A 60,948-nucleotide genomic window follows, 5' to 3' on the forward strand; every position below is an offset into this window, starting at 1 on the left:
ATAACCACCTAGGTATTGATTTTTTTTTTATAAAGTCCACCACGCTGGTAAAGTGTGGATCAGATCTTCACCCACCTTTGAAAAGATCATGGAGAAAGAGATGTTTATTAACCGTCATTTATTTATTAATTGCGCGTGGATAAATTGTTTAAAACACACGTAAATCAACGTCTTAACCTGTCTATCACCACGATTTATATTCAACTAGATGATGCCCGCGACTTCATCCGCGTGGATTTAGGGGTGGAAACTCTTTGCTTTTCTGGGATACAAAGTTTCCCATCTCAATTTCCGAGACACAAACTACCCTGTACCAAATTTCATATAAATCGGTTTAACGGATGGGCCTTTCTATCCCATGTGAGCTCTTTGATTTTCCGGGATATAAAATAGCCTATGTCCGTCCCAGGGATGTATGCTAACTTTGTATTTTTTTTTTTTTTTTTAATGACTAATTTTTTTATTATTACAATAAAACTTAAAGCTAGCCTTATCTAATTACTATACAAATCATGACCGCGTGGAATGGTGCCAAGAATACTGGCTGCATTTCCGCGCTGGACAGCCAGGCTGATCCGTTGCGCAAAAAATGAGCCAGCCCTTCTGTCACCAGATGTACCAAATTTCATCAAAATTGGTTGAACGGATGGGCCGTGAAAGGCTAGTAGATAGACAGACAGACAGACACACTTTTACATTTATAATATTACTATGGATAATACTTGCAAACTGTAGTTTATCAAAGTCCGCTGATAAAAAAAACTAGCGCCGCTAAGATTTTAATTCGAGTAAAATGCAAGTTTTCTTATTCCAATACAACTGAGATGCTGTTCAGCTTGATTAATAGTGATCTAAGAGATGGTCAACTGTTTGTTTGAAGTGCTTAAAACAATTTTTTTTTTAATTTTTATACGATTATTGAATTTTCAGCGACACATGTGTTCCGTTAACGTTAAAGCGAGTGATATATTTTAATTGCCCAAAATAAACCACGACTCCAGTTTGTAAAACAGATTGGAATAAAATACAAAAAAAAAAAAACCCGACTTCAACACATTGAAGTCGGTTTTTGTTTTTTTTTTTGTAAAAAAAATTTGAAAACTTAATTCCACCTAGACGAACGAAGTCGGGAGCATCATCTATTAAATGCAAAGATAGCTACTAATGAGATAACCAACTCTTAGTTATATAAGATGTGATGGGTGGCACAATTTAAGAAACAAACGTTTTTCTTTCTATTCTTTCTATACGGACAGGTAAAAGCTACTTTTTATTAAAAAAAATAGCAGATTTCCTCGGGATTTGAAAACCTAAACCCACGCGGACGAAGTCGTGGTCATTATCTAGTAATTTTATAATAATTGTAATACTACTTAGCATCGAATGAAAAAAAGATACTTATTTGAAATTTTCAAAATTTTGGAAAATGCATAAGCACTTTGAGAAAATCTCACGCCAGCTCCCAGACAAGTTACTGGAAGATAAAAAAAACGATCCTCAAAGATCTAAAAACAACCACTACAAAGTTAGTTTCAATTTGGTATCGTTAGTGCTCCTTATTTTTAATCCATTTGGCGTTCCGCTCTCTCGCTGTTGCTTTCCGATCTTAAAGGATTTTAGTGTATTGTATTTATTTTCTTAGTATTCGAGTTGATACGAGTAGGTTTTTAACTAATTTTTGTTTTTGTCTGATGTGAGGTCTCGTTACCAGTGTGTGTCTAGTGTGCGAGACCGACTTTTCTGGTGATGTAGCCAATGAATAACCAGTACCCGTAGTACAAGATTTTACGTCTCACCAAACCAAACCAAATTCGAGAGTCGAAATACTTCCGCGTTACAGTAAATTGGATCTTAAATGCCTTGTTTTAAAGCTCAAGTTTGTCTACACTTCTACAGCCAGCGCTCCAAGCGGAAACATTGCGAAATTAAAATCAGTGGCATTGAATATTTGACTTCAATTCAAGGCTGTTTAGGTCCATTTTACTGTAACGCGGAAGTATTTCGACTCTCGAATTTGGTTTGGTTTGGTGAGACGTAAAATCTTGTACTACGGGTACAGTTCAACATGTTCTTATATATAATATATTCTGACTTGAAATGTTTCTGAGGCTCCCCGTCAGAGGAAAAGCTTTTTAGGCCTAAGCTCCTTTTTATTTTGAAACGGTCGGTTTTGCAGCGAGTGTGCTAGTAGGTATTAGTCTTATGAAAACTGTCTCCAAAGTGTAAGCCTGAGTTGAGGCAAAGTTGCGAGCTGAAATAATACACTTCCCCAAGTTTATCCCGAAGTTTAAATGCTTACAATAGCGCTCGGAAAGTTTATACAATATTTTTGTACGAAAAATATGAGTATAAATAAGTTTTAAAAATATCCCTGGTGCAACCCTGCCTGGTACTATGTGTATTTTATTTTATTTCTAGACTAGCTGAACCGCCCCGGCTTCGCTCGGGTGGAGTTTAGAAAATTGAGGGGGAGGTTGAATTAATTTTTTCTCTCCGTAAGCACCATCCTCGTAATTCGGTTCAGCTGTTCTCGAGATTTGCGATGAGCAACAGATTTAGTGTTTCATTTTTATATTATAGATGTAACCCGCGACTTCGTCCGCGTGGAATTCGGTTTTAAAAATTTCGTGAAACTCTTTATTTTCTGAACCAAATTCCACCAAAATCGGTTAAGGTGGAAGACACGGTCTGCCGCGAAATTTAAATTTAATTTGGTTTTTCGCAATTTGTAAACTAATACGACAAAGTAGGCTAATGGCATTCAAATTGAGCCCCGGGCTTGCGCACTCCGACTACATCGTTTAAATATATAAAAGGAAAAGGTGACCAACTGACTGCCTGACTGGTCTATCAACGCACAGCTCAAACTACTGGACGGATCGGGCTGAAATTTGGCACGCAGATAGCTGTTATGAAGTAAGCATCCACTAAGAAAGGATTTTTGAAAATTCAACCCCTAAGGGGGTGAAATAGAGGTTTGTTTGTGTAGTCCACGCGGACGAAGCCGTGGGTCAAAAATAAGTGCGCAAATTATGGGTGAGCTTTTATTTGACGATAGCATTAATATCTTGTATTTCAATGATCAAAGTTCTCTTCATCAAACCCATACGTGTGGGGTATCTATGGATAGGTCTTCAAAAATGATATTGAGGTTTCTAATATATTTTTTTTCTAAACTGAATAGTTTGCGCGAGAGACACTTCCAAATTGGTAAAATGTGCCCCCCCCCCTGTAACTTCTAAAATAAGAGAATGATAAAACTAAAAAAATATATGATGTACATTACCATGCAAACATCCACCGAAAATTGGTTTGAACGAGATCTAGTAAGTAATTTTTGATTTATCGTGCAAAATGTCGATAAAATACGATTGCAGTACGGAACCCTCAGTGCGCGAGTCTGATTCGTACCTAGCCGGTTTTTCACACATTATTCCGCGATAAAACGCTGCGAGTTCCGAGATAAATGTGTAGTCAGCGAGTGAAGTGAATACGTGACAGGGTTGCCAATTGCTATTATTGTATAAATCATCATCAAAGTCAAAAAGGTGTGTTTAACTCTGACATTGATTTGATTTGAATACGCTTTTTCTCAAAGGTGTATGACGTCAGCCTGTTCACACTTGGCAAGCGTGACAGACTATGGTCTAAGGCTTCTCATTCTGAAAAGAGACCTGTGTACACTGTAGTGGGTAGTAGTGGGCTGGGTGATAGGTTGATCATGTTAATGTTGAATATGCCTTTTAGAGCTTGTTATCTCTTATTTGAGAAACATTATATCCACATACAAAAATAAATACATACATTTCTTAACCATTTTCGTGCCTTGAAGGATAAAAAATAGCAAATATATAAAATAAGATGCTTCAGAAAATTCCAAGCGGAATTGAGTTCCATTTGCCCATGCCCTAAGACAGAGGCCACACGCTGTGCTTTCAGTGCGTTGCGGCGCCGTACCACTGTGGATTTGAGCATTGCGTGCCACACGGACACTGCGTTGCCGCAAATCAAAGTATGGTGATGCAACGCACCACCCCTCTCCGCCTTGTCTTTCTGGTCCCAAGCCATTTGCGTGTGCAGTGCAGAGCCGCACGACGTCGTAACGCATCGTTTGGCATGGTACAGCGATTTCTATGTAGGATGACGCACTGTCACCGCTCAGGCGCTGCACCACCAACGCAACGCATCGAGTGGCTCTACTTTTAGTAGGTGCATTATTAGAAATCGAACACTCATCAATTTCAAAAAAATGTTTTAAAATTATTGACAACCCTGGATGTTCTATGCAAGAATGCAAGTGCGGGCTCCAGTGCAAAGGAAGTAAGTTAATGTGACGCTACATTATCAAGTTGGTTCTACATTTAAAAGTATTTTCTTTCTGTCTTTTTTCATATTATAATGATGATTTTGTTTGGACGGAGCTTTGTCACATAACTGTGCGATAACAGTGCCGTAGGTTAGGTAGACACGTTGTCTAAATATATAAAAGGAAAAGGTGACTGACTGACTGATTGACTGACTGACAGATTTATCAACGCACAGCTGAAACTACTGGACGGATCGGGCTGAAATTTGGCATGCAGATAGCTATTATGACGTAGGCATCCGCTAAGAAAGGATTTTTGAAAATTCAACCCCTAAGGAGGTGAAATAGGGGATTGAAATTTGTGTAGTCCACGCGGACGAAGTCGCGAGCATTAGCTAGTTATGTATAAAAGGAAAAGGTGACTGACTGACTGACTGACTGACTGATCTATCAACGCACAGCTGAAACTACTGGACGCATCGGGCTGAAATTTGGCATGCAGATAGCTATTATGACGTAGGCATCCGCTAAGAAAGGATTTTTGAAAATTCAACCCCTAAGGGGGTGAAATAGGGGATTGAAATTTGTGTAGTCCACGCGGACGAAGTCGCGAGCATAAGCTAGTTGATAATATATTGAACTTATTGAACTGGTATACTTCTTGCAATTCACGAAGGCGAGTGGCTCATGCTTGTGTTTAAGTCGAATCGGTATAAGAAACGTACCTACACTGAATGTGTGCGTTTGCGAGCGCTTGCTCGCGACTGATTGGTCCGAGATGCACGCACACTTAAGCAATGCCCGTGTATACGACGTTACCACAAGTAAAGTCCACTCGCCTTCGTGAATTGCAAGAACTGTATGAAAGTGAGGATAATAAGAATGGAAATAATTTTAATTCAAAGCATGCAAACCATTCCCGTTATTACGAAGTAAGCAATTTTGAAGATTAGGCAGGAATCAACAAAATGGCGGATTAGCTGACATAACGGCGTATTCAGTAATCTCACAGATTTGCGCAACGTGTTGCGAAATAAGCAGAATTATATTCGTATATTGTTTATTCAACGGGTATTAAGGTGTACTTACTTGAGATGATCCTACCGCAAAATCAAGGAAGGGCATATCAATAAAACCGCTGGCTCTTTAAACTTGAGATTATGTATAAGTAGGTAGTTTTCCATTCCCCTTTCTTTTTAAATTATTTATTCTTATTAATTGTACAGGTTTCTTACATTTCTATCTCGCCAAACTGGTGGGCCAGTTTGTTGGCGAGTTGGCGCTCTTAATAATATACATAACTTACTATATTTCCTTAACGCTATCCATACACCTTTATCTATACTTCTAATAAAAAAACTATACTTCATACTTTAAATAAGTTAAACCTACCTACTTCGCTAAAAGATAAACTAACACAAATTAACATTTATTTAATATAGGTGCCTCCAAGTCAAGAATGAATAGGCATCTTCTAGGCTTTAAGGCTAAAAATCTCTAATATTTACTAAGGTAACTTATATGATCAACATCATCATTATCATCATCAACCGAATGACGTCCACTGCTGGACATAGGTCTCTTGTAGGGACTTCCACACGCCACGGTCTTGCGCCGTCTGAATCCAGCGGCTCCCTGCGACTCGTTTGATGTCGTCCGTCCACCTAGTGGGGGTCTTCCAACACTGCGTCTTCCGGTGCGAGATAGCCATTCTAGCACCTTGGGACCCCAACATCTATCGGTTTTACTAACTATGAGCCCTTCCCATTGCCACTTCAGCTTCGCAACCCGTTGAGCTATTTCGGTTACTCTAGTTCTCCTACGGATCTCCTTACATTCGTCTTACTTATACGATACATGATATAAAATAAAACCTTTACCCAACTCATTTTCAAAAATGGAATACCCACTATTTTTGCAGCTACTTGAGCCAAGTTGGGGCACCTTGAGGCGAGTCAACTAGTTGTATAAGAGCAGTAAATAGTAATAGATGAGTCTTGTTAGAAGCTACACAGTACATCGGGCCTCACGGGAAATTGCTCGCAGCTAAAGCGGGAGCGCCTCGTGTGGCCTTGCTGCCAAGTGAGCACTCCCCAAGGCACGTTCACTGACTATAATTCTATCCATTAATTTTAGTTTGCCCTGCTAAACTTGGTAGCTTGCAACATTGAGTTATAGACCCTAAGTATATCTTTTAGGTCAATTCAAGTAAATGGCTGAGGGGAAAAAAGAAAATGATTTCTTTCATACTGCGCATGAAGCAAAACGTTGACTGACGAACCACTCATGCAGCAGTACAGACATCCTCTACCATCACCTGTCTTTGTACCATCAAATAAATTACCCACTGACGCTAACAGTTCAAAAACTTTGACAATTTAATTTTTAAAAAGAGCAACCACCGAGTTTCATGCTAGTTCTTCTTGGCGGGAAGGGCGAAAAACAGTTTGTTATATTTTTTAAGGATGGCGTCATTTTATTGCACGTCAGTTTAGTTAACTTAAACAGTAAATAATAATAGATGAGTCTTGTTAGAAGCTGCACAGTATATCGGGCCTCGCGGGAAATAGCTCGCAGCTAAAGCGGGAGCGCCTCGCGTGGCCTTGCTGCCAAGTGAGCACTCCCCAAGGCACGTTCGTTGCCTATAATTCTATCCATTAATTCTAGTTTGCCCTGCTAAACTTAATAGCTTGCAACATTGACTTATAGACCATAAATACCTCACGCTTCCGGTACAAATACGCTCCTAATCGCTGGTGGTTTTTAAAAATGGAATATGGACGGAAACAACGTTCACGTTACTTCCATCCTTTTTTGAAATCGTCACCAAACAGAACAGCTGTTTTGCGGCCACCATAATTTTTGTCGAGATGTTTTAAAGCATCAGGTAGTTAGACCATGGATTTAAGCTCTCTCCAAGGCATGTTTGTTGACTGGTGCAGGTGCTTACAGGACATGGCTGTTTCGGTAAGTACCTGCACCAGATTGCGAGGCGGGAAGTGACCCCAGCCTGTCACGAATGCGGTGCTCCATCCGATACGGCACAGCACACCCTGATGGAATGCGCAGCCTGGGCGCCGCAGAGGCATCTATTGTCGTTCACCTTGGGCACTGATCTATCGCTCCCAAGCGTGATAAGCGCAATGATCACAAGCGAGACTTGTTGGACGGCAGTAGTGTCTTTCTGCGAGCAAGTACTCGCATTAAAGGAGGCGGCTGAACGAGAAAGAGAGCTGGATCCCAACGCTCATCCCATACGCCGTAAACGCCAAGGGCAAAGGAGGCGCCAATATGCTCACTACCTCGGGCCGTAAACCCGAGGAGGAAGGCAGGGGCATCCTGTAGGGAAGCCCTGTGAGGTATCTGTACCGCTGAGACGGCATAGTAGTATGCAAACTGCGTTCCTGTGCCGCCTCATCATGGCGCTGACGGGTCCGCTGGGTTTTAGTGGGTATTCTGGGTTACAGTGAGTCCCACATACCTCCCCGGAAGAAACGTGGTTCAGCTGCGTTTCTTCCGGGGAGGATGCGTAAAAGCATTTCCCAGCGAAAAAAAAAAAAAAAAAAAAAAAAAAAAAAAGGCATGTTTGTTGAGTATAGGTATCAATTAATTTTAGTTGACCACTGGTAAACTTGATATAGGTAGCTTGCTACATTGAGTTATACAGGGTGTAACCAGAACGCTAGCAAAAACTTAGCGTTATTATTATACTACCTAAACACAATCCAATACCAATAACCATTTGCGTCATTTTGTACTTTTAGTGATTTAGTATTTTTCAAACCCGCAATGTATAGCGTGCAAAACTTGGGTCAGTGCCCCACTTACGACAAATTTAAGTCCAATCTGTCTATTAGTTTCGGGCTGTGCGTTGATAGATCAGTCAGTCAGTCAGTCAACTTTTCGTTTTGTTATATAGGTACTTGTAGTATGGATTTTAAAAAACTTTGGCCAGTGCACTTGTAAGAGTTCCAAAGTCGTCAGTGAAATTAAACACCGATCCCGTATTTCATCTGCCAAGTTGCCGAGTTTCGCGCGAAATGCCTTACTAAAAATTCCCGTCCCGTCTATAAATAGCGCCACGTCACTACACTTGATATAATTTTAATTAAACTCCATTCTGAAATGTGAGGGGATAGAAAAGAACATTATGTTCGTTTTTTCGAAAAATTCTTTTCAAAAAGCTGACTTCAAATTGCACTTCAATTAATTCCTACATTTTGTTCTACTCGTGACTCTTTGGATTTGGACGATCATCGTTTTTGGTTGTTTCTTTCACGATTTATTGCGATGTTCTAGCTCGGAAAAGAAATATTTCATACAGCCAAAATAATATAATGTTCATAACTATATATTATACGGAACCCTAAACACTTGGCCTGTTTTTCTTATTACTTACTAGCTGATACCCGTGACTTGGATGTAGATCTCGCGTGGATTTAGTTTTTAAAAATCCAGTGAGAACTCTTTTATTTTCCGGGATAAAAAGTAGCCTATGTCACTCTCCAGGTCTTCAACTATAACCTTGCAAAAAATCACGTTGATCCGTTGCTTCTTTGCGACGTGAATGAAGGGCAAACCAACAAACAAACACACTTTCACATTTATAATAGGGGTACATATATATAATAGTGATAAATTTGTTAGTTACCATAACAAGGAACTCTGGAGATAAAAATATACCTTACAAAATTAACGAGATTAGTCACTAAATAAAATTGAAAATTTTACGTACTCTCGTAAATATTCTCTACGTGCCCGACGACACGGAATAGCGGAAAAAATCTTTGTTGAATCGCGCCGCATTCAAGTCGCGAGTCACATAAAAACATTCTTATTTCTCCCCTTATCAAAGCCGGGTGTGGTACAAGGCACAAGCTTCTAGATTTCCTTACTTTTCTAAGCATAACATTCCACCGGCCCAAGCATAATAAAATTAATACTGCGAAAAGCTTTCTCGTAGCTTTTGTAATGCTTTAAAGATGCTAAATCCTGTAAGAAATCTTTGATTTTCTTGAGTAAAAAGTAACCTGTCACTCTCCAGGTTTTTAACTATACCCATGCAAAAAAATATTTCGATCCGTAGCTTCGTTCCCACGTGAATGAAGGACGAACCAATAAACCGACAAACGAACACACTTACTCCTCGCGACAGGTCGAAATGACCTAGTCTTAGTACTAGTGCTGCACGAGTCCGCCTTGAGAGCGTTAGACGTTGGGATTAGAGAGCAACAATCTCTTAATTTTTATTTATGTCCACGGCGTTACCACAACAATGGCGTTTTGAGTTATTCTGGTTATACACGTACACTTCGCGACAGGTCGACATGAGTGAGTCGTGCAGGGGGATGCCCCGCTCACCTACACAGCGCCCACGCTATCCTAGTCCTAGTGTTGCACAAGTCTGCATTGACAGCGTTAAACTTTGGGATTATAGACGCAACAATTTCTATGAACCCACCTTTCTTTCTCTTTTGAGACTACTAAATCTCTATCCGCTCACAAATTGCACCGCCTCGTAAATCGTAATCAAGGGGCGCGATAAATCCCGTCTTATGTGATAGTGGAACGGAATCAGGCGCGGTCGCTTTCGCCGCTGAAATTCTTATTTATGTCCACGGCTACATGGCCACGGCGATACAACAACAAAGGCGTGTTGAGTTATTCTGGCGATACAAGTACGTGCTCCACTAAATAGAGAAAAATTATTTCGTAAAGCTCTTTATAGCTTAGAGATGAAACCCTACTTAGAACCATAGAACTCCCGTTAAAAATAAAATAAAATAAAAATCTTTTTTATTCGAATAAACTTTTAAAAGTACTTTCGTATAGTCGGATGCATCTACCACTTAGAATAGAATAGAATAGAATAGAATGTTTTTTATTCATGTAAACTTTTTACAAGTGTTTATGAATAGTCAGGTAGTTTTAATTTACCACTGGTTCGGAACGCCGTTCCCACCGAGATGAACCAGCAAGAAACTCGGCGGTTGCTCTTTTCAAATATTTGATATAGGTACAATATTATGCCATGTATAAAATAGTATTTGCAGTCTTGTACGTCGCCGGAACGAGCTGCAGGTCAAATCCACGCTCTTTTATCATTTAGATGAGTTAGAGAGTTAGAATTGTAACGTAGTTTTTAACTGACTTCTAAAAAGGATGTGGTTCTCAATTCAGCCCGTTTTTAGGGTTCCGTATCTCAAAAGGAAAAACGGAACCCTTATAGGATCACTTTGTTGTTTGTCTGTCTGTCTGTCAAGAAACCTACAGGGTACTTCCCGTTGACCTAGAATCATGAAATTTGGCAGGTAGGTAGATTTTATAGCTGAAATTTGGGGAAAAATCTGAAAACCGCGAATTTAGGGTTAGATCACACAAAAAAAATTACATTGTGGTAATGAACTAATAATTAGTATTTTAAACTTTCGAAGTGAGTGACTATATCAAGTGGGGTATCATATGAAAGGTCTTCACCTGTACATACTAAAACAGATTTATTTTTATTTTTATGCATCATAGTTTTTGAATTATCGTGCAAAATGTCGAAAAATACGACTGTAGTACGGAACCCTCATTGCGCGAGCCTGACTCGCACTAGGCCGGTTTTTTTAACTGTATGTACACCAATTTTTTCGATGTTTACGGACCGATTTGTAAAAAAAAATTTAATTGACAGACGATGTTTTAGTTATTAGTGATGGTAGTAATAACTTTTCGGAGTTATGTGCGTTTTAACTAAATATCACTTGCTTTAACGGTAAAGGAAAACATCGTGAGGAAACCTGCATGTCTCCATAATGTTCTCAAAGGTGTGTGAAGTCTACCAATCCGCACATGGCTAGCCTAGGTAGACTATGGCCAAAACCCTTCTCACTCTGAGAGGAGACCCGTGCTCTGTAGTGAGCCGGTGATAGGTTGATCATGATAATGATGATGATGGTAGCAATAGAAAGGTACTAAGAATTTCAACTAGTATTCTACAAATTATTATATATAAAATATACAGAGCCTCAATAGCTCAACCAGTAAAGGAGTGGACTGAAAACCGAAAGGTCGACGGTTCAAACCCCGCCCGTTGTACTATTGTCGTACCTACTCCTAGCACAAGCCTGACGCTTAGTTGGAGAGGAAAGGGGAATATTAGTTATTTAACATGGCTAATATTCTTTAAAAAAAAATATATAGCATTCTAGAGCGAGATCAAAACAAACAGTTCAAGCAACTCGGTATTGAATATCTTGACTCGTGGTTCCGGAACAACAGTTTTATTGTGTCTGTTACCTCCAAGTTGTAATTCTCTTACACTTAAACTGTCTTGTATTATAACTGTTTTCTGCTGAGATTGTTAAACTTTATCTCAACAAAGTTATAATTTTACCTACCTAATCCGCACCCTTATTATAAATGCGAAAGTGTGTTTGTTTGTTGGTTTGTCCTTCAGTCACGTCACAACGAAGCAACCGATTGACATGATTTTTAGCATGGGTACCCTTATTATAAATGCGAAAGTGTGTTTGTTTGTTGGTTTGTCCTTCAGTCACGTCGCAACGAAGCAACCGATTGACGTGATTTTTAGCATGGGTACCCTTATTATAAATGCGAAAGTGTGTTTGTTTGTTGGTTTGTTGGTTTGTCCTTCAGTCACGTCGCAACGAAGCAACCGATTGACGTGATTTTTAGCATGGGTACCGTTATTATAAATGCGAAAGTGTGTTTGTTTGTTGGTTTGTCCTTCAGTCACGTCGCAACGAAGCAACCGATTGACGTGATTTTTAGCATGGGTACCCTTATTATAAATGCGAAAGTGTGTTTGTTTGTTGGTTTGTTGGTTTGTCCTTCAGTCACGTCGCAACGAAGCAACCGATTGACGTGATTTTTAGCATGGGTACCCTTATTATAAATGCGAAAGTGTGTTTGTTTGTTGGTTTGTTGGTTTGTCCTTCAGTCACGTCGCAACGAAGCAACCGATTGACGTGATTTTTAGCATGGGTACCCTTATTATAAATGCGAAAGTGTGTTTGTTTGTTGGTTTGTTGGTTTGTCTTTCAATCACGTAGCAATGGAGCAACGGATTGACGTGATTTTAAGCATGGGTATAGTCAAAGACCTGGAGAGTGACATAGGCAACTTTTTCCCAGAAAATCAACGAGTTCCCAAAGGATTTTTAAAAACCTAAATCCACGCGAACGAAGTCACGGGATAGCTAGTATACCTATGTAAGGTACAACGAGCCGTGATAGCCTAGTAGTTAAAACATACGAGTTAGCCCTTTACTGCAATCTCACCTGATGGTAAGTGATGATGCAGTCTAAGATGTTAGCGGCCTAACCTGGAAGAGGTATGGCAGTTTTTATTTAACCCATACCCCTTTGGTTTCTACACGGCATCGTACCGGAACGCTAAATCGCTTGGCGGCACGGCTTTGCCTGTAGGGTGGTAACTTGCCACGGCCGAGGCCTCCCACCAGACCAGACCAGAAATTTAGAAATTATAAAATTCCAAACCCCTGCCAGGAATCGAACCCGAGACCTCCCACTAATAAGACCACAGCGCTCAAAAAACGCGAACTTCGTCTCGTTCAAACTTGGTCGTATGTATGTAATTTTCTTTCTCAAATTTTATTCCACTTGTATGTTCAATTTAGTGCAACATTTTCACACAGATGTTAGCAACTGTTCTTACTTTTAGTATCACGTAATAAGCTGAATATTGTGTAATCCGTTGGCAAGCCAGACTTGAAGTTTCAGTTGGGACGGGTAACATCGTAACATTTGAGAAAATTGTAGCCAGCTGGGCTATAAGCCCGCTATAGTCATAGCATGTCATTGATATACAGTGTGTTCTTTTTAACTATAACAGTAAATATAGGGAAATCGTGGCAACCCCCTGCCAGACACCCTTAAAACTTTTAAACTTTAAGGGTGTCTGGCAGAGGGTTGACGTGATATATGAAAATATAAAAAAGTAGACTTTATCTTAGGTTAGTAAGTTTTTACAACTACATTATTTATTATTGTATATACCTACATTTATTCTAAATCTATTCTGTTAAAATAGTTTTACTTATAATTTTAAGTAATCTCTTTTAGCCTTCTGTTATAACTAGATTTAAATATAAATAATAATTATGTATTTACGCTGTTGATTACTTTCAAATAAACAAAATAAAAAAAAAATAAAAAAAATATTACCTGTTGTTTCCCAAAGCCACAAACAAACATCTAAACAAACGTTCCTCCCAATGTTGGGGGCACACACGCTCAGCTTTTATAAAATAACAAAGGTCTGGCACGCGCTGGCTCTGTCTATATTTCAATACTTACCTACTTTGTACTTTGTACTATGCTTTGGCATAAAAAAAAAGAAATAAGAACTGTGTCAAAATATAATGCCATTATCATAAGCTGATAAAATCAAAATACCCGAGAAAACATATCCTTTTCATAAAGATAAACATCAAAAAGAAAAATACATAACATAATTCATTACTCGATGATATTTTCAAGTTCATTCGCAATTGAACGTTAAGTTATTCTGAAGCTTCTTTGTAAGCTAAGTAATTAACATGGAGAATACTTTGGGACTTGTTGAGGAGAAAAGTTTGGCTGAGGATGAATGGCCGACGGGGAAGAGCGTTGTATCTTTGGCGGCGATTCGGGTATACCAGAAGCAAGATGAATCACGGGAGCAGATGAATCAAGCGAATTTAGTAGTTATACCACAGGTAAGCTATGGGTCTCATAAGAAAGCTCAGAGTCACTCAGCGAGCGATGGAGAGAGCTATGCTTGGAGTTTCTCTACGTGATCAAATCAGAAATGAGGAGATCCGTAGGAGAACTAGAGTAACCGATATAGCTCGACGGGTTGCGAAGCTGAAGTGGCAATGGCCAGGGCACATAGTTCGTAAAAACCAGTAGACGTTGGGGTCCCAAGGTGCTGGAATGGCGACCTCGCACCGGAGGACGCAGTGTTGGAAGACCTCCCACTAGGTGGACGGACATCATCAGACGAGTCGCTGGGAGCCGCTGGATTCAGGCGGTGCAAGACCGTGGCGTGTGGGAGTCCAAACAAGAGATCTATGTCCAGCAGTCTATCGGTTGATGATGATGATGATGACTGATGAGTGGCAAAATTTACAAATAAACGTTTTTCTTTCAGTAATTCATTCTATTTTGTCCTTACAGCAAAGAATACACACAGACAGACCAACCGTTCCTGCTACGCTTATGGAGAAACTGTCATACTACAGAGCGTTCACTTCTTCTTCGAGTAAGATAGAAATGCTGTGCATGCAGCAGAATAATGTTAATAGGTAATTGGTAAAACACTTTACATTACGCGGCTGAAAATAATGTACATCGACCTTTAGAAAGAGATAGCAGTTTTATAGAGCATTGTCTCTGTTGTTGAGACCGACAAAACGTCACATTGGTATGAGTGATAAAGAGACCGCTCTACAATGCCAAAACCTCATTTTTAACCGACTTCAAAAAAAGGAGGAGGTTCTCGATTCGTTTTTTTTATGTATGTTCCCCGATTACTCAAAAACGCCTGGACCGATTTTGAAAATTCTTTTTTTGTTTAAAAGGGTATACTTCAAAGTTGGTCCCATTTCAATTTGGTGAAGATCTGATGAACATCTTCGAAGATAGATACTGGAACTCCTCAACGGATAAGAGTAAATTGTTCGCGATCAGTGTAATAGCTTAGTAAACAGTAGATTTTTAACCAGTCATAGCATAATTCCATGGGGCCACTAAAAATTGTGAAATAAAAAATTTTTACAAAAAAAATGAGGTGCCATTGTGGAGTCCCATAAAAATATGAAGTCCAGACGATTCGCGCAGCTAAAGCTAATTGGCACCGGCACCAAAAAGTATTATTATGGAACTATATTAACTCTTGTATACATAATATATTCGGTAATAAATTAAATTATTTTTCAATTTTTAGTGTTTATGTAACGAAGTCGGTTTTTATTTTTTTTGTAATAAAACCGATATAGGATTAATTTTTGCTGCGTTCTTATACTGTCTGCTGTGTAACTTAGTAACTAATTTTTAATTTTGTTTTTTTAACAGGTTTACATGGTTTTACATATCCAATGCTCTCTGCAAAAGTCTTTCTATGACATACGTTTATATTTTCCTAAGCGCCTACGCACCGGATCATCATTTATTTGTGCCAAAAATGGTGCCTATATTTTATGGCAAGTATTATATAGCCCAGTGGGCGGTGATAGCCTAGTGGTAAAGACGTCTGCCTCCAATTCGGGAGGTCAGGGGTTCGATTCCGGGTACGCACCTCTAACTTTTCGGAGTTATGTGCGTTTTGAGCAATTAAATATCACTTGCTTTAACAGTGAACTGAAACACCGTGTAGAAACTGCATTCCTGGTAGATAAAATAGGTAAAGATAAAAATGGAGATAGATATACATAGGCAGAGGTAAGGATAAAAATAAAGATAATTTTATAAATCAAACTAGCAGTTGCCCGCGACTTCGTCCGCGTAAAATTTCTGGTTTCTCATGAGATCTGAAATTTTCCCGATGCAAAAGGCCTCACTTACCTACTCACTCAGTCTCACCTTAAGGCACGGAACCCAGTATACCGAAATGCCAATTTTCATATAACATTTCAACCCCCATTTCACCCCCTTAGGGGAAGAATTTAGTTAGATCCTTTATTATCTGATACCTACCCCCTAGAAAGGACCTACGTCACGTTAATTTCAAGTAAAAATAACAAACTTTCACGCCCTTAGGGGGGGACTTTTTCAAAACCGTTTCTTAGCTGACACCTACGTCCTAGAAAGAACCTACTTACATTCCAAATTTCACGTTTGTAGGCTTTATAGTTCCTGAGATTTCGTGATTATTCAGTCAGTCAGTGAATGAGTGGTATTTCGCTTTTATATATTTAGATAGATAAAGGATGATTTTATGCTTGACCGTGCCGGGCACAAGCCTTGTACGGGTTTTCCGAGCCCCGTACGTGCCTCAGTTCATGCACCGAGTGTATTATAACGCGAGCGTGTTACGAGTGTGTATGAATTGTTTTTGTTTTTAAAACATTTTTGAATTGAATTTCAAATGGTTTTCAATTCAATTCAATTCAATTCTCTTTATTGCGAATTTGGGTTAGTTTACAGATCTTAAAGGTATTATTAGTGTAGGTACATCCAAATTCTACTTTGCGGCATGCAATGATATAATAATATTTCGAAATCATAGTTTTGTTTGTGATTGGTCGGTGGCTCAAAATGGTTAACGGCCACTGAGATTTTCATCTCTATCATTTGTATGGGATTACGTAACAGAGAGAGCCCTATACTAACTTCTTTCCTTGGATAGAGTATAGTAATGGTAATATTGTAATGTTCCAGGTTTAAACTGGATTAACGTAATCAGTGCTAGATTCCTCGTCCAAACTATGTCGTACAACACGGCTTTTCATTTTTATTACGCTATAGCTGGAGTGATCTTCAGGACTCCCTGGAATAGGTAAGGAGAGTATCATCATCATCATCATAATCATAATCATCATCATCATCATCATCATCATCATCATCATCATCATCATCATCATCATCATCATCATCATCATCATCATCATCATCATCATCATCATCATCATCATCATCATCATCATCATCATCATCATCATCATCATCATCATCATCATCATCATCATCATCATCATCATCATCATCAACATCATCATCAACATCATCATCATCATCATCATCATCATCATCATCATCATCATCATCATCATCATCATCATCATCATCATCATCATCATCATCATCATCATCATCATCATCATCATCATCATCATCATCATCATCATCATCATCATCATCATCATCATCATCATCATCATCATCATCATCATCATCATCATCATCATCATCATCATCATCATCATCATCGTCATCATCATCATCATCATCATCATCATCATCATCATTCATCAAACCACCTTAAGCCACGAAATAAGTCTAAAATCTGTAGCTCACAGTTCACACTACTTTTTAGGGTTCCGTACCTCAAAAGGAAAAACGGAACCCTTATAGGATCACTTTGTTGTCTGTCTGTCTGTCTGTCTATCAAGAAACCTATACTATACTTCCCGCTGACCTAGAATCATGAAATTTGGCAGACAGGTAGGTCTTATGGCTGACATTCGGGGAAAAATCTGAAAACCGTGAATTTGTGGTAACATCACACAAAAAAAATTAAACTAATAGTATGAGCTAATAAAATGCTTGGCTCACATAAAATAAAAGTATATTACAAATAACAATCACTTGAATTACATAGGCACGAGGTAAATAATGTTAACGCGGCAGGGCTCGTGACGAGCTCGCTGTCTTGCGTGCGTGCACGTTGTCGAACATGGGAGTACTGAGGGGCAGACGGAGGAGCGGGACGCGCCTGCGGCGGTCACGGGGAAATGCTTGGCGGCACCCCCGCGCCCCACTGTCGCGTACAATGCCTACACGTTGCCTTACATCTCCCCCCTATAGTCCTGGTGGTAGCATGGTACCAATAGGACTAGCACCTAGCTTACGGGGGCGGCCCCGTTTACGCTTTTCCTGAAGCGGCGCTTGGATGTGACCAACGAAGGGAGTAAGATCAGACGAGTGGTACTTACCAATAACCTCCTGATCGCTGATTTTCTCCAGCTGGAAAGTAGCAGGACCGCACACCTGGCGCACGCGGTACGGGCCGTCGCGACGCGGCAGTAGTTTCGGCGTTTGCCCTCTGGCAGCGTCGTTGGAGCCGTGGGTCTTCAGCAGGACCAAATCACCCTCCTTATACAAAGGCGCCGGCCGTCGCCCATCATCTGCGTACTTCTTTGATTCCGCTTGCGCGCGTTCATGCACATCTCTGGCTTGGGCTAGTACATTAGCCATCTTTTTCAGGTAAGGCGTAAAGCTAGGGACGAAATTGTCTTCTTCTAAAATGGCGCGGACGTCGGTGGTGGCATCGCTAGGAGCTCGGAGTTCCCGCCCGAAGGTGAGATAAGCAGGTGAGAATCCGGTACTGGCAGTCACAGCTGAGTTCATCGCAAAGCGGATAGCGGCGAGGTGAGTATCCCACGAGGTGTGATCTCGGCCGACTAATATAGCGAGCTGTGGCTTGAGGTCTCGATTCTTCCTCTCAATTGGGTTACTTTGCGGGTGATAGAGTGGGGTAAGTGCCTGGGTGACTCCCATGGCGTGGCACGCCTGCTGCATCACGTCACTGATGAATTGGACTCCGTTATCGGAAATCACCCGGCGGCTCGTCCCGTACCTAAAGTAAATTTCGTTGATGAGAATTTTAGCACACTCTGCGCTCGTAGCAGCTTTAAGTGCGAACAGCTCGACCCACCGACTACATACATCTTCTACTATAAAGATCCAGCGATTCCCTTCTTGGGTCTCAGGGAGAGGACCAAACAAGTCGATAGATATGACTTCGAACCTTCTCGCCGTAGCTGGCGTCTGTACTAGGCCAGCTGGTTTCCGGGTATCCACTTTATATCTCTGACAGGGAACGCATCGCTTGATGTAGTCAGCTACCTGGGCTCTCATACCTGGCCAGTAGTATCTGGCTCTCAGACGTTCCAAGGTGCGCTCGACACCAAAGTGACCAGCGGTCGGTGCGTCGTGTAGGTCGGCGAGGGCGCGCGCGCGCTCGTGCTGCGGCACCACGAGGCAGGGCTGCTCGACGTCCTCGTCGTCGGCTGAGCACCTGTACAGAATGCCGTCTGACATGACGTAGCCTTTGTCGGACCACACTCGCGCTTTAAAGGGATCGTTCGATTCCATGTCGTCTATAACTTTCTTGACTTCAAGATCTTTCATCTGGTTCTCTCTGATATCTGCTGGGTTTCGCGTGGGCATATCCACGATAGTATAACAGAAGTCGCACGCATCATCGTTAGCGCACGATGGACGCGATAGTGCATCGGCGATAACGTTCTTTTTACCTGGTGTATAATTTATCTCAAGATTATACTCTTGTAGCGACAGCGCCCAGCGTGCTAGACGACCACTCGGCGATTTCAAGCTCATGAGCCATTTCAGCGGTTGGTGGTCGGTCATCACACGTACTGTCGATCCTTCTATATATCCTCTAAATTTCTGCACCGCCCATACAACCGCGAGCGCTTCTCTCTCCGTCGTCGTGTAGTTTTTCTCGGCGCTATTGAGTAGGCGGCTGGCGTATTCGATTGGACGTTCGTCAGGCCCCTCCCCTTGCATCAAAGCAGCCCCGAGGGCGTAGCCACTACTATCAGTGTACAGCGAGTAGGGTTTTGTGCCATCAGCTTGTCGTAATATAGGTGCAGATGTAAGTTTTACCTTTAACTGTTCGAATGCATCTTGCTGGGGTTGCTCCCATCGCCAGGTGCTGGCCTTCTTCAGCAGATCCGTCAGCGGTTTGGCTGTAGCAGCAAAGTTAGGGATGAAACGCCGGAACCAACTTGCGGCTTGAATGAAGCTCTTGAGATGCTTAAGATTTAGTGGTGGGGTCATGGCTGCGATGGCGGTCACTTTCTGGCAGTCCGTGGACAAGCCGCCTGGCACTATCACATGCCCCAAAAATCTTATGGAGTCTCTAGCGAAACAGCTTTTCCCTCGATGGACGCGCAGCTTGAACATCCGCAGGCGTTGAAAAACAGCCTCCAGGTCTTCCAGGTGCTTCTCGTATGAGTCTGAAAGTAAGCACAAATCATCAAGGTAAGCCCATATATTGATATCCTGTAGGTTGGATTTAAAACGGTCCATCAACCTTTGAAAGGTAGCGCCCGAGTTCCTCAGACCCATCGGCATTCGTTTGAACCTATAAGTCCCTAACGGCGTGACAAACGCAGTCTTATCCCGATCTTCAGGCTGTACTAAAGCCTGAAAGTATCCCGAGCGAAGGTCAAGAGTTGACATGTAGTTGCTCGCCTTTGCCTCGTGAAGGATATCTTCCATCCGAGGAAGTGGATACCGGTCGGGTTCGGTGACTGAATTAAGCTTCCTATAGTCTACGCATAAGCGCACTCCTCCATCTTTCTTTCCTACTAAAACAACGTTTGCAGCCCATGGTGATTCGCATTCTTCTATTATGTCCTGCTCGAGTAACTTTTGCAGCTCCTTTTCTAATATCTCCTTCTTACCTGCAGACATTCTATAGGGTGGTGACGCAATAGGTTGTTGACCCTTCTTCACCTTAATGCAGTGCATAGCGTACTCGGTAGGCGGGCCATCAGCTGCGAACACGTCGGCATACTTGGACAGCAGCTGATCCAGCTGGGACCTCTGGTCACTAGTAAGCTTAGTACCCTCTTCATCTCTAAGGTAGACAGACTGATCATTATTTAAAGCGAGAAGTTCATCATTTTGCGATGGTGAGTGGTCATCGTTTTTAGATGGTAAGTGGTATGTAACAAAATCATACTTGGTACTCGGAGAGTCACTAAAGTACCAGACTTGTTGAGGCGCATCAACTATTATGCCTGCCTGAGTAATAAAGTCAAGGCCGAGTAAAGTTCTAGCATCGGCAGCATCAGGTAGTACCATAAAGGTAATGGGCAAATCGCGGCCTCCCAATTCGAGTTCTGTGTCACCGGTGAAAATTCTACTCACCCGGCGAGTCCCATCAGCGAGTCTCACTGATCGTTGCGACTCGTAGAACTGCACCCCTGCATCCAGCAGGATGTGATGCAGTCCCGGGCTGGCGATGCAGTGCGTCGCTCCGGTATCCAGCATGGCGACGCCTGCTCGGCCCGCGGCGCTCACCCGCACCACGGGGCGAGCCGGTGCAGAAGTAGGTTCGTTGACTTCTGAAAAGCTGTGAAAATCCACTTGTTTATCGCCTGCTTTATTATTGTTACTGGCAGCCCTGCAGGTAGTGCACCGAGATCTCACTACCCCTAGCTGGCCACATCCATAACACCGCAACGCACTACTATTGTCGCTCTTAGAGCTTGATTCAGATTTTTCTTTCTCTTTGTCTTTTAACCTACGGCATTCTGACACTACATGCCCAAAAATATGACAAAAGCTGCACTTGGGGCGACTTTGCCGTGGTTTAATAGTTACCTTGTCAGCGTGACTCGTACTAGGCAAACTTTCCATATTATTATTATGAGAAGAGTTCTTTGAAACAGGTTTACTACTTACGTTTACTAATTCTTCTATGTTTTCTTCGACTTCCCTAGCCCTACGTAACAACCCCTCAGTACTTACGCATTCCTCACGCTTCAACCGTTTACGCACGCGTTTATGTAAAAGTCCATAACACATGTCTACTTGGATGTGGTCCTCGAGGTTGTACGGAAGTTTCGAAAGCATCGCACGAGTGCGCGCGACGAACACGTCGGCACGCTCGCTGTCCTGTTGCTCGGCGGCGAAAACATCACGGAAGATCTTGTATGGAGCTCGTGGTGCGCCGAACATGCCTCGTAGACACTCTATCGCGGCGGCCCACGTGGTCGTTGTTGCCTTCACGCCTTGCCACCAGACAGCTGCCTCACCAGTGAGAAGCATGGGTAGGCCTCGCAGAGCGTGTTCATCGGAGACGTTAGTGCAGTCCTTATACACCTCGACTGCATCGATGAAAGCTTCTAGCACGTCGGGATCGCGCGGCAAACTCCCCGCGAAGCGAGCCGAACACTTCGCGAACGTCCCGCATGGCGGCGGCGCGGGCGGCGTGCTGATATTTCCACCCGAGATCCCTCGGATGAGTGCGGCGAGCTGGCTCTCCGTTATCATCAGTGCAGAAGGCGACTCCCGGGTCGCGCTTCCGATGAGATCTTCTACTTCTTGCTCCCGGTCATCCGGGCTGGCCATCCCTTCGTTTTTCGACTCCGTCCGGGTCTTGCTGCGCGTCGTCATCGCGTCGTAGTAGGGTTAGGTAGCGATGTGTCGCTTCACAATCACCCAAAATGGCCGTTGGCTTCCCAGAAGCGCGACGGACCTCTCGTACGCGATGTAATTAACTCGACGCGATAGGTATCCCCGTTCGTTACGTAAAACGTCTATTGAGTTGACCTCACTTTAGCACGGCAGTGTTCATGGATCGTAACAAAATGTCCGTTGACGTTGGCCCCACGTTGGGCGCCACTATGAGCTAATAAAATGCTTGGCTCACATAAAATAAAAGTATATTACAAATAACAATCACTTGAATTACATAGGCACGAGGTAAATAATGTTAACGCGGCAGGGCTCGTGACGAGCTCGCTGTCTTGCGTGCGTGCACGTTGTCGAACATGGGAGTACTGAGGGGCAGACGGAGGAGCGGGACGCGCCTGCGGCGGTCACGGGGAAATGCTTGGCGGCACCCCCGCGCCCCACTGTCGCGTACAATGCCTACACGTTGCCTTACAATAGTTAGTATTTTCCATTTTCGAAATAAGATAACTATATCAAGTGGGGTATCATATGAAAGGGATTCACCTGTGCATTCTAAAACAGATTTTTATTTATTTTTATGCATCATAGTTTTTGAATTGTCGTGCAAAATGTCGAAAAAAGACGACTGTAGTACGGAACCCTCATTGCGCGAGCCTGACTCGCACTTGACCGGTTTTTTACAGATGTTATGAGAGAATAATTAATGCACCAGTAGGGAACGTTACTTGTATGGAATTGGAGGAGTTTACAGAACAATTCGTTAACAAAACCATCAAGCACGACGAAATTTTTTACACTACTCCTAATCAAGAGCTATTTACTCTAGCCCAAATGGAATACTTTGAGTAAGTTATGTTCAACCTTTTTGCGTAGTCAACCATTCAGGGCGTTCATGATCCATCCATACCTTACCAATCGCAACAGTAGGTATGCTTAATAATTATTAAGCCTGTTAATTTAAGTTTAATTATTTTTTTTTTTTAATTTAGATACAAGTTAGCCATTGACTGCAATCTCACCTGGTGGTAAGTGATGATGCAGTCTAAGATGATAGCGGGCTAACCTGGAAGGGGTATGGCAGTTTTTATTAAACCCATACCCCTTTGGTTTCTACACGGCATCGTACCGGAACGCTAAATTGCTTGGCGGCACGGCTTTGCCGGTAGGGTGGTAACTAGCCACGGCCGAAGCCTCCCACCAGACCAGACCAGAAATTTAGAAATGATAAAATTCCAAACCCCTGCCAGGAATCGAACCCGGGACCTCCCACTATTAAGCGCTCACCACTGCGTCAGGGAGGTCGTCAAATTTAATATGACATTCTTACTGATAATCGAAACTGTTTTTATATTAATATACTCGTACCTACCTAATATTACTAAATGATTAACAAAGAAGAATCTAATTTAATTATAACAAACTAAATTAATTAGTGCAATCTATATATATAAAATTCGAAGTCCTGACTGACTGACTGGCGTATATATCAACGCACAGCCTAAACCGCTGGTCCTAGAAACATGAAATTTGGAGGGTGTGTTCTTTGTAAAGAGTAGGTATCCACTAAGAAAGGATTTTTTGGAATTCCATCCCTAAGTGGGTTAAATGGGGGATGGAAATTTGTATGAAAGTCCGTCATTTTTTAAGTTATTTGCATGAAAATTGGTATTTGGGTTTTAGGCAACAAATTAAGAAATATGTATTTCAGAATTTTTGGAAATTCAACCCCCACCTCCATCATCTCTCATCATCCGGGTCAGCTAGTCAATAAATAAAATAAAAACGATTTCGATTCAAAATGAATGCCGTATATAATACCTGATAAAATTTATATATATAAAAGGATAAAAAAAAAAAATAAAAAAAAAAATAAAAAAAAAAGATTCCGATGAATTGAGAACCTCCTCCTTTTTTTGAAGTCGGTTAAAAAGGTGACTGACTGATCTATCAACACACAGCTCAAACTACTGGACGGATCACGCTGAAATTCGGTATGCAGATAGCTATTATAACGTAGGCGTCCGCTAAGAAAGGATTCTTCAAAATGCAACCCCTAAAGGGGTAAAATAGGGGTTTGAAGTTTGTATGAAAGTCTGTCAGTTTTGAAGTGTCTATAAAGAAGTTTTGTAGTTAATATTTTTGCAATTAGCAGTATGACATATTTCATTAAGCTCATGTTAAAATCTCATAGTTAAAGATCAAACCTAAGGGTGTAAAATAGGGGTTTAAAATTTGTGTAGTCCACGCCGACGAAGTCGCGGGCATAAGCTAGTCTATTATAAAATAATGTAACACGTAGCTTGCATGTAATTGTATAATCATTATATATTTGGCATGTACATATGTATTGTTAATGTACCTAACTTTGCAATGCCCTAACGGGGCTTCATGTAACCATGAAAGCAAATGAATAAATAAATCTAAATCTAATATGAGATTTTACATCCCTACGTTGATAGATGTAGCTCGGAATGTAATGTCATATAAGCTTATAGAGATTGTATGGGGACCAGTAGTACCGCGACAGGAATGTGACAGCTGGTGACAGGAAGGAGGAGGAGGAGGAACGTGCTCCCTCGAGATATCACCTTCACGATGTTGCGCCAAACAAAAAAAAATCCCTGCTGGAGGCCGTACGGAAGGCATTGCAGAAGGGTGTGTCGACCGCTTCTTGAATCTGGTCGAACCAACGTCTCGGGCTAATAGCTATCTGCATGCCAAATTTCAGCCCAATCCGTCCAGTAGTTTCAGCTGTGCGTTGATAGATCAGTCAGTCAGTCACCTTTTCCTTTTATATATTTAGACTAGCTTATGCCCGCGACTTCGTCCGCGTGGACTACACAAATTTAAAACCCCTATTTCACCCCCTTAGGGGTTGAATTTCCAAAAATCCTTTCTTAGCGGATGCCTACGTCATAATAGCTATCTGCATGCCAAATTTCAGCCCAATCCGTCCAGTAGTTTCAGCTGTGCGTTGATAGATCAGTCAGTCAGTCAGTCAGTCAGTCAGTCAGTCAGTCAGTCACCTTTTCTTTTTATATATCGTACTATTTTAGACTCTGATCTCTGATTTCAGTTCAATGTTCGTAAAAATATTTTATTGCAAGGAATACGGGTATAACTGTCTTCTCTTCGTAATCAATCTTTTAATATGGACCATAGCTGCCGGCCTGTATAATCAACTCTTCAAGACCTATATTTGGAAGGTAAGGAGTGTTTAATATGGATCATAGCTGCCGGCCTGTATAATCAACTCTTCAAGACCTATATTTGGAAGGTAAGGAGTGTTTAATATGGATCATAGCTGCCGGCCTGTATAATCAACTCTTCAAGACCTATATTTGGAAGGTAAGGAGTGTTTAATATGGATCATAGCTGCCGGCCTGTATAATCAACTCTTCAAGACCTATATTTGGAAGGTAAGGAGTGTTTAATATGGATCATAGCTGCCGGCCTGTATAATCAACTCTTCAAGACCTATATTTGGAAGGTAAGGAGTGTTTAATATGGATCATAGCTGCCGGCCTGTATAATCAACTCTTCAAGACCTATATTTGGAAGGTAAGGAGTGTTTAATATGGATCATAGCTGCCGGCCTGTATAATCAACTCTTCAAGACCTATATTTGGAAGGTAAGGAGTGTTTAATATGGACCATAGCTGCCGGCCTGTATAATCAACTCTTCAAGACCTATATTTGGAAGGTAAGGAGTGTTTAATATGGATCATAGCTGCCGGCCTGTATAATCAACTCTTCAAGACCTATATTTGGAAGGTAAGGAGTGTTTAATATGGATCATAGCTGCCGGCCTGTATAATCAACTCTTCAAGACCTATATTTGGAAGGTAAGGAGTGTTTAATATGGATCATAGCTGCCGGCCTGTATAATCAACTCTTCAAGACCTATATTTGGAAGGTAAGGAGTGTTTAATATGGATCATAGCTGCCGGCCTGTATAATCAACTCTTCAAGACCTATATTTGGAAGGTAAGGAGTGTTTAATATGGATCATAGCTGCCGGCCTGTATAATCAACTCTTCAAGACCTATATTTGGAAGGTAAGGAGTGTTTAATATGGATCATAGCTGCCGGCCTGTATAATCAACTCTTCAAGACCTATATTTGGAAGGTAAGGAGTGTTTAATATGGATCATAGCTGCCGGCCTGTATAATCAACTCTTCAAGACCTATATTTGGAAGGTAAGGAGTGTTTAATATGGATCATAGCTGCCGGCCTGTATAATCAACTCTTCAAGACCTATATTTGGAAGGTAAGGAGTGTTTAATATGGATCATAGCTGCCGGCCTGTATAATCAACTCTTCAAGACCTATATTTGGAAGGTAAGGAGTGTTTAATATGGATCATAGCTGCCGGCCTGTATAATCAACTCTTCAAGACCTATATTTGGAAGGTAAGGAGTCTTTGGTTCCACAGGTGCAATTAAAGCACCCGTTGTGCCAGATCCTTTTTTAGGGTTCCGTACCTCAAAAGGAAAAACGGAATTCTTATAGGATCACTTTGTTGTCTGCCTGCCTGCCTGCTTGCCTTCCTGAAAGACCAGCAACGCATTGACGGTTCCTCTGGTGGTGAGGAATGTTCATGAGTGGCTGTAATCACCTAACATCAGGTGACCCGCCTGCCTGCTGGTTTGTAACTATGCCCTCGATGCGCGAGTCTGATTAGCACTTGCTCAGTTTTTTACTATCAAAACTATTCTTTTTATAGGAAACAAGTTGATGCCCGTGATTTCGTCCGCGTGGATTTTGGTTTGTAAAAATCCCGAGGGAACTCTTTAATTTTCCGGGATAAAAAGTAGCCTATGTCATTCTCCAGGTCTTTAACTAAATCCATGCAAAAAATCACTTCAATCCGTTGCTCCGTTGCGACGTGAACCAACAAACAAACACACTTTCGTATTTATAACTAGCTGATACCCGCGACTTCGTCCGCGTGGAATTATGTTTTTAAAAATCCCGTGGGAACTCTTTAATTTTCCGGGATAAAAAGTAGCCTATGTCACTCTCCAGGTCTTTATCTATACCCATACAAAAAATCACGTCAATCCGTTACACCGTTGCGACGTGATTGAAGAACAAACCAACAAACCAACAAACCAATAAACCAACAAACAAACACACTTTCGCATTTATAATAAGGGTACTGATAAGGGTTACTGATAGTACACAAATTAATTTTAATGATTATAATTTGGTATTTGCAGATACTACACTATGCTCAGATTGCGTTATTCGTCTTACTATTTTTTATTTTCATTCATTTAGTCGCATGTTATGAGGATAAGGAGATCCAATACATAGAGGCTGGGGAGTCTGAATTGCATCGAAGAGTTCTAATGGTAGGTAAGCACGTTGTCGTCATCAACCGATAGACGTCCACAGCTGGACATAGGTATCTTGTAAGAACATTTACACACCACTTTCTTTCTAGATACAGCTGCTTCCTGCGACTCGTTTGATGCTGTTAGGGTTGCCAGACGTCCGGATAAAGCCGGACATACATAGGTAGGCTTTTTGATTGCGTGTCCGGCCAAAATAAACGGTGTCCGGCTTGTCCGTCTTTTGTTAGGCTTTTACATTTCGCAAACGAGCGTGGCCAAGTACAGGCGAGTCGACTGTCGGTCGCTCCCGCGGGCGGCAGTGCCACCTGAACACAAGATTTATGACAATAATAAAAAAGCTTGATTTTTACATACAATTTTTTTGTCGTACCTATAATTACTCAGACACAAAATCCTCAATAATGTAGGGTGTCCGGCCCGTCTACCCAAATGTCCGGCCAAACTGGCTGGTCTGTCCGGCTATTAGGTTTGGCGACCTGGCAACCCTAGATGCTGTCCGTCCACCTAACGCAGGGGAAGGGGACGCGGAGAGGAGGAAGGAAGCGTGGAGAATGAGGACGCGACGAGCTCAGAGGAGGGAAGCGAGAGCTAGGTATCCAGATACGCAATGACAGGAGAGGATGTGGGAAACAGGAGACACCACGAACGGCGACGGGAATCTCCCGTATCTGTGAAGTCTGCCTCAGAATGGGGAGAGTGACCTGATGGGGAGAAGGAAGCAGAAATAAAGAACTTGTAGGGAGTCAAGAAGGCGCCCCGGGAAAGAGCCACCGAGCAAGTACCGAACGGGCGCCCTCCCGCGTTTCGGCCCATATAACCGCGAGGTTGGTGGGGCCATGGGGGGTGGTGGTGCTGTCCGTCAACCTAGAAGGGAGTCTTCCAACGCTGTGCTTTCCGGTGCGAGGTCATCCTTCTAGCACTTTGGGACCTCAACGTCGTTGTTTTTTTTTTACATTTTGCACGATAATTCAAAAACTATGATGCACAAAAATAAACAAGAATCTGTTTTAGAATGCACAGGTACCCCACTTGATATAGTTATCTTACTTCGAAAATTGAAAATACTAATTATTAGTTCATGACTACAATTTATTTATATTTGTGTGATGTAACCACAAATTCACGGTTTTCAGATTTTTCCCTTTATGTATGCTATAGGACCTAGGATACCTGCTAAATTTCATGATTCTAGGTCAACAGGAAGTACCCTGTAGGTTTCTTGACAGACAGACAGACAACGAAGTGATCCTATAAGGGTTCCGTTTTTCCTTTTGAGGTACGGAACCCTAAAAATGAGGGAGAGGAAAATCTCAGTGGTCGTTATCCATTTGGTTTTCAAAAAAACATTCTAAATTCAATTCGAAAACATAGTTTCATTTGTGATACGTTTGCGAGTCCGTAGTTAGTTCCTTGTTTAGTACGGGCTCCTAAAAATGAGTTATTGAGTGTTTACTTTTTACATTGTATAGAGCCTCAATAGCTCAACGGGTACAGGAGTGGACTGAAAACCGAAAGGTCGACGGTTCGAACCCCGCCCGTTGCACTATTGTCGTACCTACTCCTAGCACAAGCTTTACGCTTAGTTGGAGAGGAAAGGGCTTAGTCATTTAACATGGCTAATATGCATAAAAAAAATGTTTTTTTTCAGTCTGGGGATTACGACATGTTAGCTGAAACAATGACAGCACCGCCCATAGCTCACATCCTGAGCGCTAGAACAACTTCTGAGGTATTTCAAATTGAACTTCTTTATGAACTAAGAGCCAGTAATAAAGATGGAAAAAATCTTACGTCAAAGCATAAAGTCTAGTTTTATTTATAATATTTTCTTCAGAATAGTATTAGAAATAACGTCATGCATTGCAAAACACTTAGTATGGTGGCAACTATCTACCAGACACTTTTAAAGGTTTAATCTGTATATAATATAAAATTCAAAGTCCTGACTGACTGACTGACATATATATCAACGCACAGCCTAAACCGCTGGTCCTAAAGACATGAAATTTGGAGGGTCTATTCTTTGTAAAGTGGAAGTTTGTATGAAAGTCCGTCATTTGTCAAGTTATTTGCATGAAAATTGGTATTTGGGTTTTCGATCACAAATGAAGAAATATGTGTTTCAGGACTTTTGGAAAATTCGCCCATAAGGGTGGTAAAATAGGGGATGAAAGTTTGTATGGGAAAGTTTTAATTATTGATATTATAATTAACTTGAATTTGGAAAGTAGGTTTTTTCTTGAGGTTAGGTGTCAGCTAAGAATATGAGAAAATCCCCCCCCCCCCCCCCCCCCTGCGCGTCCTGATGTTATAATGTTTGTTTCTGAAAAAAATGCCATTTGTTTCTTGTAGGCCACGCGGGCGAAGCCGCGAGCAGAAGCTAGTAAATTATAAATGTCATACTTAATAGCTATCTGCATGCCTTTCATCCCGATCCGCCCAGTTGTTTGAGCTGTGCGTTTATAGATCAGTCAGTCAGTCGGTCGGTCAGTCGGTCGGCGGGTCGGTCGGCGGGTCGGTCGGTCGGTCGGTTGGTCTGGCCAGCCAGCCAGGTGACTTTTATATATTTAGATTACTAGCTGATGTCCGCAACTTCATCCGCGTGGAATTAGGTTTTTAAAAAATCCCGCGGGAACTCTTTGATTTTCCGGGATAAAAAGTAGCCTAAAAGTCTCCAGGTCTTTATCTATACCCTTGCAAAAAATCACGTCAATCCGTTGCAACGTTGCGACGTGATTGAAGGACAAACCAACAAATCAACAAACAAACACACTTTCGCATTTATGATAAGGGTTACAGATTACTTTTTATCACAGAGTGTGGGTGACATTCTAACAAATCTACGAATTCTAAATATCTCTAATTTTTTTATTTTATGATTTCAGATAAAACCGAGCCTGAATAGCGCCGTGATAGTGATTTCGAACGGAGTTTATTATATTTTCAAAGCTTTGACTTCGTATTTAATGAAAAGACATTGCGAAAGATGGGTCAATGCGTCTATCATTCACTGGAATTTCGGTAAATTACTTATCTAAATATATAAATATAGCAGCTTATAATACAGGGCAAGATGCAGACCTGGCCGTAGACGAATATCCTGGCTCAAGAACCTTCGCCAGTGGTTTAACATGAGTACAAGATCACTGTTTAGGGCAGCAGTAAACAAGATCCAGTTAGCCTTAATGATTGCCAACCTCCGGTAGGAGATGGCACTTGAAGAAGAAGAAATATATAAAAAATCGCTACATAAATAAAAAAAAAGTCGAAAAAAGAACTGGACCGAATTGAGAACCACCACCTCCTTTTTAAAAGTCGATTAATAAAGAAAAGGTAACTGATTGACTGACTGATCTACCAACGCACAGCTCAAACTACTGGACGGATCGGGCTGAAATTTGGCATGTAGATCTATTATGCCGTAGGCATCCGCTAAGAAAAGATTTTTGAAAATTCAACCCCAAAAGGGATAAAATAGGGGGTGAAATAAAGGTTTGAAATTTGTATAGTTTTTTTTTTTTAATTCAGATACAAGTTAGCCCTTAACTGCAATCTCACCTGGTGGTAAGTGATGATGCAGTCTAAGATGATAGCGGGCTAATCTGGAAGGGGTATGGCAGTTTTTTATTAAACCCACACCCCTTTGATTTCTGTACCTACATTCAAAACAGATTTTTATTTGTTTTTATGCATAACTAGCTTATGCTCGCGACTTTGTCCGCGTGGACTACATAAAATTCAAACCCCTATTTCACCCCCTATTTTATCCCTTTTGGGGTTGAATTTTCAAAAATCTTTTCTTAGGTTTTTGAAAATTTGGTTTCTACTTTGGTTTGGTTTCTACCCCCTTTGGTTTCTACAAAACCACGTAGTCCACGCGGATGACCTTTTACTTTTATATATTTAGATGATTTTCAGGTAGTGGATCGATTTTCTACTTCTGGCCGATTTACTTCGCATCATTCAATTATGGCGGTGTTATTGCAGTTATATTTTTTGCTCTCAATGCGATTGTCGAGTACTGTATGTTTGTAAGTATCACTTTAATTCTCGACGCAAGAAAGAGAGTAGATTTTTTTTGGGATAGTTAGGAGGTGGGTTCACAAAATCATTCCGCATACGACTTGACCAAGAGAACAACATCTCGAACATCGACGAAAAATTTGTCTTAATTTATTTTTTGCACTAACCGCCGTACCCAGAGTCGCTTAATCGTTACTTAAGTTTAGTTAAAACGAGACAGAGATAGATAGAAATACTTTATTGCACACAAAAAATATTACATAACTATTACAGAAACAAAAACTAAAAAAATAATTGTATGCAAAGGCGGCCTTATTGCTCACAGCAATCTCTACCAGGCAACCTTTGGTGAAAGGAGAAACTAGCTGAGTGGGATAGTACTTACACGCAATACAGAAAAAAAAATTAAGTAGTATAATATTATATAATATAATTAACTATTTCAGTAATACATACAATCCATAATAGAAATATATATATATATATAATAAGTATATATATATATATATATATGTATATATATGCTCTCACATAAATCTGTCTCGTTTTAACTCAGTCTTAAGTAACGATTAGCGACTCTGAGTGCGGCTGTTACTCCATGGCCTTTGCTGTTTTCAGATAATCACTTTCCAATGTTTGATAGAAGTGGTGAAATACGAATGGACCTGGCTAAAACCTTGGTGCCTGTCGGTCATCATGGTCGCTCTCGCTATTGTTGAACTCTTCTATGTGGAGGACGATGTACCTACTCTATTTTTAATACTTCTTATATATATTGAGCCTCGATAGCTCAACGGTTAAAGGACCGTACTGAAAACCAAAAGTTCGCCGGTTCAAATCCCACCCGTTGCAATTGTCGTGCTTACTCCTAGCACAAGCTTTACGCTTAATTGGAAGGGAAAGGGGAATATTAGTCTGCAATTAACTTGGCTAATATTCTTCAAAAAAACCGACCAAGTGCGAGTCAGGCTCGCGCAATGAGGGTTCCGTACTACAGTCGTATTTTTTCGACATTTTGAATGAAAATTCAAAAACTCTGATGCATAAAAATAAATAAAAATCTGTTTTAGAATGCACAGGTGAAGACCTTAATAAGGTTCCGTTAGGGTTACCTTTTGTAATGGACCCTAACAAATAACACCTTCAGTTTTCAGGAAATTCCTACATCTTTTACACTAGTCTTTCAAGTCTGGCTGAAATTTTGATAATTTTTTGGATATACCCACGTGGACGTATTCTGGATGATATAACATTCCACTTTGGAGTTCCACCAACTAGGCTTCGAAGGTGGACCTTCTGTTTTCTTCCTTGGTTTTATTTGGTGAGTATATTCTTGTCTTATTAGTAATCTTTGAGAGATCTGCAGTCAAAATTTTAGACGAGTATATAATACCTAGGACACACAATCCAGTTGGGTAGGTCCAATTTCGAGAAAGAGGTCAGCCACCGAATTTAACTCGGTTGGGCAGCGTTCAGGAAGCTTCGAGATGTCTTTTTGTCCAAAATTCTTCAGTGCTTGAAGACCAAAGTCTTCGAACAGTGCGTGTTGCCAGTGATGACATGGATCCGAGACATGGGCCTCATAAGAAAGCTCAGAGTCACTCAGTGGGCGATGGAGAGAGCTATGCTTGGAGTTTCTCTACGTGATCAAATCAGAAATGAGGAGATCCGTAGCAGAACTAGAGTAACCGACATAGCTCAAAGAGTTGCGAAGCTGAAGCGGCTATGGGCAGGGCACATAGTTCGTAAAACCGATAGACGTTGGGGTCTCAAGGTGCTGGAATGGCGACCTCGCACCGGAAGACGCAGCGTTGAAAGACCCTCCACTAGGTAGACGGACGACATCAGACGAGTCGCAGGGAGCCGCTGGATTCAGGCGGCGCAAAACCGTGGCGTGTGGAAGTGGCCGAATTTTTTCAAAATTGATATTTGGGGGCTATAGTCAACATAAAAAAGGAAACTTGGCATTTAAAAAAAATGGCCGCTGAGTAGTTTAGCTTGATTAAAATATATCTAGCAAAGAATTTTCACTTCTACCGCATTTATACAACCTCAAAAGTTCCTCTGCTGCTGCCACTTTGATTGAGTGGTTGCATTTAGCAATTATTGTGCCCTGATCAAGTTAATATTGCAGTTAGGTTATTATAAAAGGTAAAACTCTTGAAAACCTCTGCGCGTCGTGATTAACTTTCTCTTCTGCTATGTTTATAATCAGGTGACTTGTTGGCCCACCTACGCTTGCTTGTTTGCTCGCTATTTCTATTTTTTTAAACCATTCAAAAGGGATACCAGAAGTGGATTTAAAGTCAGACAGAAAGACAAAAGGCAGGTCATTTTAAGCTATTTTTGGATTAGTTATTTGAATGTCCTCTCTTGTTAAACTTGCGCGCAGACAATGATCACACGCGTAGAGGCTTATCGAGAGGTTTACTCTTTATAAAATAAATAAAATAAAAATAAAAATAATTTTATTTCAGGCAATGACAATACAAGTTACAACCCATAACAATATACACACAATATGGAGCAGATTACATTAAATATTAGAATTGAATTGAATAACAATATAAATGTAAAAAATAAAATAAAAAAATGGAGCTAACAATTTAAAAATAAACTAATCTAAGTAAAGGTGTTATTATCGCACCGATGCAGGTTGGACCAATGTTTTGTGAAAGGATTACTAAGATCCTCTACAATAGCACATAAGATAGCGTTGGTACTGTATGTCAGTCTTTCCCAGTAGGAAGCCGTCCTCGCTCGGAGTATGGCGAAGAAGTCAGGGACCCTTATACTAACCTAACTAAAATATTAAGTTGATTACGGCACAATAATTACTATTACAACCACGCAATCAAAAATGGCGACCTAAGCACAAAAAGCATTTAATAGTCGGTTGAGTCTCGCGTCGGAACGAGACTGGCTTTAAAAACCATCAACCACCCGTATTTATACAATCGACTCAAGATGTTGACGCAACAGATCACGTGACTTTCGTCAGAGATAACTTATTATAAGTGGGATAACACAGTTTTTTCTTGTTACAGTGGAAGATCTTCGTGATGCTATACCTGTTCTACATATATACTACTACACCCATTAGCTATATTTTTAAATACCTGCACACGACGCAGTATGCACCCACTTGTATTACGATACTGTTTGTTGTTGGAGCTGTCTATGCGTTCTACGACCATGTCCTTAAGGGAAAAAAGGTACTTAAGTTTTAAAGTAATCCGTACTGTTATCGCACTTGTAATTGCCGCCTTTGAAACGGAAGTCACGTGATCTGTTGCGAGAAACCCATCTGAGTCGATTGTATAAATGCAGGTGTTTGATGGTTTTTAAGCCAGTCTCGTTCCGACGCGAGACTCGACCGATTATTGAATGCTTTTTGTGTTTAGGTCGCCATTTTGATCGAGTGGTTGCAATAACAATTGTGCCCTTATCAAGTTAATATTGCAGTTGCCGTAAAACCGTAAAACCGAGACAGACTATTGCGCATGTGTGTCTCGGACTTGGGTGCCCTGCGTTCCTTACAACCTGCACGAACGAGGAGCTACACGAGGCTACCGACCGAGCTATCGCGGATGCGGCTTTTTGAATGATGAACTTAAAATGACCGTCGACTCGAGAAGAAGAAGATCTGTACTAAATGGAGCAGGATGTTTAATAAAACCCGATTATATTCTTTCAGAGTTTTTGTCAACTATTCAAGCCTCTACCCGAATGGGGTCCTAAGGATTTTCGATTAAGACAATTGAGGAAAAAATTCGACAGCCGTGAGGTTAGTTCAAAAACAATTAAAAATATTAAGTCCTGATATCAATGTATGACATCATTATCATCATCGTCAAAAACCCATCGCTGGCTCACTACTGAGCACAGGTCTACTCTCAGAATGAGAAAGATTTGGCCATTGCTTGTCTACCAAGCAGGTCAAGTGCATAGTGGCAGACTTCACACACTTTTGAGAATATTATGGAGAAATAACAATATTTATGAGCTAATAAAATGCTTGGCTCACATAAAATAAAAGTATATTGCAAATAACAATCATTTGAATTACATAGGCACGAGGTAAATAATGTTAACGCGGCAGGGCTCGTGACGAGCTCGCTGTCTTGCGTGCGTGCACGTTGTCGAACATGGGAGTACTGAGGGGCAAACGCAGGGCCGGGACGCGCCTGCGGCGGTCACGGGGAAATGCTTGGCGGCACCCCCGCGCACCGCTGTCGTGTACAATGCCTACACGTTGCCTTACATCTCCCCCCTATAGTCCTGGTGGTAGCGTGGTACCAATAGGACTAGCACCTAACTTACGGGGTCGGCCCCGTTTACGCTTTTCCTGAAGCGGCGCTTGGATGTGACCAACGAAGGGAGTAAGATCAGACGAGTGGTACTTACCAATAACCTCCTGATCGCTGATTTTCTCCAGCTGGAAAGTAGCAGGACCGCACACCTGGCGCACGCGGTACGGGCCGTCGCGACGCGGCAGTAGTTTCGGCGTTTGCCCTCTGGCAGCGTCGTTGGAGCCGTGGGTCTTCAGCAGGACCAAATCGCCCTCCTTATACAAAGGCGCCGGCCGTCGCCCATCATCTGCGTACTTCTTTGATTCCGCTTGCGCGCGTTCATGCACATCTCTGGCTTGGGCTAGTACATTAGCCATCTTTTCCAGGTAAGGCGTAAAGCTAGGGATGAAATTGTCTTCATCTAAAATGGCGCGGACGTCGGTGGTGGCATCGCTAGGAGCTCGGAGTTCCCGCCCGAAGGTGAGATAAGCAGGTGAGAATCCGGTACTGGCAGTCACAGCTGAGTTCATCGCAAAGCGGATAGCGGCGAGGTGAGTATCCCACGAGGTGTGATCTCGGCCGACTAATATAGCGAGCTGTGGCTTGAGGTCTCGGTTTTTCCTCTCAATTGGGTTACTTTGCGGGTGATAGAGTGGGGTGAGTGCCTGGGTGACTCCCATGGCGTGGCACGCCTGCTGCATCACGTCACTGATGAATTGGACTCCGTTATCGGAAATCACCCGGCGGCTCGGCCCGTACCTAAAGTAAATTTCGTTGATGAGAATTTTAGCACACTCTGCGCTCGTAGCAGCTTTAAGTGCGAACAGCTCGACCCACCGACTACATACATCTTCTACTATAAAGATCCAGCGATTCCCTTCTTGGGTCTCAGGGAGAGGACCAAACAAGTCGATAGATATGACTTCGAACCTTCTCGCCGTAGCTGGCGTCTGTACTAGGCCAGCTGGTTTCCGGGTATCCACTTTATATCTCTGACAGGGAACGCATCGCTTGATGTAGTCAGCTACCTGGGCTCTCATGCCTGGCCAGTAGTATCTGGCTCTCAGACGTTCCAAGGTGCGCTCGACACCAAAGTGACCAGCGGTCGGTGCGTCGTGCAGGTCGGCGAGGGCGCGCGCGCGCTCGTGCTGCGGCACCACGAGGCAGGGCTGCTCGACGTCCTCGTCGTCGGCTGAGCACCTGTACAGAATGCCGTCTGACATGACGTAGCCTTTATCGGACCACATTCGCGCTTTAAAGGGATCGTTCGATTCCATGTCGTCTATAACTTTCTTGACTTCAAGATCTTTCATCTGGTTCTCTCTGATATCTGCCGGGTTTCGCGTGGGCATATCCACGATAGTATAACAGAAATCGCACGCATCATCGTTAGCGCACGATGGACGCGATAGTGCATCGGCGATAACGTTCTTTTTACCTGGTGTATAATTTATCTCAAGATTATACTCTTGTAGCGACAGCGCCCAGCGTGCTAGACGACCACTCGGCGATTTCAAGCTCATGAGCCATTTCAGCGGTTGGTGGTCGGTCATCACACGTACTGTCGATCCTTCTATATATCCTCTAAATTTCTGCACCGCCCATACGACCGCGAGCGCTTCTCTCTCCGTCGTCGTGTAGTTTTTCTCGGCGCTATTGAGTATGCGGCTGGCGTATTCGATTGGACGTTCGTCAGGCCCCTCCCCTTGCATCAAAGCAGCCCCGAGGGCGTAGCCACTACTATCAGTGTACAGCGAGTAGGGTTTTGTGCCATCAGCTTGTCGTAATATAGGTGCAGATGTAAGTTTTACCTTTAACTGTTCGAATGCATCTTGCTGGGGTTGCTCCCATCGCCAGGTGCTGGCCTTCTTCAGCAGATCCGTCAGCGGTTTTGCTGTAGCAGCAAAGTTAGGGATGAAACGCCGGAACCAACTTGCGGCTTGAATGAAGCTCTTGAGATGCTTAAGATTTAGTGGTGGGGTCATGGCTGCGATGGCGGTCACTTTCTGGCAGTCCGTGGACAAGCCGCCTGGCACTATCACATGCCCCAAAAATCTTATGGAGTCTCTAGCGAAACAGCTTTTCCCTCGATGGACGCGCAGCTTGAACATCCGCAGGCGTTGAAAAACAGCCTCCAGGTCTTCCAGGTGCTTCTCGTATGAGTCTGAAAGTAAGCACAAATCATCAAGGTAAGCCCATATATTGATATCCTGTAGGTTGGATTTAAAACGGTCCATCAACCTTTGAAAGGTAGCGCCCGAGTTCCTCAGACCCATCGGCATTCGTTTGAACCTATAAGTCCCTAACGGCGTGACAAACGCAGTCTTATCCCGATCTTCAGGCTGTACTAAAGCCTGAAAGTATCCCGAGCGAAGGTCAAGAGTTGACATGTAGTTGCTCGCCTTTGCCTCGTGAAGGATATCTTCCATCCGAGGAAGTGGATACCGGTCGGGTTCGGTGACTGAATTAAGCTTCCTATAGTCTACGCATAAGCGCACTCCTCCATCTTTCTTTCCTACTAAAACAACGTTTGCAGCCCATGGTGATTCGCATTCTTCTATTATGTCCTGCTCGAGTAACTTTTGCAGCTCCTTTTCTAATATCTCCTTCTTACCTGCAGACATTCTATAGGGTGGTGACGCAATAGGTTGTTGACCCTTCTTCACCTTAATGCAGTGCATAGCGTACTCGGTAGGCGGGCCGTCAGCTGCGAACACGTCGGCATACTTGGACAGCAGCTGATCCAGCTGGGACCTCTGGTCACTAGTAAGCTTAGTACCCTCTTCATCTCTAAGGTAGACAGACTGATCATTATTTAAAGCGAGAAGTTCATCATTTTGCGATGGTGAGTGGTCATCGTTTTTAGATGGTAAGTGGTATGTAACAAAATCATACTTGGTACTCGGAGAGTCACTAAAGTACCAGACTTGTTGAGGCGCATCAACTATTATGCCTGCCTGAGTAATAAAGTCAAGGCCGAGTAAAGTTCTAGCATCGGCAGCATCAGGTAGTACCATAAAGGTAATGGGCAAATCGCGGCCTCCCAATTCGAGTTCTGTGTCACCGGTGAAAATTCTACTCACCCGGCGAGTCCCATCAGCGAGTCTCACTGATCGTTGCGACTCGTAGAACTGCACCCCTGCATCCAGCAGGATGTGATGCAGTCCCGGGCTGGCGATGCAGTGCGTCGCTCCGGTATCCAGCATGGCGACGCCTGCTCGGCCCGCGGCGCTCACCCGCACCACGGGGCGAGCCGGTGCAGAAGTAGGTTCGTTGACTTCTGAAAAGCTGTGAAAATCCACTTGTTTATCGCCTGCTTTATTATTGTTACTGGCAGCCCTGCAGGTAGTGCACCGAGATCTCACTACCCCTAGCTGGCCACATCCATAACACCGCAACGCACTACTATTGTCGCTCTTAGAGCTTGATTCAGATTTTTCTTTCTCTTTGTCTTTTAACCTACGGCATTCTGACACTACATGCCCAAAAATATGACAAAAGCTGCACTTGGGGCGACTTTGCCGTGGTTTAATAGTTACCTTGTCAGCGTGACTAGTACTAGGCAAACTTTCCATATTATTATTATGAGAAGAGTTCTTTGAAACAGGTTTACTACTTACGTTTACTAATTCTTCTATGTTTTCTTCGACTTCCCTAGCCCTACGTAACAACCCCTCAGTACTTACGCATTCCTCACGCTTCAACCGTTTACGCACGCGTTTATGTAAAAGTCCATAACACATGTCTACTTGGATGTGGTCCTCGAGGTTGTACGGAAGTTTCGAAAGCATCGCACGAGTGCGCGCGACGAACACGTCGGCACGCTCGCTGTCCTGTTGCTCGGCGGCGAAAACGTCACGGAAGATCTTGTATGGAGCTCGTGGTGCGCCGAACATGCCTCGTAGACACTCTATCGCAGCGGCCCACGTGGTTGTTGTTGCCTTCACGCCTTGCCACCAGACAGCTGCCTCACCAGTGAGAAGCATGGGTAGGCCTCGCAGAGCGTGTTCATCGGAGACGTTAGTGCAGTCCTTATACACCTCGACTGCATCGATGAAAGCTTCTAGCACGTCGGGATCGCGCGGCAAACTCCCCGCGAAGCGAGCCGAACACTTCGCGAACGTCCCGCATGGCGGCGGCGCGGGCGGCGTGCTGATATTTCCACCCGAGATCCCTCGGATGAGTGCGGCGAGCTGGCTCTCCGTTATCATCAGTGCAGAAGGCGACTCCCGGGTCGCGCTTCCGATGAGATCTTCTACTTCTTGCTCCCGGTCATCCGGGCTGGCCATCCCTTCGTTTTTCGACTCCGTCCGGGTCTTGCTGCGCGTCGTCATCGCGTCGTAGTAGGGTTAGGTAGCGATGTGTCGCTTCACAATCACCCAAAATGGCCGTTGGCTTCCCAGAAGCGCGACGGACCTCTCGTACGCGATGTAATTAACTCGACGCGATAGGTATCCCCGTTCGTTACGTAAAACGTCTATTGAGTTGACCTCACTTTAGCACGGCAGTGTTCATGGATCGTAACAAAATGTCCGTTGACGTTGGCCACAAGTAGCGCGACGGAAAAAATCGAACGAACGCGATTCCACGAAACCACACAGGTAGGTATGTATGTACTCCCGATTGAATGTTCTTTCCTCGTGCTCCACGTTTAGGCGCCACTATGAGCTAATAAAATGCTTGGCTCACATAAAATAAAAGTATATTGCAAATAACAATCATTTGAATTACATAGGCACGAGGTAAATAATGTTAACGCGGCAGGGCTCGTGACGAGCTCGCTGTCTTGCGTGCGTGCACGTTGTCGAACATGGGAGTACTGAGGGGCAAACGCAGGGCCGGGACGCGCCTGCGGCGGTCACGGGGAAATGCTTGGCGGCACCCCCGCGCACCGCTGTCGTGTACAATGCCTACACGTTGCCTTACATATTACATTAAATTGAATGCCGCCCTTCTAGTTTGGTGGTCCGGGGTTCGATCCCGGGCACGCACTTTTAACTTTTCAGATGTTGATTTTTAACAAAAAATTATGGGATGTTATGTATAGCGGTAGCTTATGCTTAGCTTAATTAATTAATTATTAAAGAGAATGATTTTAAACATCACGATTTTTATTTAACTTTAACATGAAACTCGCGTACTACGGAAGGTGATCAGTGACGTCACAATCCAAAAACGACAAATATTTTTCAATTTTTAACATAAAAATAGAGTAATTTCTGCTAGAAAATATTTTTTATGTTAAAAAATTGTAAAACAACAGTCATTTACGCCATGTGACGTCATTAATCGCTTTCTGTACAGGCGTGTCGTTAATTTTTTGTATTTGTATTTTTTGTATTTATTTCGATTTAGACTCATTACAAGCGCTTACGAAAGTCAGATCGGCATAGAACAAAACAATAATAAAATGATTTTACAAAATATGGCATATTATAATCTAGATAATACTAGTTAAAGATGGCATAAAAATTATTAAGTTACTCAAGCACCTTGTCGTATTTTGTAACAATAATAATTTTGTTAAAAATGAATGAATGAATTTTTACGCTATACAAAAAAAAATCACGTCATTTTATTAGTACAGTCCAAGACCCTATTGATATTACGAAGGAAACCATCGTGAAGAAACCTGCATGCGTGAGATTTCTCCATAATATTATCAATGGTGTGTGAAGTGATTTCTAATAATTACAATGTTAAGAGCCTCAATAGCTCAACGGGTAAAGGTGTGGACTGAAAACCGAAAGGTCGACGGTTCAAACCCCGTCCGTTGCACTATTGTCGTACCTACTCCTAGCACAAGCTTGACGCTTAGTTGGAGAGGAAAGGGGAATATTAGTCATTTAACATGGCTAATATTCTTTTAACAAAAAAATGTACTTACTTACCTATATTTTGCAATACCCTAACAGGGTCTCATAAATGTTATTATTCAAAGAATAAAGAATAAAGAAAAATCTGCCAATCCGCACTTGACCTGCGTGGTAGACTAGGGCCGAGTCATTCTCATTCTAAGGAGAACCGAGCTCAGTAGCGAGCCGAAGATGTGTTTTGCGTGGCGTCTTGTAAATATGTTTCCAGCATTACTTTCAATTCCAGTTCATCCTGTCTCAAGCACCAAGAGATCTTAGCACATATCTGATAGAAAAGTCCGGTCTGGTGTCATATAAACTGGACGTGGTTTATGACGTCAAACCAAGGTCGACTATTATACGTGGTGATGGAAAAGATGCAAGGGGAAAGGAACATTGGTACTGATTCTGAGCACACCTACGTTTTAGAGTATTCGCATCATCTTCTCACTAATTTATTTTATTTTATTTATTTATTGACACTTTATTGCACACAACACAAAGTAAACATTGAAAAAACACAATACAGGATCTTATTCTAATAGATGTAGCATGCAAAGGCGGCCTTATCGCTAAAGCGATCTCTTCCAGGCAACCTTTGACGAAAGGAATCACGAAAGCACGGGTTGGTGCGGCAGCCGAAAATGGCCCTAGTTATTATTATAAATTAGACTACATACACAGTACATTCAAATAATACACAAATAAATATAATTATATATACCCATATACATATCTCTATAATATACTACATAATTCTGTTTACATAGATAAATAATAGTTCTTCAAACGATTTTTGAAGGTGTTTAAGGATTTCGCCTGACGTATTTCAGCTGGGAGAGAATTCCAGAGCTTGACACTGTATTGTGAAAAGGACAGACGCAGTTTGACATTTTTTAATTCAATTTAGAGCTGCCATATCTCGTGACTTTAGCTGCCAGTCGCGACTCGCGAGCCTACTGTTTAAATTTGTAGCGAGCACTAAAATTTAGTCTTTAAATGTAAAATTCATGTTCCGTCCTTTTTTAGCGATATTAAAAAGAGAAAGATGCAGATAGATACTTTAAATTTAGTTTAGAGAAAGACAAGAGAATCGGCGCCATTAATTGACTTATTTCACAACTGCAATTATTATATGTTTTATTTAACTGTTTTTTTCTTTTCAAAGAATATTAACCATGCTAGTCATGACTCATGACTAATATTCCCCTTAGCCCTCCAACTAAGAGTAAAGCTAGTGCTAGGAGTAGGTACGACAATAGTGCAACGGGGGGGGGTTTGGACCATTTTATGTTGGAAGGCCACCCATGGTTTGAACCGCCGGCCTTTTGGAATTCAGTCCGCTCCCCAACCGTTGAGCTATTGAGGCTATTATTGTGTTATTACTTACTAGCGACCCAGCCCGGCTTCGCATGGGTGCAACGTAGATACTAATGTGGTGTCATTGAGGTGTCATTGCCTCAGAAACTCTCAAATGAGAGGATTTTTTCCGACCTAATTCAAATTACTACAATTTCTCTAGGGATCTCTAATTTTTTGAGAATTAAACTATAGCTATAAACCTTCCTCTTGAATTACTCTATCTATTGGTGAAAACAGCATTAAAATCCGTTACGTAGTTTAAAAGATCTACGCGTTCATACATACATACAGACGCGCGAAGCGACTTTATTTTATACTATGTAGAGATTAACTGTAAGTGCTTATAGTATTACTAGCTGAGTGCGGGTAACGTGCGTGTATGCGAGGCATCCCCCTGCCTCCTACCCCGATTGCCATCTGGACCTGTCGCGGACTAAAGGTATGCCCACTTTTTAACAGATATAGGGAGAATTTTCCAAAATTTCACTCCGGACTCCGGACCTATTGAGATGCTAATCTGTGAAGTTAAGAGCGGATTACTGCGAATCTAAACTGCCCATTTAGCTACTTTTTTGTCGTTAAATGAGACAACTTAATGGCTACCGTAATGAACAGCAGTTTAAAAGGTGGACTTTTGTACGTTTATTTTCGTCAAATTGATGGTGTTTAATCCTGATTAGCCTTTTAATGTTATAGTCCTTGCATTTCACGAGGCCCCGAAGGCGAGTATACAACAAATAATAAAAATTTCAAAATGGTCGCCATGAAAATTAAAAATAAATAAAAACTCGTGTACGATGGGACGGAAGTTCCGTACCATTCCACGGAACCCTTCGTGTGTGTGTCTGATTCGCACTTGACCGATTTTTTTATTTTTGCATAATTATTAAAGTCTCAGAATACTTTGTATAGTCTTCATTTCATCTTCTTAAGACTCCTTAAAATTGTGGCACCGAACATTTTTTTTACGAAATAACAGTATCTAAGAGCCCTCGCCCACGGCGACTTTTTGTAGCGATGCTGTCGCGCGTTTACTAAACGCACGCCAGCATCACTACTAACGCGTGTTAGTCGCATTTGCAACGCGCTACTGCATCACGACTGTATCAATGCAAACGCGCGACTTTGTCGCATGACATCGGGGGAAGTACGGAGGGAGGGTGGCGCGTGAATAGAGAACCGAGCATCAGTGCAACATTTTTTCTCGTTTGCATCGACACAGAAGCGCGACAATATCGCATTTGCATCGCGACTGAATCTGAGACCGTGGGCGAGGGCACACAGCTAGCGACCGCTTCGCGACTGTTTCGATGCGGACGCGCGACAGCATCGCTACTGTATCGCTACAAAAAGTCGCCGTGGGCGAGGGCTCTAACGCGGTACGTAGGATATTCGATGCCCTGTAGCTTTCTATAAGTAATCATCCAAAATTATCGGACGTTCGGATAATCTTATTCGATTAAGTTGTTGTGAATAGCGTTTGATAGTCGTAATCGTACGATATCTACGTAAGTTCGATTCGGTCTCGGTTTCGACAACTTTACTGTCGATACGGTTATTCTGAATTGAAAATACATCTTATCGTACGACAACTTCAAATCAAATCATGATGGTGTTACAGTGGTTTATTTACAGCTACAATCCACCATACAGTGGGCATGCAAAATTTATTTTCTTATTATCTATTATTAATAAGCTATTTTTTAACTTTTTTTTTTTAGAATTATAATGTTCAACAGTCACATATCACATAATATAATATAATATCACATGTCACATAATAATTATCTACCTGTAATATATTAACCAAGAAATAATTAAAAAAAATAGTCAATATAATATAATCACATCAAGTCAACTTTAATTAAAATACCTTAAGATTACTATTATTATTACTACATAATTATAAATTGTATAATATTTTATTCCTTGTATTCAAAAAATTCTTTAACGGAATAAAATGTCCGACTTACCGAATCGATCGATAATTATGTTATCGAAGTGCTCTGAATCGGCCTGCTGGAGAGTGATATAGGCTACTGTTTGTCCCTGAAAATCAAAGAGTTCCCCGGGATATCAAAAACCTAAATCCACGCGAACGAAGTCGCGGGCATCGACTAGTACATTTGAATAAAAGCAGGCGTTACTTTGAATATAGTACTTTATAATAAGTAATTATAGTATCCATATCTACTGATATTATAAATGCGAAGTGGCCCCGATTCTCTAGTCTCTCTCTAAACTAAATTTAGAGTATCTGCATCCTTTTCTTTTTACTAATGCTAAAAAAGGAACGGAACATGACTTTCACATTTAAAGACTCAAAATTTTAGTGCACAATACAAATTTAAACAGTAGGTTCGCGAGTGCGTGCTAAAATCACGGGTTTTACCATCTAAAAATTAAATTTAGAAATGTCAAACTGCTTCTGTCCTTTTCATATAACAATAGTAAGAAGAGGGTGCGAATACTCTAAAATTAGGTTGTGCTTAGAATCGGTGCCAATTCTCTGTTTGTCTATCAATCTGTCTGTCTATTAGTTTTTCACAGCTCAACTGTTCAACCGATTTTGATGAAATTTGGTACAGATTTTGAAATTACCTAAATCCACGCGGAGAAAGTCGCGGACATCATCTGTTACTTAATAAATGACTTGAACTTAAACTAATATACAGCATTTCTCATCGTTGCAACAGTCAGTGGCCTCTTGGAATACTATACGAGGGTTGCAGAACTTGTCTTTTGGCATACACTCTCCGCCGCGCTTTTCGCAGCGCGTCTCCTTTACGGAAACTGTAAAATAAAAATAATGGGTCTGTGTTAATACTCTAAAGTTTTTTAAGCTTTTGAGAAATTGAGTCGAGTCTGTAATAAATTGGTAAAAAAAAATTGACGTCCACAGCTGGACATAGGTCTCTTGTATGGACTTCCACACGCCGCGGTCTTGCACCGCCTGAATCCAGCGGCTCCCTGCGACTCGTCTGATGTCGTCCGTCCACCTAGTAGGAAGACGCAGCGTCGGAAGACCCCCCACTAGGTGGACGGACAACTTGTATCTGAATTAAAAAAAAAAGTCCTTGAGCGGAGATCGCGTATAAGCAAGCGTAATGTGGGATACACGATGGTACGACGATATAAAGAGGCTTGCAGGAAGCGACTGGTTATTATCATCATCATCATCATGATCAACCCATCGCCGGCTCACTACAGAGCACGGGTCTCCTCTCAGAGTGAGAATCGTTCGTGCCATAGTCTACCACGCCTAGCCATGTGCGGATAGCCGATAGGTAGACTTCACAGAACATTATGGAGAACTCTCAGACATGCAGGTTTCCTCACGATGTTTCATCATCATCAATCAATAGACGTACACTGCTGGACATAGGTCTCTTTTAGGGACTTCCACACGCCACGGTCTTGCACCGCCTGGATCCAGCGGCCCCCTGCGACTCGTCTGATATCATCCGTCCACCTCCTCCTCCACGTTTTTGACGACCTCCCTGGCGCAGTGGTGAGCGCTGTGGTCTTAATAGTGGGAGGTCCCGGGTTCGATTCCTGGCAGGGGTTTGGAATTTTATAATTCCTAAATTTCTGGTCTGGTCTGGTGGGAGGCTTCGGCCGTGGCTAGTTACCTCCCTACCGGCAAAGCCGTGCCGCCAAGCGATTTAGCGTTCTGGTACGATGCCGTGTAGAAACCAAAGGGGTATGGGTTTAATAAAAACTGCCATACCCCTTCCAGGTTAGCCCGCTATCATCTTAGACTGCATCATCACTTCCCACCAGGTGAGATTGCAGTCAAGGGCTAACTTGTATCTGAATAAAAAAAAAAAAAAAAACCTAGTGGGGTGTCTTCCAACGTTGCGTCTTCCGGTGCGAGGTCGCCATTCCAGCACCTTGGGACCCCAACGTCTATCGGTTGTACGAGCTATGTGCCCTGCCCATTGCCACTTCAGCTTCGCAACCCGTTGAGCTATTGTCGGTTACTCTAGTTCTCCTACGGATCTCCTCATTTCTGATTTGATCACGTAGAGAAATTCCAAGCATAGCTCTCTCCATCGCCCTCTGAGTGACTCTGAGCTTTCACAATGTTTAGCAAGTAATATTAATTAATTACTTACAACGCACATAACTCCGAAAAGTTAGAGGTGCGTGCCCGGGATCGAATCCCCGACCTCCGATTAGAAGGCGGACGTTCTAACCCTTAGGCTATCAAAGCTTATTATCAATAGATTGATTTTCTTAAAGCTCTGACAGCCTAGTGGTTAGTAGGACGTCCACCTCCTAATCGGAGGTCGGGGTTCGATCCCGGGCACGCACCTCTAACTTTTCGGAGTTATGTGCGTTTTAATTCATTATATCACTTGCTTTAACGTTGAAGGAAAACACCGTGAGGAAACCTGCATGACTGAGAGTTCTCCATAATGTTCTCAAAGGTGTGTGAAGTCTACCAATCCGCACATGACCAGCGTGGCAGACTATGGCCAAAACCCTTCTCATTCTGAAAGAAGAATGGAAATCCCGCCGATGAGATGATCACGATTGTGAGGACAGTATGCCTTATTAGTCTGTCCATAATAAAGCTTATATTGTCCATAATATAATAATCCGCTATATTAGATTAGATAGACCCGTGCTCTGTAGTGAGCCGGTTATGGGTTGTCATTCAATGTTCTCAGCGTACATATTCAAAATTCTTTGATTTTTTATCGTTTTGTATTTTATGTCATTTTTCTTGTACCTTTATTTGTATTTAAATTTATTATTAATCATCTAGTTAGTGTAAGTGGCACTGCCGTTCTAATTAGATATAAAATAAATAAAATAAATAAATAAATAAAATGATGATGATTCCTTACTTCCATAGCAACATTCGACGCCTCTTGCTTGCTGCTTGGGGCACAGGCCTCGATCGTTGGCCAGTAACCCCTCAGGGCAGTCGGCTGCTATCACGCAGCTACCACCTTCCTCCAGACACGGCTGTTCTATTACGATGGAGTCGATAACTCTCACTGGAATGGCAGTTGCATTCAACTTATTATCATGACTTGTGTAGTTGTGTACCTACTTGTTTTTTAGGGTTTCGTACCTCAAAAGGAAAAACGGAACCCTTATAGAATCACTTTGTTGTATGTCTGTCTGTCAAGAACCCTATAGGGTACTTCCCGTTGACCTAAAATCATGAAATTTGGTAGATAGGTAGATCTTATAGCAGACATTCGGGGAGAAATCTGAAAACCGTGAATTTGCGGTTACATACCACAAAAAAAAATTGTGGTCCTGAACTAATCTATACTAATATTATAAAGAGGTAATGTTGTTAAGTTTGTTTGTAGGGGCTAATCTTTGGAACTACTGAACCGATTTTAAAAATTCTTCCATCAGTAGGAAGCTACATTATTCCTGAGTGACATAGGCTATACGGGATCTTTAAAAACCTAAATCCACGCGGGCGAAGCCGCGGGGATCAGCTAGTAATTAATATTTTCAATTTATAAGTAAGATAACTATACCAAATGGGATATCATATGAAAAGGCTTTTTTTGTACATTCTAAAAAAAGATTTTTATTTATTTTTAGGCATAATAGTTTTTGATTTATCGTGCTAAATATCGATAAAATACGATTGTAGTACGGAACCCTCAGTGCGCGAGTCTGAATGCGCACTTGGCCGGTTTTTATATAAATAACCGTGAAAGTGCGAGGGTATGTCGTATCATGATACGACAATTAAAATATGGCCTTTACTAGACTTTAATTGGTTCACAATTTAAAACTATTTTTTTTTTTTTTTTTTTTTAATAGATATAGCGAGCAAGCGAGCAGGCGGGTCACCTGATGTTAAGTGATTACCGCCGCCCATGAACATTTGCAGCACCAGAGGAGCCGCCGATGCGTTGCCGGCCTTTTAGGAATTTGTTGGTCCGCCCCTTGAATAACCCCATGTTATAATCTAGTGGGAACACCGCCGATGGGAGTTGGTTCCACAGTTTGCACGTGCGTGGAAAGATCCAAAGCCAGATCCTTCTGGCGCAGCGGACGGTCGAAGTGCACCAGACACCCAGATGGTGAGGGTGAAATTCCTTACGGTGGCGCGCGGTGCGGTTGTAGAAAAAAGAGGGTGGAATGAGGTCAAAAAGCTCTTCAGAGCACTCCCCATTATACAGGCGATTATGATATTTTATGGGAATTAAGGGATACCGCGAGGTTATAGTTCAGGGCAAACCACTATTATATTTAGATTAATAAAATAAATTGTACTTACAATCTTGATCGTTCCCACAAACAACTCCAACCAACAGAAACGCGAATAAAACGACCTTCATGGCTAAGGAGTTAATTAAACGCGTGCGTCGCTCTCGATATTAAAGCCCAGACTAAAATACATATTATTATTGGTATAAACTCAGTAATAAATGCCTTATCACTACCTCACTACATACCTGATTTATTGCCTTATTGATTACTCTCTCCATCACTCGTTATGTGACTCTGAGCAACACGCACTGTTCGAAGACTTTGGTCTTCAAGCACTGAGGAATTTTGAACGACAAGAAAGATCGAAATTCGTCCTGTGCGAGCAGCGGCACGTGCGTCGCGCAGTCTTTAAACGCGACACGTGCGCCAAGTGACCCCCCTTGATAAAGGACCCCGAATGGGTTTGAAACTAGTCGGGCTAACCGTCGACTGGATACGTCAGTTTAGCTGTAGAAATGTATTATATATAATGGAAATCCCTCACGATAGTTTAAACGCTAAAAAAGAGAAGAAATATATCTATGTAATAGTACCTACTTAACCGTATAATTTTGTTTTTGTATCGCTTGACTCACCGTGAATAAATAATTTTCTACGTAAATCTTATCGTGTTAGTATTTGCGCGTGGGACGCGTGACGACTTCCAGCACGCTGGATGATAAGCTGTGGCTCAGTGGTTAGGACGTCCGGCTCCTAATTGGAGGTCAGGGGTTCGAACCCGGGCACGCACCTCTAACTTTTCGGAGCTATATTCGTTTTAGGCAATTAAATATTACTTGTTTTAACGGTGATGGAAAACATTGTAAGGAAACCTGAGAGTTTTCCACAATGTTTCTAAAGTTGTCTAAAGTCTGCCAGTCCGCACTTAACCAGCATGGCGGACTATAGCCTAAACCCTTCTCATTCTGAGAGGAAATTGGAGATCAGAAAGAAAAAAAAGAGAGAAAGTATCCCTAATAAGTCTCTTGGTCTTTATTGGATTATATCGACAAATGTTTTTATTTTTATCATTCTTTCCATCTACTTATTATGCTGAGCTGTTCTGTACACCCATTTTGGGTGGTGTCACAGATGAAAATGTTACATATTTTGTAGTTTGTTTTTATCTGTGACACCAACAACAAATAAATGCATTTTCTTTCTTTCTTTCTTTCTTTCTATCTTCTAAAATATGTTAATATTATGTAAAGGCGAAAGTTAGTATGTGTGTGCATATGTGTGTATATGTGTGTGTGTTTGTTTGTTACTACTTCACGCAAAAATTCCTAGACGGATATGGCTGAAATTTCCAATGAAGATAGATTATAATACCCTAGATTAACCTTTTATTCCGGAAAATGAAACAGTTCCCACGGGATTTTCAAAAAACTTATATCCACGCGATTGATGTCGCGGGCATCAGTACCCGTATTACAAGATTTTACGTCTCACCAAACCAAACCAAATTCGAGAGTCGAAATACTTCCGCGTTACAGTAAAATGGACCTAAACAGCCTTGAATTGAAGTCAAATATTCAATGCCACTGATTTTAATTTCGCAATGTTTCCGCTTGGAGCGCTGGCTGTAGAAGTGTAGACAAACTTGAGCTTTAAAACAAGGCGTTTAAGATCCAGTTTACTGTAACGCGGAAGTATTTCGACTCTCGAATTTGGTTTGGTTTGGTGAGACGTAAAATCTTGTACTACGGGTACAGCTAGTGTTCATAAAAATAAAATGAGATTATGATATAAGATAGTAAGCTTTATTATTCCGTACATATTAAAGCTTATAATGTCCATAATATAATAATCCGGTATATTATAATACCGTGATCCGACGGGAAAAGTATCCCTAATAAGTTGGCCGTCCGTCAGCAATATTGGGTCTTTATTGGATTAATCGCTTTACCAGTATTATCTCGAAAAATGCTTTTATTTTTATCATTCCTTGTATCTCCTTTGTAATATTAAAAAAGGGGTAAAGGAGTGGACTGAAAACCGAAAGGTCGACGGTTCAAACCCCGCCCGTTGCACTATTGTCGTACCTACTCCTAGCACAAGCCTGACGCTTATTTGGAGAGGAAAGGGGAATATTAGTCATTTAATATGGCTCATATTCTTTGTAAAAAAAAAAAATGCATACTAATATTATAAATGCGAAAGTGTGTCTGTATGTCTGTCTGTCTGCTAGCTTTTCACGGCTCAACACATAGGCTACTTTTTATCCCGGAAAATCTAAGAGCTCCCACAGGATTTTTATAATCCTAAATCCACGCGGACGAAGTCGCGTACATCATCTAGTAAAGTATATCTATTTTATGCTTACTTTATACAGCGTGTAACCAGAACGCTGGCAAAATGAAGATCATGATAGAACTGATGATTACTGATATGATACCACATAGACCTGAGTTTTTCAAGCTATACATTTTTTTTTTTTTTTCAATATCACTAAAAGTACAAAATGAGGCAAATGGTTATTTGTATTAGATTGTGTTTAGGTAGTGTGACAATACCGCTAAGTTTTTGCTAACGTTCTGGTTGCACCCTGTGTAATATACTAGCCGCCGTGTCCGTCCGTGACTTTGTGCGCGTGCTGCGCTGCAGCCGCGCTGCATTCTTTGCATCCCGCTGCATGATTTTTTTTTCTTTAAAAAAAGAATATTAGCCAAGTTAATTGCTGACTAATATTCCCCTTTCCCCTCCAATTAAGCGTAAAGCTTGTGCTAGGAGTAAGTACGACAATAGTGCAACGGGTGGGATTTTAACCGGCGACCTTTCGGTTTTCAGTCTGCTTTTTTTTAACTATTTTAAATTATTGGTGGTAGTTATTAACAATAATTAATTTGGACTTCTATTATGTTGACATTTTATTCATCACTAATATTATGTTTTGATTGTATGAAGTCTATGTATAACTTGTATTTTAATTCCTACTTATTTTTATGTTTTTAATTTAAGGTAATAATATTCAAACACCAGTTACAATGGTAAAATGTATAAGGCTCATCAGACATTGTTTCAACCTATTGTACCTGCATTTTATTGAATAAATAAGTCATTCATTCATTCATTCATTCATTCATCCATGGTTCAAATTACTGGTTGTCTAAAAATAAGTAATACCTAAAAAATGCTTATTACTTATTTATTTCGTTTCCGTTTTTTCATAATTCTACAGAACCATAATACAACACTTCTGGTCTTTAGGGCAATCAATGGCCCCGTCGAATACTAGACTAGGGTTGCAATACGTTTCTTGCGTCATGCAGCTTCCTCCATGCTTCTGGCAGCGGGTCTCCTTCATCGACACTGGAAAAGAAAAAGAATCTTGGTTTGGTTTTTCCATTTTACCACAATCTGACATTAGCTTTGTATGTGTGAGCGTATAAATACCGCCCACCTTCTCTTGTACTATAGAGTATATTTCTAGGGCTATTACCTGCATGGCAACAATCGATGCCTTGCTTCCGCTGTGTGGGACATAGCCCCTGCCTCTCAGCGAGATGTCCTTTGGCACACTCCGCTACGACCGTGCTTATACGGAATACCACCCGCCTGGACGCACGACTGCTAATATAATATCGATTCGTTAGTTCAAAAGGAACATTACCTCCATGACAACAATCAATGCCTTGCTTGCGCTGTGTTGGACATAGCCCTTGCCTTTCTGCGAGATGTCCTTTCGGGCAGTTCGTTGCGACAATACAAATACCGCTTGCCTGGACGCACGGCTGCTCTTGTATTAATGAGTCGATAGTTTTACGAGCTTATCACCTCCATGGCAACAATAGATGCCTTGCTTCCGCTATGTAGGACACAGGCCTACCTCTCCGCTTGCGCTGTGTGGGACATAGCCCTTGCCTTTCTGCGAGATGTCCTTTCGGGTAGTCCGCTGCGACCGTGCAAATACCGCCCGCGTGCTCTTGTACTATAGAGTCTATATTTGTAGGGCTATTACCTCCATGGCAACAATCGATGCCTTGCTTGCGCTGTGTGGAACACAGTCCCTGCCTCTCCGCTAGATGTCCTTTGGGACATGATGACCGTGCAAATACCGCCTGCCTACTCTTGTACTAATGAGTCGACAATAATAATTGTAAAGGATCATTACCTCCATGGCAACAATCGATATCTTGCTTTCGCAGTGTAGGACACAGTTCCTGCCTCTCCGGTAGATGACCTTTCCGTGCAAATACCGCCCGCCTGCTCTTGTACTAGTCTATATTTATAGGACTATTACCTCCATGGCAACAATCAATGCCTTGCTTCCGCTGTGTGGGACATAGTCCCTGTATCTCAGCGAGATGTCCTTTGGGACAGTCCGCGGCGACCGTGCAAATACCGCCCGCCTGCTCTTGTACTATAGAGTCTATAGAGCTATTACCTCCATGGCAACAATCAATGCCTTGCTTCCGCTGTGTGGGACATAGTCCCTGCCTCTCAGCGAGATGTCCTTTGGGACAGTCCGCGGCGACCGTGCAAATACCGCCCGCCTGCTCTTGTACTATAGAGTCTATAGAGCTATTACCTCCATGGCAACAATCAATGCCTTGCTTCCGCTGTGTGGGACATAGTCCCTGCCTCTCAGCGAGATGTCCTTTGGGACAGTCCGCGGCGACCGTGCAAATACCGCCCGCCTGCTCTTGTACTATAGAGTCTATAGAGCTATTACCTCCATGGCAACAATCAATGCCTTGCTTCCGCTGTGTGGGACATAGCCCCTGCCTCTCAGCGAGATGTTCTTTGGGACATGATGACCGTGCAAATACCGCCTGCCTACTCTTGTACTAGTCTATATTTATAGGACTATTACCTCCATGGCAACAATCAATGCCTTGCTTCCGCTGTGTGGGACATAGCCCCTGCCTCTCAGCGAGATGTCCTTTGGGACAGTCCGCGGCGACCGTGCAAATACCGCCCGCCTGAACACACGGCTGCTCTTGTACTATTGAGTCGATAATCCTTACTGAAATGGAAATTACATACATCGAATTTATTACTGTACAATACAAAGTAACTCTACTTCCACTAGATTACAACATGGGGTTATTCAAGGAGCAGACCAACAAATTCCTGAAATCCCGGCAACGCATAGGCGGTTCCTCTGGTTCTGCAAACGTTCATGGGCGGCGGTAATCACTTGTCGTCGAGAGTCATTAATTAACATTCGTTTAGTTTTTACATGACGTATCAGTACTAGCCTTGGTACTAGCACTATTAAAATTAGCATATCGGTGACGAGTCCTTGAAGTTTTACCCATCCCAAAAGATTGATGTGGTTTTTAGGGTTCCGTACCTCAAAAGGAAAAACGGAACTCTTATAGGATCACTTTGTTGTCTGTCTGTCTGTCTGTCTGTCTGTCTGTCTGAATAGAATAGAATAGAATCATGAAATTTGGCAAGTAGGTAGGTCTGCTATAGCAGACATTTGGGGAAAAATCTGAGAACCGTGAATTTGTGGTTACATCACACAAAAAAAATTAAATTGTGGTCATGAACTAATAATTAGTATTTTCAATTTGCGAAGTAAGATAACTATATCAAGTGGGGTATCATATGAAAGGTCTTCACCTGTGCATTCTAAAACAGATTTTTATTTATTTTTATGCGTAATTTTTTTTGAATTATCTGTACGATACGACTGTAGTATGGAACCCACGTTGCGCGAGCCTGACTCGCACTTGGCCGGTTTTTTTTTGTATTGCTTGATTGCTTATTTTTCCCGCATGTATAGTAGCGGAAGGGCAGGTGGTTTATTACAGTTTATTCCGTTTAGCGGATTACATTTTTGTTGTTCCTTGTAAATACAATTTCATCTTCTAACGTCAATTCACGCGTGATATCACATTCGTTTGGGCCATGTTTGGACCATGCAATTGTATTAATCTACAAAACATACAACTGCACTTGTGAAACCAATAGCCAACGCACCACCGTCTTTAATACTAATGGAATAGAGTCGACAATTGAATACGAATGTGTTTTAGGAACGGAAATCGGATGTTGTTATCGTGAACTCAATTGGTAGACGAATACGATTGAATAATGATCGTTATCCTTATTAATAGGAATCGGTATAGTGCAGGCTATTGTTTCGTGTGTTTATGTAGACTAGCTACCCGCCCCGGCTTCGCACGGGTGCAATATAGATACTAAGACTTTTTTAGGGTTCCGTACCTCAAAAGGAAAAACGGTACCCTCATAGGATCACTTTGTTGTCTGTCTGTCTGTCTGTCTGTCTGTCTGTCTGTCTGTCTGTCTGTCTGTCTGTCCTAGTCCAAGAAACCTACAGGGTACTTCCCGTTGACCTAGAATCATGAAATTTGGCAGGTACGTAGGTCTTATAGCAGAGATAAGAGGAAAAATCTGAAAACCGTGAATTTAGGGTTACATCACACAAAAAAATTTAAATTGTGGTCATGAACTAAAAATTAGTATTTTCAATTTTTGAAGTAAGATAACTACATCAAGTGGGGTATCATAATTATGAAAGGTCTTCATCTGTGCATTCTAAAACAGATTTTGATTTATTTTTATGCATCATAGTTTTTGAATTATCGTGCAAAATGTCGAAAAAATACGACTTTAGTACGGAACCTTCGTTGCGCGAGCCTGATTCGCACTTGGCTGGTTTTTTATTCTGATACAAGTAGCCCTTGACTGCAATCTCACCTGGTGGTAAGTGATGATGCAGTCTAAAATGGAAGCGGGCTAACCTGGAAGGGGTATGGCACTTTTTATTAAACCCATGCCTCTTTGGTGTCCGGCGTCGTACCGAAACGCTACATCGCTTCACGGTACGGCTTCGCCCGTAGGGTGGTAACTAGCCACGGCCGAAGCCTCCCACCAGTCCAGACCAGAGTTTTTTATTTTTCTACCTACATACCTACGTAAAAAGCGGTGATAGTCTAAGTACTATATCTTCCGTGGTCTAGGTCCAAACCCTTCTCATTCTGAGGAAAGACCCGTGCTCAGTAGTGAGCCGGCGATGGGTTGATGGTGATGATGGATGAGGAAGGATCTAGCAAAGCACCGCATTAATATCTCAAGAACTTCCCTATATTTGTGTGATTACTTGAAAGAGGTCGTGACCTTCAGCAATGAATAAAAATAATACAGAGAAAGAGTAGCGGCTATTATACAAATCTTATTGAGTTAATTTTTGTAATGTGTAGTTAAGGAGATACGAGGAAACTGATAAAAGTAAGTAAAAACAAATAAACTCGCAAAACAAATTTCTGTCATCCTCCTTCCGCTATCGTATCGGGTAAAAATACAGAATGACCCCGAGTAGATAACAAAGTTATTTCAAGGAAAAAGATAAGTAATATTTTGAAGAAAATCTTAATTAAATAACCGGTCAAGTGCGAGCAAAATCACTTTATTAATTACTAGCTGATGCCCGCGACTTCGGCCGCGTGGAATTAGGTTTTTAAAAATCCCGCGGGAGCTCTTTGATTTTCCGGGATAAAATGTAGCCTATCCAGGGTATAACCTATCTCCATTCCAAATTTTATCCAAATCCGGTCAGCCGTTTTTGCGTGATTGAGTAACAAACATCCAAACATCCACACTTTCACATTTATAATATTAGTAGGACTACAGTCCTAGACTCTATTTAATTAAATCACAATTTCTACTTAAAATTAGCTTAAGTAGGTAATTTTCATTTCAGCTACCATAGAAATATAAAAACAAAACGAACAAAAAGTAAATTGATTTTAAATTACCATTCACATAAATATATACCTACGTCTTGTTGTTAATGATTTTAATCGGTCCCTGACAAATCGTTAAGACCACAAAAACTGATAAATAATTACCACTTATACAAAATGGCATTAAATATTAATAAAAACCGGCCAAGTGCGAAACAGGTTCGCGCACCGAGGGTTCCGTATTACAGTGGTATTTTTTCGACATTTTGGACGATAATTCAAAAACTATGACGCATAAAAATAAATAAAAATATGTTTTAGAATGCACAGGTGAAGACCTTTCATATGATACCCCACTTGATATAGTTACTTACTTCGAAAATTGAAAATACTAATTATTAGTTCATGACCACAATTTAATATTTTTTGTGTGATCTAACCCTAAATTCACGGTTTTCAGATTTTCCCCCAAATGTCAGCTATAAGATCTACCTACCTGCCAAATTTCATGTCTCGCGGGATTTTGAAAAATGTAAACCCACGCGGACGAACTTGCGGGCATCAGCTACTTATTATATTATAAAATTAAAGTTATAACATGGCCTAGTGATGCATTTCAGTCTACTCACAATCCTCGTCATTTCCACACACAACACCACACAACACAAGCACGAGTAAAACGATCTTCATGGCAACAAACGTGTGCGCGTGCGCCGCTCTCTGTACTCAACCACAAAATACATTCAAATTAGCAACAGGAAGGATTCATTGTCCTTATGAAACTGTTTCGGAATTGCACGAATAAAAATTTATAGAAGAGGAACCAGAAATGCCTTGTTTGCTGTGAATTGCAGGCATTTATCTTGTTTTGATATGTTAGTGATACATAATAACCAGGACCAAAGTTTTAATTTACTCTCCGAGGAAAAGAGGAGAAGGTCGAATTAGGACTTCCAAAGTTGATTAACTATCTAATTATTATTTTATTTTATTTTATTTTTATTTTTATTGAAAAGGTTCGCTAGCGATTTTTACAAAAATGATTTTAAATTACATAAAGTTAAATTACATGACGTTGTATGTAAAATCATTTCATTAAGTATTATTGTAAAGTACGCGGCAGAAAGTAATGTACATCGGCCTTCAAAATGAGATTTCGGCTTTGTAGAGCGTTTCTTCTGTCACTCATACCTATATGACGTTTTATCGATCTCAATGACAGGGACAACGCTCTACAAATGTTCTATCTCCTTCTAAATGTCGATGTACATTACTTTCGGCCGCGTAGTATGCCTTACAAACAAAATAAGTTAATACTCGCTGGATTGTGGATCGTACCGGTCATCATCATCATTAACCCATTATTAATTTACTAGACAGTACAAGCCTCCTCTCAGAATGAGAATGGTTTTGGCCATTGTCTGCCACGCTGGCCCAGTGCGGATTGGCAGACTTCACACACCTTTGAGAACATTATGCACTCACACATTATGAACTCGCAGGCATGCATGTTACCTCACGATGTTTTCCTTCACCGTTAAAGTTTTGTCTGAGTCCGCACGCCACGGTCTTGCGCCGTTTGCTCCAAGAATCAGCTGTTCTAGATAATTAATTATTATCCTCTATTGTTTCCATTCTCAAGATTCAAGAAAAAATATCTAAGTCTAAGCACAAGAAAATATTACGCCAGATACACATAGCCGCGATTAGTTATTTACAAGAGGGACATAGCTGTAATTGCAATACTGTGGGTACTCTATATTACAACTTTAATTATGGCTCTTATTCCAAGTGTGTAAGGTTGATATTAGGATGACTATTTTGTTTATAATCCTACCCTCTTAATCCTTTATTGTTTGTGATGGATCCCGTCTCTGGTATCACCTGTACATCATGATTAATGACTTGTCCTATGAGGAAGGGAGACCGTAATGAGGGAATGGGATGACTGGTTAATTTATGCTATGGCCAGATTAGGGCTCGAAATAAGGGCGTGCAATTATTTATCAAGAATTAGTAATTATCATTTTTATCGATGAAATTTTTACAAGGATTTTTGACTCAAGTTATAAGCAAGGACAAACTAGTACTAGTAGCAGTAGTATGTACAGAACAGGATTGTTGCGGATGCCAACATTTTGACATCCGCGGATGCGGATGCGGATTATTAGAAGTTCACATCCGCGGATGCGGATGCGGATGTCTGAATTAATGCAAATGTTCCGCATTTTCGGATGCGGATGCGAATATCCGAAACACACTGTTAGGTACCAGTGTATACTTTTTGATTTGTTAATTTCGCGAACGAAGATATCAACTCGCCATCTTCACATAAACTTTAACAGTTTCTAGAGGATGGCGAACTGTTTATTAAAATGTATTATTGAAATTTACGTGATCAATAATAAAAAAAAACTAGCAAAGACGCGCGAGGCATGTGCCACTTCTGGCGCCGCCCAATTTCTTGGCAGGTCGTTACTTGTTGCAAATATGAATCCGCATCCGTAAAAGCTCCACATTACAATTAATATGGTTCTGTACATCATCACTAACCATTAGGTGAGATTGCAGTCGAGGGTTAAGAGAAAGTGTAAGAAAACACTCTTAATGAAATAAAGTTTTCTTATATTTTATGAACACAGCCTTACTCTCTCAAACTAATAACAAAGGATGGCAGTCATCTTTCAAACTGCTCTACCTACTTTGATGGACTACTATCAAAAGCTATCAACTACAGTATCATTCGTATTATGAAGCATCATTACAGTAATGTGGTAATATACTCGCGAAATGATTTCGATATTGGGTTATTAGGCTGAGCGCCAGCCAATTGTAGGTAGCAGGGGTGTTACGGATATTCACGTCAACATCCGCAAACACGGAACATCCGCATCCGCAAACACAGAACATCCGCATCAATTAATGCGGAGCTTTTACGGATGCGGATTCATATTTGCAACAAGTAACGACCTGCAAAGAAAGTGAGCGGGACCAAAGTAGCGCGTGACTCGCTCGCGTTTGCTAGTTGACATCATCGTTCGCTAACTGAACAATCAAAACGTGTACAGTGGTACCTACCCAACAGGGGTATTACGGATATTCGCATCCGCATCCGCAAATGCGGAACATTCACATTAATTCAGATATCCGCATCCGCGGATGAGAACTTCTAATAATACGCATCTGCATCCGCGTGCGTGGATATCAAAATATTGGCATCCGCAAAAACCCTGGTAGGTAGCAACAAATTTTTGCATTTTTATACGAACGAAGTACATGACAAGACAATAAGATTATTACTAACTATACGTGTATAAATAACTAACTTATGCTCGCGACTTCGTCCGCGTGGACTACACAAATTTCAAACCCCTATTTCACCCCCTTAAGGGTTGAATTTTCAAAAATCCTTTCTTAGCAGATGCCTACGTCATAATAGCTGGCTGCATGCCAAATTTCGGCCCGATCGGTCCAGTAGTTTGAGCTGTAATAGATCAGTCAGTCAGTCAGTCCGTCACCTTTTCCTTTTAAATATTTAGATTTAAGAGTAAAAGTATGTTGGTGTGTTACATCATTCTATAAGTCCCGCAAATTGCTATTGCGCTGGAAGTCATTAACATCGAAATGACGTCATTTTGACGTCAGCCGAAATAAAAATATACCATCAGCTTGAAACTTCAGTCTATTGCAGACGTCACTAAAATGGCGGCCACGCGCATTAGCAATTTGCGGAACTTGCAACAATTTTAGCGCCGTGCGCTGTAAGCCGGGTTGATGAGACATTTGCAAAAGCAACTAAAAATACTTGTTAAAAAGCGGAGTTTTAGTTGAATGTTTGCCCGACCCACTTTATTAGCTACGCTTTATTTGGGGCCACAAAAGCGGAGACAATCATAAGCGATACAGGCAAAACCGACCTTTAGAAAGAGATAGGGCTTTTGTAAGGCATTG

At 41.6% G+C, this 60,948-nt stretch overlaps 3 protein-coding genes and 1 long non-coding RNA gene across 5 annotated transcripts; 2 read left to right on the forward strand and 2 right to left on the reverse strand.

Annotated features, from left to right (window-relative positions):
* Window positions 1–13,874: 13,874 nt before the first annotated feature.
* Window positions 13,875–17,723, forward strand: LOC138402294 (uncharacterized). The gene is made up of 5 exons (XM_069498438.1): window positions 13,875–14,033; window positions 14,494–14,621; window positions 15,391–15,518; window positions 16,696–16,813; window positions 17,636–17,723. The coding sequence occupies exons 1-5, from the start codon at window positions 13,875–13,877 to the stop codon at window positions 17,721–17,723; spliced, it is 621 nt and encodes a 206-aa protein (XP_069354539.1).
* An 11,495-nt stretch (window positions 17,724–29,218) lies between these two features.
* LOC138402249 (uncharacterized) lies at window positions 29,219–32,908 on the forward strand. Of its 2 annotated transcripts, none has more exons than XR_011236659.1 (4): window positions 29,219–29,299; window positions 30,456–30,591; window positions 31,489–31,601; window positions 32,741–32,908. It is a non-coding gene; the product is annotated as an uncharacterized lncRNA (long non-coding RNA). The 2 variants fall into 2 exon arrangements; XR_011236658.1 differs by lacking the exon at window positions 32,741–32,908 and adding an exon at window positions 32,212–32,310.
* Window positions 32,909–45,613: 12,705 nt separating this feature from the next.
* Window positions 45,614–49,472, reverse strand: LOC117997146 (U-scoloptoxin(19)-Sm1a-like). The gene is made up of 3 exons (XM_034985320.2): window positions 49,365–49,472; window positions 47,959–48,111; window positions 45,614–45,895 (listed from the first exon to the last, which is right to left on the reverse strand). The coding sequence occupies exons 1-3, from the start codon at window positions 49,423–49,425 to the stop codon at window positions 45,762–45,764; spliced, it is 348 nt and encodes a 115-aa protein (XP_034841211.1). The 5' UTR covers window positions 49,426–49,472; the 3' UTR covers window positions 45,614–45,761.
* A 2,996-nt stretch (window positions 49,473–52,468) lies between these two features.
* Window positions 52,469–57,765, reverse strand: LOC138402245 (U-scoloptoxin(19)-Sm1a-like). Its single transcript, XM_069498139.1, has 3 exons — window positions 57,627–57,765; window positions 54,153–54,305; window positions 52,469–52,648 (listed from the first exon to the last, which is right to left on the reverse strand). The coding sequence occupies exons 1-3, from the start codon at window positions 57,685–57,687 to the stop codon at window positions 52,512–52,514; spliced, it is 351 nt and encodes a 116-aa protein (XP_069354240.1). The 5' UTR covers window positions 57,688–57,765; the 3' UTR covers window positions 52,469–52,511.
* Between the last annotated feature and the right edge of the window lie 3,183 nt (window positions 57,766–60,948).

The sequence above is a fragment of the Maniola hyperantus genome, chromosome 4 (genome assembly GCF_902806685.2).
Source record: "Maniola hyperantus chromosome 4, iAphHyp1.2, whole genome shotgun sequence".
NCBI lineage: Eukaryota > Metazoa > Arthropoda > Insecta > Lepidoptera > Nymphalidae > Maniola > Maniola hyperantus.

Coding starts and splice junctions, on each gene's coding strand:
- LOC138402294 (XM_069498438.1), top strand. CDS start 13,875: ATGGAGAATACTTTGGGACTTGTTGAGGAGAAAAGTTTGGCTGAGGAT. Junction 14,034..14,493: donor ATTTAGTAGTTATACCACAG/GTAAGCTATGGG, acceptor TTGTCCTTACAG/CAAAGAATACACACAGACAG. Junction 16,814..17,635: donor TTCAGGACTCCCTGGAATAG/GTAAGGAGAGTA, acceptor TGAATTACATAG/GCACGAGGTAAATAATGTTA.
- LOC117997146 (XM_034985320.2), bottom strand. CDS start 49,425: ATGAAGGTCGTTTTATTCGCGTTTCTGTTGGTTGGAGTTGTTTGTGGG. Junction 48,112..49,364: donor TTGTGGGAACGATCAAGATT/GTAAGTACAATT, acceptor CTGCCATTCCAG/TGAGAGTTATCGACTCCATC. Junction 45,896..47,958: donor CGTCGAATGTTGCTATGGAA/GTAAGGAATCAT, acceptor TTTATTTTACAG/TTTCCGTAAAGGAGACGCGC.
- LOC138402245 (XM_069498139.1), bottom strand. CDS start 57,687: ATGAAGATCGTTTTACTCGTGCTTGTGTTGTGTGGTGTTGTGTGTGGA. Junction 54,306..57,626: donor GTGTGGAAATGACGAGGATT/GTGAGTAGACTG, acceptor TTTCCATTTCAG/TAAGGATTATCGACTCAATA. Junction 52,649..54,152: donor CATTGATTGTTGCCATGGAG/GTAATAGTCCTA, acceptor TTTCTTTTCCAG/TGTCGATGAAGGAGACCCGC.